General features: G+C 38.3%; 1 protein-coding gene and 5 long non-coding RNA genes across 6 annotated transcripts; 4 read left to right on the top strand and 2 right to left on the bottom strand.

The window, feature by feature from the left end:
- The first annotated feature begins 22,850 nt into the window (after positions 1-22,850).
- Positions 22,851-29,475, top strand: LOC136264102 (uncharacterized). The gene is made up of 4 exons (XR_010704959.1): positions 22,851-23,134; positions 27,562-27,608; positions 29,184-29,284; positions 29,335-29,475. It is a non-coding gene; the product is annotated as an uncharacterized lncRNA (long non-coding RNA).
- Positions 29,476-33,244: 3,769 nt separating this feature from the next.
- LOC136264160 (uncharacterized) lies at positions 33,245-39,202 on the bottom strand. The gene is made up of 5 exons (XR_010704988.1): positions 38,924-39,202; positions 36,110-36,156; positions 33,987-34,025; positions 33,436-33,536; positions 33,245-33,385 (listed from the first exon to the last, which is right to left on the bottom strand). It is a non-coding gene; the product is annotated as an uncharacterized lncRNA (long non-coding RNA).
- Positions 39,203-39,784: 582 nt separating this feature from the next.
- LOC136263194 (uncharacterized) lies at positions 39,785-44,131 on the top strand. Its single transcript, XR_010704492.1, has 3 exons — positions 39,785-39,941; positions 39,995-40,061; positions 44,119-44,131. It is a non-coding gene; the product is annotated as an uncharacterized lncRNA (long non-coding RNA).
- Positions 44,132-45,731: 1,600 nt separating this feature from the next.
- LOC136265233 (uncharacterized) lies at positions 45,732-46,307 on the top strand. Its single transcript, XR_010705450.1, has 3 exons — positions 45,732-45,864; positions 45,984-46,103; positions 46,166-46,307. It is a non-coding gene; the product is annotated as an uncharacterized lncRNA (long non-coding RNA).
- An 84-nt stretch (positions 46,308-46,391) lies between these two features.
- LOC136264896 (calphotin-like) lies at positions 46,392-54,322 on the top strand. The gene is made up of 28 exons (XM_066059662.1): positions 46,392-46,417; positions 46,459-46,732; positions 46,782-46,949; positions 47,003-47,294; positions 47,358-47,486; positions 47,632-47,673; positions 47,722-47,742; positions 47,931-47,993; positions 48,056-48,118; positions 48,183-48,233; positions 48,288-48,350; positions 48,413-48,475; positions 48,530-48,592; positions 48,655-48,717; positions 48,768-48,833; positions 48,896-48,958; positions 49,019-49,081; positions 49,144-49,203; positions 49,266-49,328; positions 49,390-49,443; positions 49,506-49,568; positions 49,621-49,674; positions 49,737-49,799; positions 49,852-49,914; positions 50,216-50,278; positions 50,331-50,384; positions 50,437-50,496; positions 54,066-54,322. The coding sequence occupies exons 1-28, from the start codon at positions 46,392-46,394 to the stop codon at positions 54,269-54,271; spliced, it is 2,376 nt and encodes a 791-aa protein (XP_065915734.1). The 3' UTR covers positions 54,272-54,322.
- Positions 54,323-60,386: 6,064 nt separating this feature from the next.
- On the bottom strand, positions 60,387-62,947 carry LOC136263807 (uncharacterized). Its single transcript, XR_010704794.1, has 2 exons — positions 60,712-62,947; positions 60,387-60,511 (listed from the first exon to the last, which is right to left on the bottom strand). It is a non-coding gene; the product is annotated as an uncharacterized lncRNA (long non-coding RNA).
- Between the last annotated feature and the right edge of the window lie 9,142 nt (positions 62,948-72,089).

Raw genomic sequence — 72,089 nt, 5'->3', positions numbered from 1 at the left:
ATGCCCTTGCCACTCTGTTTCCACTCATCTAAATGTTCAAATACATGCTTATCTGATAAAGCTTTTCTGACTTCAACCACTTCTGACTTAAATTTCTCAGCCTTGCCATCTGTCTTTCCTTCTGAATACAATGCAAAGGCATCCAACATTTGACTGAGTTGGTTCTCATACTCTGCCCTTTCTTTATGTGAAAAGACTGCTTCCACATAGAGGGTAAAGACTGCAACAAGTGTGACTGTGTGAGCTTCAATGCATCTGTATATGTGGCAACCATCCAACATCTGTCGTACTGTGGCCGATCCATAAAGACCTGATTCTTCCCATGCTAATTCCAAGCCACTCCCTTCTATGTACTTCCCCAAACACTTGAGCGCTGCCATAGTGATATGGAGAGCCCCTAGTCTGATGCACCAGTTACTTTTGTAATCCTTCAGCTTCACTGCACGGTCATATAAATCACCATCTAAAGTTATGACTGGTCTAATTCCTTCTCCAACTGTGAGACAATTGATTCTTTGAGCTTGCTTCAAAATTGTGAAGAGCACTGGCCATTCAGTGGGACTTCTTGTAAATAGGGGAGCGGCAATGCCAACATTCCACTTTGCAGTTTTTTAACTTAGCAAGGAATTGAATGTGGACCATGTTGGTGACTTTTGACTCCTCGTGTCTGGTGATGGCAAGGGTGTAATGTCACTTGCACCATGAGAACCAGTTGAATCTGAAGTACCAGCCCCAAGCAACGAATCATCTGGGGTACTTTTAGCTATGCTTGATTCTTCATGGAAGAAATTCGTTGAAGCCAGGTCGACATCCTCCTGATTCAAGTCTAACCCTTGTGAACCTGCACTAGTGTCACCTATATCAGTCACCCGTGATACTTGCAAGCTAGACAGAAGTAGCCAGATGACACCACCCTGTACAAAGGAAGATGATGTGCCTCTCAGTGTATCCAGTTTGTAGGTTGTGTGAGATACAACGGGATTCTCTGGTGTATTACAATCATAGTAAGTAATTCCTAGTGATTGTCTAAAAGCTTTGTCTTGAATATTCAAATTAAGTTTTAGATCCTTTCGAAGAATAGGAATTCCATCTTCATCCTTCTGTGCAATAAGTAAGTCAGCTCCGTGCAAAGAACCTGCATCACTTCCTAAGTCAATGTTATCAATGGCAAACAAAGGTCTAATCCCTTGCTTTACAAAAGGAGGAATGTGAATACCTTGTGAATTTTCTTTCATGTCTTCCATGATTGCAATTGCTGTTCTTGTTGTGGTCTTTAGTATATCTTCATATGTTACTGCAAGCTGCAAATCATTCAAGGTTTCCACGTCAGACCTGGACCTGTTAGTCTGATATGTTGTAAGTCCTAAGCCAAGAGTCAATGGTGTTTTCTTGCTCTTCTGAAATTTGCTAACTGTCTTTGTCTCATAAGCCACCTACCGCCTTGACCTAAATGAAGAAACAATGTGCTGAGCAAGGTTTCTGGAAGACTTTTCTATTAGCAACTCCCTATTTATGTTAAGAACAGTATGGGGACCGCTGATTATCCACCTCATCAACTGCTGCAGTTTCATAGGTGTTGTAAAATCATCAAAGGAACCTGTAAAATTCCAGTCCTCCAATCTTGATATCTCTTTACGAATGATTTGAGATGCCTTAAACAAAGATTCCATATCCTCATCAAGTTCAGAATCTTCATAAAACTTGGCCATTAATGTTTCTTTTGTTTTTGACAAGAACACTATTTCTGGTTTCGATCCCCGTTTTGCAAATTCTATGTCTGGTATGGACTCTAGTAAAATGCCTTTTATGTGTGGTTTAAAATTGGTGTCAGGGTCGAACGCCACATTATTTTCTGTAAGAAGAGACCTGTATGAATCTTGGATGGAATTCATGTCAGTTTTAGGGAACTCGGATTCACAGTTGGCTATGATTTCGGACTTTACTATGTGGACTATTTCAATGTCACAAATAGCCTTGCCAATATTTTCTTCTTCTGAGGGAGAATAATCTGCAGTTTCTGATGCTCGAGTTTCTTTTCTTAAGCAGCTTCTGTGATACTTCATACTTTGTGCAAATGCATCCTTTGGATTGTACAGAAAAGCAAACCTAGCACGCACATCGTCACTTTTAGTTGTTTTCTTTATATTTAGAAATTTCTGTCCCATGTCTGGAGAAGAAACACCGTGCGTAATCTCTATACTGGTTTGTTGGCAGAACACACACATTTCTTGATCAAATGTTTTCCTGAATTTTGAGGAAGATGGCTCATCACTTGATCTTCCACGTTTGCTTTTAGCTGTTGCTGAAACTATGTCTTTTTCATGTTTTTCTTGTGCCTTGCTTAAATGCGTTTTGTTACAAAGGCCTTTGTAACACTCTCTGTGGTACTTGCGTATTACCTCCTTGGTAAATTTCAAGTCCTTTACTCTTCTGAAATCATTCATGTGTTTGCCCAGGTTTGACCAGTCTTCCAAATATTTAAGGATTGTTGCAAATGATGTGGAACTTGCTTCTGAAAAAGACCCACCACCAGTCTTGTCACAAATTATACATCTTTCTTCCATGTTTAGCTCTCGTTATTACCGGAACTGGTTTTCAATCTGGAAGAAAACAAAAGTTGCAAAGTGAAATGCCATCATGTTTGTATGTCTGAAAATCCTAATTTGCATAATGCCAGAAGTAATATTTGTCCTTTTAAAATGAACAAACTGAAAATTTAACTGTCCAATCTGCGAAATCTTTAAGTTAAGCATCACCAAATGCAGTGTACTCATTGGCATAGCAAGCACCTCATGGTTGGGGGAGCTGAGCATGCAAAGTATGCCAAACTAGAGGTAGGGGTAGTTGGGTCTGGTGGATCTCCAATACATTTTTTTATGCAGCCGGATCTACAACTTTTGGGGATCGTTGATTAGTGGTGATGAATAGCAAAGGCTTATTAACGAAGTAACAATAGGAAATACGGCGCGCGTTTGCTTGGCAAGGCTGCATCCTTGGGTACGCGCGCCGTATTTCCTATTGTTGCTTCGTTAACAGGCCTTTGCTATTCATCACCACTAATCAACGATCCCCAAAAGTTGTAGATCCGGCTGCACAAAAAATGTATTGGAGATCCACCAGACCCTTTTTTTCGCCGCCCCCACACAAAATAGTCAGGGGTATTTGTTAATATTTGAAGGCTACTTTATATATTTTGCCAACTCTTGTTTCTCTTTAGATTTGTCAATTGTAGATGTATATCTACCAATTCCAAGTTGTCTCCAAAGTTTTATATGGCTTCTTCGGTCTTTATCCATGCTATCAATTTTCACATAAACGTACATTTAAAATTTCCGATTATATGTACCAAAATTAGACTGTGCTGTTCAATACATGTTACCTTTCATATTTCAGGTTACTATTGATACAAAATGCATTAAGTACCATAGAAGTGGAAAGTGAGTGGGGGTACCCCCAATTGGCTAGCCCTGTAATCAAACACTGATGTTCAGTTGATCTGATTGTACAACCACTTATGTTTTTTCAGAATCAGACAATCAATACAACAATTTATATGCATTTATCTGCTTACATACTGTACTTCTAAGTAGTAAATTAAAACCACGATCGTAATAAGCGCCTCTAGAATTATTTCTCGTAGTATTAAATGTGGATAACTTATAGAGAATGGACTGATGGAGTCAAACTACAGAAGTGAGTGTAGACTGCTGGATTTGATAGCATGCTTGCTTGCTGTCAACAATTCTGTTTTAGAGTGTTGGTTTATAAAAATTCTCCTGGGGGGGAATCCCCTTTTTTTTTCGCCGCCCCCACACAAAAAGAAAAAAAGCGGTCTGGGCACGAGACTAGATGTGACCGGGATTAATTAAAGCCGAGACGTGTTTCGGCTAGTCTCGGGTGAGCGAACGAGTCTACATTTTGAGCGTTCGATTCATGTTGAGTAAATATTGCAACTTCAGCCTAGCTGTAGGTTGAAGACCAAAAAAAAAAAAAAAAAAAGGTCTTCACCTGACAATAGCTACCCCTCACCATAGATACCCTCAGTTTCGTGCTACATACTGCACTTACTAACAAATAGGCGTGGCTGAGCATATGTTGGTAATGCGATAAGTGGGCGTGGCTCACGAAAGAGCTACGCGATAGCGTTTATAAGTTCCACGTCGTCAAACGAACAATTTCGTTTCTCACGTGATCCTTTCCGGGTCAGACCTGGATAAATTGTAAACCGGGTCAGACCCGGATGACCCGGAGAAAATGTGACCCGGATGACCCGACCCGGTTTCAACGCTGGTTCAGGCTCTTTTAGTTTACAAATAGCACCCAAGTACTTACGTATACTCATCCTGACTTCTTTTTTAAAAGCCAGTATCATAAACCAGGTGATGATGCTGAGCACTGAATAATTTTCTGACCAACTATCAGTTCCACTGTCCATTTTATTTAATAAGTCTTTCCAGTCTGGTGTTCTGCCATCGGAATGGAAAATTGCTTTTGTTACCCCTATTCATAAGAAAGGAAGTAAACATCTTGCATGTAATTATAGACCTGTCAGTCTTACATCTACAGTAGTTAAGGTTATGGAATCCATTATTAAAACTAATATCTAGAACATCTGAACTCTAATAACTTATTGACATCCCACCAGTTTGGCTTTTTAGAGGGCCATTCATGCACTACCCAATTACTTCATGTTATGGATATTTTAACAAATCACTTGATCGTGGAGTACCTGTTGATGTTATTTACAAGGATCTGCAGAAAGCTTTTGATAGTGTGCCACATAAACGTTTATTGTATAAGATTGAACACTATGGAATTACAGGCAACCTTCTTAGGTGGATTGATGGATTTCTATCCAATAGGAGACAGCGCGTTGTTTTAAACGGGGAAAAATCATGTTGGCAAGATGTGAAGAGTGGTGTTCCACAAGGATCAATTCTAGGACCTCTTCTCTTCCTTATTTACGTTAATGATATGCCGAAATCCATCTCAAGTCATGTGTTTTTATTTGCAGATGATACCAAGCTTATACGAACCATTTCTACTTTGGCAGACCATGTACAACTCCAAACTGATTTAGATAATCTAGCCAAATGGTGTGATGTGTGGCAACTGAAGTTCAATGTTACTAAATGTAAAGTGATTCACTTTGGTCGAGCCACACACAGCTTTGGAGGCTACTATCTTAATGGTGTCTCATTGGACTCAGTTAATTGTCATAAGGACTTGGGTATTATATTTGATGCGAATTTAAAGTTCCACCAACACGCTTCTGAAGTAGCTATGAAAGCGAACAGGGTATTGGCTTGTATGAAAAGAAGCTTTATCGATTTGAATGAATTTGTACTATCACGGTTGTATAAATCAATGGTTCGACCAATATTAGAATACGGAAATGTAATTTGGGGACCCCATTATGTATTAGATCAACGTAAACTTGAGGGTGTGCAACGGCGTGCTACAAAACTAGTACCATCTTTAAGAGACAAATCTTACATAGATCGACTGACATCAATGAATTTACCATCTCTTTTGTACAGGCACAGACGTGGTGACTTAATATTTCTTTTCAAGATGTTGAACGATTACTTCAATCTGGATCACTCCAACTTTTTACTTTCTCCCACAATACACAAACTAGAGGTCATGCATATAAATTACTTAAGCCCCCTGCCCACGTTTCATGTCGGGTCAACTATTTTGGTACTAGAGTAATTAATGATTGGAACAATCTTACGAGTGATATTGTAGGAAATTCTTTATTAAATAATTTTAAATCAGCTGTAGATAATTACTTTTATGACTATAGATTTATGTTAATGTAATAATTATATTCATAGTTAATTGTTGTTCATTGCATCTAATTTATGTATGTATATGTATGTAATTGAATGGGTGTACAGGCTTCTAAGCCTCAACCCAAATCACATCATAATCATAATAATCATAATGCCTTATATGGACTTGAGGTTAAAGCAATTAGTGAAATGTTGAAGCCACTTTTGTATCATGCTCCTTCAGCGCTTATAAGCTTCTGATGAATTACATAGATTTCATAGTTCCGCTTTCACAAATAGCACAAAATACTACTGACTTTTTCACTATATGTTGCCAATGCCGTTCTACCACATATACATAGCTAAGTGAAAGTAATATTGACTCCTTCAACTCCTTGGATTCTTAAAAAGAAATCTCCACAATGCACCATCAGAAATTAAAGAACACGTCTACAAACAATTGCTCTTACCATCATTAGAATACTACTCAACCATCTGGGACCCCTATCATCACACTAGTATTAGTAAACTAGAAATGATTCAACACCGCGCTGCTCGTTTCGTTTTGAACAAACCCTGGCACAGATCTAACCAAAACCATGATAGCATCACAGACATGTTAACCAGTCTTGAATGGCCTACACTTCAAAACAGAAGAACAATTGCTAGACTCACCTTCCTATTCAAGATTGTCAGGAACTTACTAGCAATACCTGATCATTGCTTACCGTCACCAACTCCAGTGTCCTCCACCCGTGTTCAACATCCTCTCAAGCTAACCCAATTGCAAACAAGAGTTGATGTGTACAAATACTCCTTCCTCCCTCGAACAATTATTCAATGGAACTCCCTTCAAATTCCTAACATCGGCACAATAGATCTTGAAACATTTAAGAACGCTGTAAGTAATATAATATAATGCGTGATTGTAATGCTCATTAGCGTGTTGCCCCTAGTGGGCTTTGCTCATTAACAATAATAACAATAACAAGTGTCAGCGGCGGAGGAAGTAGTTGATATTAGTATTAGTATTAGGAGACTATTTTGAGTCCTCAAAATGTACTTGTCACTTCTACCGACTGTACCCTTCCCAAGAAGTATTCTGTTATAGCTCCGAGGAACTATCTTAGTTGTAGTCTGAATACTGATTATGTTTATCAAAGCACGCAAATTTATACAAACACATGCAAGTATGCTATAGCTATTAGGGTACATTACTAATGGGACGAACCCATAGAAAGTACCTATACATCATGACATGTGACTATGGCCTAGACCTATATGGTATGGGTAAAACCTCAAACCCCAAACCACAGAGCGTAATTTAACGTCATACTCGGGACTAGTCTCTCATGATCCTATTCGGCTATCACGGAAACTGCTTCATCTTTCGGCCATTCTTTAAGACCCACCCTTGCAAGTGCCTGTTCTTTGTCGTGACCTTGTAGCATTATTTGTCTCATCTGATATGAGGGGGGGCTGGGCTGACCCAAACTTATGTCTATAGTTTGGTAAGGTGAGACCAAAAAAAAAGAAGTCACAACCAACTGACAAGAGCTTTCCACCTCACTAGCTACCATTTCTAGCTGATAAACTACATAAAAATCCTTACATAGCTCGCTACACACTGACTACTTTATTAGAGTGACTGCTCTATTAGAGTATCTCGATCTTTATCACGGTTTTCAGCCCCACTCCAAGAAAGATAATTTCGGTGTGATATCATTTTGAGGGGGGCTTCAGCCCCCTAGCCCCCCTCTTTCCGCCGCCTATGCTAAGTGTATACCAGCTAAATTTTTGTTCTATGGATCTTATATTAAAAATATAATACACACATCTTATCTACGTAATTGTAGCTATTTAGTAACATGAATACAATATTTCTTCATTTCCTGATAACAAATTTTACTGTTTTCAATTGCACCTATAACCTCATTTGGTAGCTCATGCAATGGCACAGGTGGTAGTTCTTCAGGTTTAACTTTGATAAACCCAGTGGACTGGTCAACTGTGGAATTCCATTGCGAAAAAATTTTATAATGTGACGGACAGGGACCTGGGTCCCATGAGGTCATCCTGGGATCAAATTCAATCCCTACAGCCTCACAGTATTTCTTCATTGTTTCATCAGGGTGTGTCTGTAAATCAGCTGCATCCACTACAATAGGGGCGAGACCTTTCTTCTCCTTTATGAAGTTAAACAGATTATACATTTCCTCAAATCCACCACTTGTTGGCTCTAAATAACCAGAACCAAATTGTTCATTCACAGTAGCTCTGTAGTTTGAAAGTATAGCTCTTTCTGGATCTCGAATCAGAAATGTGTGAGTGAATTCTGTGAATCCTTCACTGATCATATCTGGGTAAAACGATTCTGGTAAATTGTACACGAGCTCTTTGGTAAAAACCAAGTCCATGTTTGGGTAATCGCTGACAAGGATTTTCTTTATTCTATCATACGTCAATTCATTGACAGTCAGTCCTTCTAGATCAAGGCCTACGTCACTTATGCAGCCATTCCGCACGTACCTGTCCGACAGACGCTCGGAGCCAAAATAATACGGACCAGCAAACAATTCCTGAAAGCATTTTGCTCTCTTTAGCGTGGTCATGGAGCGAAAGAATACTGTAGATAAACACCTTGGTGAGGCCCAAAGTATAACCTTCGTCAGCTTCTTTGACATAGCTACCGCAGTCAAGGCCGGGGCCCGACACCAACTGGAATCCGAGACCAATCGTTTAAAATCCGGCTCAATTGGTATATTTTTCAAAGTTTTATTTATTTATTAATTTTTTTACAAATTAATGACGTAAGATAAAACAGTAAATAATAAACAAAAAAAACAAATGTGACCGGATTTCACATAACAAGGCTTCCACACACACAAAATCAAACTTACGTTTTTACCAGAAATGGATTGCTGGCCTAATACACTATCACATTCCACACTGTACTTCCTTCAGGACTGGCAAGTCTGGTTTCTGTGGCAGCTTTCTTCCGACCCTGTCAAAGCCACGAGTGGGAGATTGGCGCCATTGAATGGCCATGGCTTTGTTAGGGTCCGCAATCCGAAAAATCAACTTCTACAAATCAATCCCCCTACCATTGTGGGATGTTCATTGTAGTATCCCATTGCTTGATCCACCATGAAACCGGAGGCACGATTGTTGTCTTCACAGAAATATCATTTTCAGTATCTCACAAGATGCAAGATTTATTTTTAAAATTTCGTGCTCCACACAAAAGACCGGATGAAACTTGCTACTTAGCCACATTGTATCCAGAGTTGTTGTAGTTGAAAACTACGCACAGAAATAAGTAAATGATTTGCTGGGTGCCCGGCACAGGGTTGCTTTCTTTGAAAAAACAGACAAAGAAATACGAAGTTTCGAATTCAAACTGCCCTACCACCCAGGGCAAGAGAAGCCAACTATTCCTCATAGTATTTCGATACGGTTGGGTGTATAGTCCGTCTATGCTGTTAGTTTGGAAAAGATCTGAGACTTCTCACCATCTGGGTGACGAGCGTCAAAATTTTCTGCAGCATCAAAGAATTGTGTCGCGCTTTCTAGCCATTTCCAGCGCTTCTGCAGCCTCAACAATCATCAATTATAGACTAAAACTATGGCAAAAGATGTCCCTGAACGTCTGATAATAGCGGTTGTCTATTATTGCTTCATCCACAGCTTCCACGACTCGCTCTAAGCTATGCATCAAGGGAGGCAGCAAAATCATCCAAAATTGACTTCACCTCTCACGCTCCACAGCAGCTTCAAATCTTCACTAGATCACCCTACATCACCATTATGCTGCAAAACATCCCAAAACAAACCGAAAAATGCACAAAATCTTTCATTTTTGATTCGAGCTGGGTGGAGCTCCTGGTGAGTTGCTGGTATACTGCATCATATGAAATCACAGAAACACCAACTACTACTACTACCAAACGTTTTGAACCATCTTTTATCATCATTCTAATCAAAATTAAGTGATCAGTGTGGCATCAGAAGTACTGGAAAGCACTTTGGTACCATTGAGAGAATCCCTTGAAATGATGCACGAAAATTTTGACGTTCTTCACCCAGATGGTGAGAAGTCTCAGATCCTTTCCAGACTAACAGCATAGACAGACTATGCATCCAACCTTATCACATCACTATGAGGAAGAGTTGGCTTTTCTTATCTTGGCTGGTAGGGCAGTTTGAATTTGAAAATTCGTATTTTGTTTTCTGCTTTTTTAGAGAAAGCAACCCTGTGCCGGTAACCCAGTGAATCATTTGCGTATTACTGTGCGTACTTTTTAACTACATTAACTCTAGATAATACCTAGCTAAGCAGCAGGTTCTATCCTGTTGTTTGTGTGGAGCACGAAATTTTAAAAATAATTTTTGCATCTCACGAAATACTAAAATCGATAGTTCTGTGAAGACAACAATCGTGCCTCCGGTTTCATGGTGGATCTAGCAATGGGATACTACAATGAACATCCCACAATGGTAGGGGGATTGGTTTGTGGAAGTTGATTTTTCGGATTGCGGACCCTAGCTTTGTGATAATGGTGTGTAGTGAGCTGGGACTTCACAGAGAGCTCACCAATAGTGTTCTCGGTCAATTTGGAGTGATTTGAGGGCCATGGAGAGCCCAAACTTGGCCTCTGGATTCCAATCGTCTTCTTACTCCATTTTATACCCGTATATTAAGACCACCATCCACCCCCACCCTCCCACCCTATTACTATGACCTGTGATATTATTACTCACTCGAGAAAAGCTGCCCAAAACAGGGCTAATTTTGGGTATCAGAAATGTATACACCCACTCAGTGATAGCTAGTAAATAGATGCATACTTGGTGCAAATGTTGTTTGCACAGCTGTAGGCACTGGGAAGTTATTACACAATGATTACTTAAAATCGCCATATCTCCTAACGAAGTTTTGTGCGTCGAAGCCGGGTTTTGTCAAATTCAGTCACAAATTATCTTACATATGGGCCTCAGCGACCTGCACAGCAATCGGTGCCTCAGCAATGGGACAGCGCAAACTGGACCTGGCACAGCGAATGTACATAATTGCAGACCTCAACAAAGAGAAGCTCAATTTACATCTCAGCCATCCCATCACTATTCCATAGGAAAGACTGTGCTTTGCACTCAAAAGATTGGCCAATCTCTTATAAAACTGAGTAGCAGCATCACCCATTCCACCAGTAGTAGTAAAATTTAAGGGAGTAAATGAAGCATTCTCTACTTCATGAACCCGTTGTTGGTATTCACGTCTTTGCATATGGGTATTCACGTCTTTTCATGAACCCGTTTGTTGGTATTCACGTCTTTGCATTGGTATTCACGCCTTTGTATAACAGTACATATTTTTCAAAGTGGAATCACTATAGTCTCGATGATCCTATTTCCGGTAGACCATCGACTGATCTCGTGATCAGTACGAGGTGATTTAATAGTAGTGGAAGCGAGTGGAAGAGAACCATGATTGGCTCTAAGTCACAATGTAAAATACTAGACTTTGTAAGTGTTATCAGTTGTGCAACATGGCCCCTCACTGTCTTTGTCTACATATGTGGCTTGAAATGAGGTATGTAAGTTTGGAAATTAGACTGCTTGTTACTGGTTACAATAGTAACAACCATGTTAATATCCTTGTGTGCACCTATGAATACTACCAACTGCATAACATCAAACAACAGTGGGTAACACCAGGCAACAGTGGGTAACAGCAGGCAACAGTGGGTAACAGCAGGCAACAGAGGGTAACAGCAGGCAACAGTGGGTAACAGCAGGCAACAGCGGGTAACAGCTGGCAACAGTGGGTAACAGCAGGCAACAGTAGGCAACAGTGGGTAACAGCAGGCAACAGGGGGTAACAGCAGGCAACAGCGGGTAACAGCAGGCAACAGTGGGTAACAGCAGGCAACAGTGGGTAACAGCAGGCAACAGAGGGTAACAGCAGGCAACAGAGGGTAACACCAGGCAACAGTGGGTAACAGCAGGCAACAGTGGGTAACAGCAGGCAACAGTGGGTAACAGCAGGCAACAGTGGGTAACAGCAGGCAACAGAAGTTAACAGTGTGTAACAGTAGGCAACAGTGGGCAACAGCATGTAACAGAGGGTAACAGCAGGCAACAATGGTCTAAGTTCATACCTGGGAGCAATACAATATTTCCTGATTAGAAAATTAGTGGTTAAGCTCTCCTAGTTTCCAATCGATTTACCACTGTTATATATTAGTAAAATTTGTAGCCAATAACAAATAGCACATATATACTTGAATAATGCTTTATCAATTTTGAAGCAGCTAATAAGGTGTTGAAAAAAAATTAACATCAGGGGTTGATTTATGGTGGGGTATGCTTGGGATGCTGGACCATTCCTTCAAGATTACTACTATGACATAGCAGGGAAGATGGTACAAAGCATGGTGCAATTACGTGTTAAAAACATACAATGCAGAAGAACGGTTAATTTTTCTATACTTATGGAGGAGACATCCTTAAAATGATTCATTTTTTAGTAGTATATAGGGATCAAATTAAGTATAAAATCAAAAATTCTAACAAAACAGTCATGCATAATGAACATCTAATAGCAATTTCATCAACTATATAATTGCAGTGGAAACAATTTCTTGCTTCTATTATCTTTTTGTTCCCACCATCCTGTCACGTCAAATCTAAACTTTTCATAAAGACCTAGTCTATAAAAACCGGGCATGTGGGTACACATATATCAGATGCATGGCTTACCTTTGTGGCACAGCCACCAGACATTTTACCCTCTAATAAGAATGTAGATAGCTTTTTAAGTCAGTTTACAGAATGTATAATATGTTATTCTACATGATCTTATAATCCTATTATGTGGAGTTATAGTTGTAGTTACAGTACATGGAGTTCCAATCCACGTATAATCCTATTACATACGTGAGCTGAGTTACATGTGACTCTGCCAACATGGTCAACTATATTATGCATTTTATTACCTTTCAGACCAAGCAAGATTCCAAACCAAACTTATGTACATGTATGCTTGCAATAAGTGCACAATAGAAATGTCAGATGTACCAGTACCTTGCATTAGTTTTTATGTTGCATCATTATAACACGTCATACTCAGTATTAATTTATGTATTTGCTGTCTAACTATGGACTTTACCTGCAATTACATCACAAGTGTAAAATTGGCTGCCATAGTTGTGGATGTGCTTAACAATTTGTATGGGCAACTATGGGAATTGGACAATTATATATGTCTCAGAAGATATCAAGCTCTAACCGACAGGTATGGCTATATGTAGAGACACTGTAATCCAAACAATTTTCGAAAGATACTTAAATGTATTCCCAAGATCCCTAGTTCCTGCTACTATCGTTAATATTTTATGCTAAATCGATTTACACATCAAACATGTATGGATCAAACCTTTCTTCTGTACCAGTAGTTATATTAGTGATCTGAGTTACACATGACTACTGTAGTTTAATACCTTTCAGGCCAAACAAGATTCCAAAGCAATCGTTAATGCTTTAACTGTATTCAGTCCTCTAGGATATTATCAAGAGTTAACTTGTGATGCTATACTTTAAATCTTTGCTTCCAAATTGTTACTAAATTCAATGCTAGAAAGAGTATTTTTAAAAATTACTTGAAGGCATACCTCCAGACCCTGGATAGCCATGGAGCTTGCTCTACTAGCATGCTTAGTATGCTTTGCACATGCATCCACTGTATTAGTATCAACCAGTTAGATACCCCATTAAATTTTGCTCCAGTTAGCACTCCTCCTAGGGTCTGCCCTTGAATGTATACTTCATAAATTTGGGCTCTGATTACATGACTCCAACATGATGTATATACAATTTCTACACAACAGTTTCTGAAAAAAAAGTTAAGTGCACAGCTGATAATATGCATAAGCACAGTAAATCTGTATGGACACTCGATAAACAAGCTATATAATACTGAGTACTTATAGTTGATTTATTATGATCCTTGTTCACCAAGCTTTGCATGTATGTCTACCATATTGAACTCTAGTTCTCTACAACCATAATTTATGAATTGGTGTCATATTGCACATGTATACAATTTCATAAATAAATACACTGTCATACAAACACTACCAAATAATTACACTACTGATCACATCAACTGTCAGTTGTCTTTGGCTTTGGAGCCACAACTCTTAATCCATTAGCATAGCAATAAGAAATATATTTGTTGCGACGCTTTATCATTCGGTGTAAAAAGAAATGAAAATGTGTCTTTGGCATGGCACAAAGTATCTTCTTAAAGCGGCTCAACCATGCAAATGTTTGCTCACATGCCATCGTATTCAAATCTGGTTTAGCTTTACGTAGGTTTTCTGAGCTATACTTCTGTTTACAGGAAGCACCACGATGATTTTTCATATGGAAATCATCAATAACTTTGTTCACATCTAACCAAATATATTTCAAGTCATTTGGTAATGGTAGTGGTAAGCGAGAAACTCGCAAATTATTGAGGTGACACATATTATCATAAGATATGGTCAGTGTTTTCCAAGCATCTCGACCTTTAGTTCCAAACTGGCACACTAGCCACATCACCACTAACATGAAAACTTGAGCTGGACCCTCCGACCTACAAACAAAATAACAGTAACTATGTAATACGTGACCAGATTTGTAAAAAGAACACCTTTTCCACACATTGACATGTCATTAAACAACTGCTACTTCTCTGCACTGGCGGTATGAAAATAAAGTAGGTTTAATCATGGAAAATAGAAAACAAATTTCAGCATTGATACAAAAGTTACAAAGTTTTAAAGTTCACAAATGGGTCAAATTGTATGTGGGAAAGTAGTACCTTTTTGCAAATACAGTCACATTTTATACAATAACAGCATTTTGACAGCTACCATGTGTGTACAAAGTATCAAGGGATGATAACCCCCATGTTATGCCTCTGGTGCTGTAGTAATGTTTTAATAGGATTCCCCGCAAAAGTGATATGCACCACTAAAATGTTTTGTCTAAATACCCCTTGGAATTAAAATAAGCAAGAAAGGTCACCAACTTAGTATATCTAAATCATATGCAGCTCTACAACAAGAAAAGATGACAACCCGGATTTTCCTCTGCCTGTTTGATCAATGATCCTAAGTTAGAGGCTCATAGATGCAACAAACGGCCACCATTTCAGGCCACAATGAGTGGCATGTACCCATTCTAGTTACAAAGAGTGTCTGTCTTCTGTGTTTTACCTTTCTTCTTGCATAGATACCTGCCCTACCAGCAGGACCATCTAGCACATTCTAAAATAATGTCCTTCTACTAAATAATTATGTACAGTACAGGGGCGGATCCAGAGTTTGGAAAGAGGGGGGGGCACCTTTCTGAAAAACAGTTGAAGACCAAAAAAAACTGAAGACCAAAAAAAAAAAAAAAAAAAAAAAAGGTCTCGACAATAATAGCTAGTTATCCTTACCAACTATATCACGTCTGTTATGTAAAATAAAATCCTATTTATAGCTTCATAGGTAAGCTACACTGCCTCATGAACATTGTGACTGCTTTATTAGAGTAATTGACTGCTCTATTAGAGTATCTCGATCTTGTATGCAATTTCTTGAAGGGGGGGGGGGGGGGGGGGCATTTGCCCCAAATGCCCCATCCTGGATCCGCCACTGCAGTAGCACAGAATTATAGTGAATCACAACATTCCAGTTATTGAAGTTCTGTGATGTGCATGCTTACTGTATGTGTTTGAATTTTTTTAATCTTACTTGTACAATGGTTGCCATCTTTCTATATGGCCTCCAGCACCAACACAAAACCATGTTCCTCTTGTCCACTTCTGTAGTGTGCCAGGTTTTTCTCCTGTGTCCTTGTTACATGTAGTTTTTGTTGCTGTCACTTCTTCAGTCTGGTCCACTGCTTTGGCAAATTCAGCATAGCTTTTAATACCAGAATCAGTTCCTGGATATTAAATTAATTTTATAATACATTTGGCCATTTAAGGCTACACATGGTATATCATAGTGCATTCACAGGTGTATTCACACACTATACTCATTATCATGTATAGGGAATTGAGGCACACACTAACATTAATGATATCTTATAAATATTTATCCTAAAAGTGATTGGCAGAGCAGCAAGGTAAACCACAATTTCCTACATTGTATTTTGACCTTTATTTGAAAAATGTTTTAACAAGCAAGAAAGTGAAGTCTGTAAATTGGAATTTAGGGTTTATTTTTCCACTTCAATAATTGCTTCTTTTTTGTTGCCTTTCAGGGTCAGATGTGTAGCTACTTGTATGGGCATCTAAGGCAGCTGCCTCACGAAATTTTGGGTGGTTCAGTGAATTGACAAACTAAATAATCTGTCATTTTATATTTATTCAAAATTTTCATAAACTTTTAATGAGCTATGCTATCTAGTTTACCCAAGATAATGCTGAGGGAAGACCTCAGAAGTAATTCCAGATAGGCTCAGAGGTTTTAAGTTGTCATACAAGATCAATATACCCTAATAGAGCAGTCTGTCTCATCAATTTAAAAAATTCTGGCTACATCCTTATTTTAGTTTTTCATTCCTTTTTAATGATTGTTCTAATAGAATGACTGCTAAAGTCGTGTTATGGCAACTGCTTCACTAGGGTGTATCGTTCTTATGTAATAATCTGGATTAAACTCTCTATTGAAGTATGATTAGTATTTGACAACTTTCGTCATAAATTTTAAATTCACTGAAGCCAAGCAATTTATATAGCTAGAGTTGTACCTTCTGCATATGTATAATTTTAATCTAGGTATCTCAATAATTATCTACACTATTATCATGTGTACCTGGTTGATGGAAACTGGTTAATTTGTTGTATGGCTTAACCCATACAGGAAGACGGAGAAAGCCAGGAACAAAAATAGTATCAGACCTAAAATTTACTTTGCTTTCAACTAAGAGTAAATTACTGGGACTCGATGTAAATATGGAAATTATGTCACGTGTCATTTAGCTTCTAGTCTTTCAACTGCTATACTTACCTAGATTCCAAAATCAACTTATGTAGTTTTGTATAATTTTAATATTTCAAATTCAAGAATGCCTCAAGTGTTGATGGTTGTGATAAGTGATAGATGGTTGTATTCAGTTTTTTATTTGAAATGGTTTTGTTATTAAGGATTTGACTATATTTGTTTTGACTGCTATTAATGCTTTAAAAATCCTACCATCTTTTAATGTTGGTGCAAAAGCAACTATATGGGGTTGCAGATCCCATGCTGAAAAATTTTAAAAATCCATGGGAAAAGTTGTGGCATAGAGATTTTTAATAATTTTAGTATCAATTTGAATTCTAAAACTTCTACAGCTTCTAGGGGTGCAACATAGGTGCAACTCCCAGACTCGTTTGAAATTTATTTATTTACAGCTATATATATATATATATATATATATAACAATGTTCATGCTGTCCCACCTGTATGTCTGGTCTAGAATTGCCAGTGTTTGACATCATGAGTTGTATAAACAATGCTAATTTACACAGTACATTTAAGTCAACAGAACAGAATGATTATGTTATTGACATGCATAGGATAGACCTGTCCAGCCCACAACAAATATGCTTGCAGCACCTTTGCATATGGTGGGATGCCTGTTTCACACATTACAGCTCAGTCTAAAGCATTCCAGAACATCATTTACATGTAGTACTTTGTCAATAGCAAGTTATCTTGTTTATCGGCAAGTTACATTACTTAATGCTTTGTCACCTACCCACCAACCCTACTACTTCAGTCAAAAGAAAAAACCCAACCTTTCAGTGATTGACAACTGACATGGGATCCCAGTTTGGAGGGGCACAGTGTTTATTGCTTAAATTAACAGTAATTCTCAAGGAGATGACAATCTCTCAAGGGGAGCAATTTTAATAAAGATATTGCTGCAGCAACATCATCCCACCTCCTTTGCCTAAGAGATTTCACATGCCCCAGTGAAGTCCTGGGCTTGTCCAATTTATCACCAAGTTAGCTTAATTACATAAGCCATAACCATGCAATAGTTTTACTGGCCTGCCTAGGATGCATGTGAGATTGTGATGCTTGTGTGGATGATGTCATTTGGGTCAGGGGCTAAAATAGCTACTTTTTACAACTAGCCCAACTCAAAACCAGAGGGAGAGAGAGGCGCTATATTACACAGAGGCATAACCAGAAGGTGTGTGTGTTTTACAACTACAACAAAAAGTACTGGTAGCAGGGGTCTGGGGGCCCAGCTGTTGAAAGACTTTGAGCATTTTTATAGTACAAAAGTCAACTTGTTTCGACTTTTTATTTTATTGAGGATGTGTCAAACACATGCACCCTAGTGCATGATCATTATATGTGAGTCTATTGATTTCATTCTAATACTGCAGACTACAGTATGTAGTATGTGTAAACTCACCCCTATATGATAGGTGCAGGTCAGGTTTGCTACACGGTTTATATAAACTGTTAATACAATAAACTTGAATGATTTAGTTGAAAATAGTTATTTTGAGATTGGGTATTTTTAAAGTGAAATGTTATTTACAGTAAACTTTAATGATCTGTGCTAATTTTGCCTCACATGTACATTTTACAACTAGCCTATTCATCATTTACAACTAGCCAAAGGTCAGTTATAACTAGCTTTTTGGCCACAAATAGACCCCTTTTTTGCGGTACTCACATGTGGCTAGTATATGAAGGTGATGAACTATATGTAAATAAGGAAAGGAGTAGTAAGTCTAGTGAAAAGTAATAATGTTCAAGCATGTATGCAAGAAACTACCAATGTATCATGAAGAGTTTAATAACAAAAACTAAAGACAACATTACAATGACATACCCTGACATATTGCAGCTGATTGAACTGATACATCAACATTCTCTGAAAAACATTGAACATGTTTTTTGAAGTTGAGATATTCTTTTAACGTCACAGGAACACCTTTCTTCTTCATCACCTCAGAGTGCTCAGAGCAAAAGGCATTTCCAGGTAGAGGTCCATTGGAGCATGTTTTAACATAATTTAGATTGTTGGAAAATGCATCTTCGCTTTTATCAACATCAAACATGCATACAGGGTAGTGCAATTTCCAATTTCCATCAATGGCCCACAATTCTCCACATCCTACAGTTGAAAAATATGTGCTATATACATTAAACCAAATGCATACTGATATATTTCTGACCTCGTTTTTGCATTCATCAGAGCAATTTTCATGTTTATAAACTGAATTGGCCCTTTTTATGTCTACTTCTTCCATGTAATTTTCTTGGGCTTGGGGTCCACTGAAAATATAACTACGGTGATTCTCTTCAGACAATTCTTTTTCAATTTGATGTGTCCACCAAGCACTTGCTACACTCTTGCGGTGCAGAAGCTGACTAGTCTGTTGCTCTTGGGAGTCATCTGAACATATGTTAAAAGGTTACAAATTGAAGAATGACTGAAAGTAAGTGCAATATAACAATAAGATGGAAGTTATAGAGTCCTATGAAAATCGTAGGATATATTCATTAATGTAAGTACATATGTGATGTAGTGGTGACAAAACCTAGAGGGTCTATTGCCTAGTGTGTGGTTGGAACTATATAATCTATATACATATACTGTATGCCACGCATATTTCACTATATCTTCTTACATACGTATGCTAGAGTATCCACCATACATATCTAAATTTGATACGTTTACAACCATTTCACACAGTTTTTTTAATCGATGCTCACTGCATGTATCAGGAAAGCTCAATTTTATAGTGGCAAGAGTGGGTGGAAGGGTGGTATGACATTTTACAAAGCATAAAAATTAAAGCACCATTTTGGGAATCGGTATGGATAAGCCAAGTTATGAGCCAATTAGTACTCAAAACCAGCAACTCAATATTTAACACCGTGAAACTGTACAGCCACACAGCCATCTCTTAGTTGACATATAAGTCCCAGGCAAAGGGAGACCTCACACACTGAACTTATTACTTTATATATATTATTATTAAAATGTGACCGGGCCTGCAAAACACAGGGCGTGTGGCCACATAAACTTTGTCCACTTTTTATAACTTTGCTGACTCATAATTTCTTCTGTCATTTGGCTATGGCTAAGCAATGTTCATCACTTATTGTGAATTTAACTGGTCATGTAATGCAAGTTACAGAATGAAAATATTCTCTTCCAGCACTGAGATATGTTTTGTTCTGTGATGAGATTAGTGCATGCCGACATGCCCAATTTTCGCAGGTCCGGTCAGATATTTTATTTCATGTATTCATTTTGTAAAGCATGACGGTAAATTCTACACATACATTAAGCTCCAACTGTTTTGGAGATATATAGACCAGTATAATTGTCCTTACAATTTTATTTCACAGGGTTCCATTATAATATTTTATTAACAGAGGATGTCCAAAATTTCTAGGGAATGCTTTCAGACCTTTAGAATGCCTGTTCCTACCGGCTCATTGTCAATGTCGCAGAGCTCACACTACTGTCTCCAAGACTGAGCCAGTTGACCGAGCTGCTCACATCTGTCAACAACACAGCAGCACCAATCAACCGATTTTTGTCCACGTTGCTACCCCAACTGCTATACTATTCCGGACAACTGCTGCAGCTTAACTGACCATGCAACTGGCCCCAGCCAACCAGGCTGCAGTTGGCCACGGTTTACAGCCAACTCACATCACCAACTGGTTACTTGACTGACTCAACCTACTGTATGATTATAGTTTTCAACTGTAGTTGTGAAGTAAGAACCAATCTCCTAGGCTTAACTTTGTCATTGTCACAGCAGCTTCTTCGCATCTGCATCGTTCACTACTCACTCAGTGGTGGGGAGTACTGTGGCAACCAGCTACCAGGTATTAGCATTTGCTTACATCAAGAAGCCATTGAAGCCTATATCTTCACATTATAGACCCAAATTTCTAGTAATGGTTCTGGTTTTCACAATGAGTTCCAGTGAAAATCTATATACCCCAGGAACTTGAGAGTTTGAAGCGAGGACCTGTTAAGTACACCAGTCTGCATTGATTGGGTTTTGCTGAAACATACACTGTATTTGCTATGTGAGGTAGCTCAAATCAGGCAAAATGTTTCATGCTGATCAAAATGGTACAAAATGGACCACCACTGTAAGTCACCTTATACGTACTGTAGTTAAACAACACAGATGCATACTGGTGCTGTTAATTTTCACTGAACAACTGATTAAATGATTGGAGATCATTGAAACTCTAATAATCGATAATACTAATTGATAATTGGCTTCCAAAAGTTTTACTGAAATGCACACCTATATTTGAAATTTTGAGTAGCTGTAAGAGCATGCTGAACAAGCTTATCACGATAAACTTAGCAAATCAGGTCTCAGCTATTTCATGTTTTTATCAATAAAGAATAGTTTAGCATACTCTGGCACAGATTTACTGTTTAAGAATTGCACCTTGATAGTAAGTATTTAATTGTACCGATTAACTGATTACGAACAATTATTTATGACCAATTAATTGGAGATACATTCCGTAGCTGCACAGCGCCAATGTACAAACAAATCATGTTACTATACTGTGTTAACATACCTACTGCATTTGCTCTCAAGTTTACACTGTTGTATTTCTTCAGAAAATACTTTAAATTAATATAATTGTAGTTATTGGTTTCCCTCATCCACTCATTGTATACTTCTGTAGATCCTTCAAAGCTTGTCCAGCAATGATGCCTGCATAATAATACGGTGTGCATTAAATTGTGCTAGCAATAATGAACTGCAGAAGCTACAATACTTCACATACAATTCAAATTTTCCAATCACATTTTTATACTGTACATATACAAAAGATTAAACTTCGGTTGGTTTTAAAGTATAGTCATGAAATAGCTACGTACTGTGAAATAATGTGACACATATTAAAGTTCATTTTGTGGAATACTAGTAAATTCATTGGTAAGTTTAAGGCTCTGTTTGCTTAAATATACCGCACATAATCATACTTGTTTAAAATATACAAACGCACATTTGCACATTTGAGCTAGAGAACACAGCACACAAGCTAAGACAATTCACATATGATTTTTGAATAACACTGTATTGCCATGGTCAGCAAATTTACATGCAGGATTAACATAGCATGTGGACCCATAAACTAGCTACATAACCAGTGAAAGGTAGAATTTGTAATGTACAGCTTGATAACTTACCCAGCTGAAGCCCATTTTTCACACAGAGCTCTTTCGATATAGCAAACATTAGATGCTTTTACCAGGTCATTTTCATTGTCATAAAATCTGTATGAAACATGCACAATCAAGTATCTAGCATCATGATAGCTCACACTCTAACCTGTATCCACCAAAAGTATCTCCACCAAATGAGTCGTACCTGTAGTTGATACCACATGACTTACATCTTAAAATAATCTTCTGGGCTGGGACAGGGCCACTAATCATATAACAGATGACAGTAATTGGATTGTGGTTGATATGCAGTGTTGATGAGCATTGCAGACATTCAGTACACTTAGGGCCAAGAAACTTGTTAACTGGTTTACCAAGTTTCATTGTTGCCTATAAAAGATTCATATCTGACATTTATTTAAAAGCACAAACTGATACTTACCTCCCACAGGATTCTTTCTGATGGCTTTCCACAAAGTTCTTTGGTGACAGATGGCAATGCATCAGCTTCTGCTAACAACTGGTTGATAGTAGAGACTTCATAACTAGTTGAAAAAATTGAATTCATTATGGTGCAAATGAGAGCAGCTCTGTGATGCTTGTAGGTTGTTGGCACATGTTGTGAAAGCTGAATGAGCAAAGTTACTTGATCAAATTGTCCATTTTCCATTGAACCCAGTAGAAGCTTTTCTGAGAAATGGAAATAAAAATGTAATGATGTCTCCTGGCCTTACTGGTATTTATATAACTTATAATTAATCATATCTGTGATGTCAGATCCGTGTATTTTGGGGCCAATTATAAGTCTAAATTACAAACAGTAAAGTAAATAGGCGCTTCGCGCGCTGCGCGCGCGAAGCGCCTATTTACTTTACCGTTTGGTCACTAGGACATTAGGCAAATGGAATTCGCAAATTCCAATTGCATAAGTTTCAATGCTCAAAGTTTAAGAATTTATAAACACTGCTGACCTGGTTTGTTAACACGTCGAGGCGTTAATTTCCTCTGTTCCTGACATGGCAAATAATTAAAAATTTAGCGTTCATTCAGTACGCACGTGATGTAGTGGTACCAGGCTCTGTCCAGAACTCAAGTCTACCCCCAAGGAGTGGTCAGCACACAGAGAAAACTGCTCAAACGGACTAAAGGTAAGTAGGATAAGTAGATACACACGTTGAGATTATATTGTTTTGAAAGGCTAGTGTGGTACCAGACTACTTTCTCTAAATAAAATGCACCAGTTGGCGTGGCTATGGTAGTCTTGCGTAGACCAGACAGAATTTTTTCTTAGTGTGTGAGTGCGGAATAAGTGGCCAATCAGCACCCACCATAGAGCTGGTGAAACGTTACACAGAAATTCTATGGGAAGTGTACTAGATCACTTATTCCCCACCCACACACAAAAGAAGAAAGTCGGTCTGATCTTAGCTATATTGTAGTGAGTGGTGTTGAAATGGGCTCCTTCACCCCATTGGTATTCCCTACTTTTCGGGGGAATGGGAGGTGCGGCTAGTATTGCTTACAAGAGGTTAGCATTTCTGCCTGCTGCTTAGAAAGACCAGTAGTGTAGTGTCCTGGATTAGATGCTCCACCAGTTTTTCTTTACTGTAACCCTGCCAGTCCAGTTACTATCGCAGCACTTGACCTTGCAATGTGTGAGGGTCAGGTGCATGCTTCCATCACATGTACTTCAATTGCTGTTTCTTGTTTATTTACTTGTTATATTTCAAAAAAAAAAATCGCACAAAAAAACAAATCCAGTAGTATTGGCTACCAGCTTTTTTTAAAATGTGGGTTGTGGAGTAGAAAGAGCAATAAATGCATTGTATACAAACTGGTTAAACCTCTACCTTATCCCATCACCATTGTATGGCATGCATATGGGTTTAAGTCTCCACAAAGGACTCGACTGTATCGTTATTAGAAGTAGACAGCATGCCTATACTACCTACTGTCAAGGAGGTGTCACTCTAATGTATCCTGTATTGTACGATCTTCATCCTTTAAGGTTACGGAATAGTTTTAAATGCGTGGGCGGAACAAATTACAAAACCTGCTTTAAACCAAACAGGGATAAATAATTTCAACAACTGTGTTGTGTTAGCAATACAACTAATTGTGCTTGTTTGTTTTTACTACAGAACAACGACTGTTCTTGGGTGTGTGGTCTACAATAGAGCGATGTTTTATAAAAACGCACTGCCAAAAACCAGACTAACAGATTACTGAATCCTTATAATTTCAACACAAGTGGCTAAACAACTAAAATATCTAGGTCCTGTGGAAGCGATTTTTAAAGTTACTGGTAGTATAGACGTTTTATTGAACTTTTAGTAGTTTTTTCGGGTGAAACAAGCTCTTTGAAGGCTTGTATCCGAGTCACTGGAGAGAAACATGCCAAAAACACTTCCACAGGACCTAACAAATTTAATATACAGCATCACTATGCCCCAGAAAAGCCAATAGAGCCTACAGCTTTTGCTGTATTTGGCGGCAGAAAAACATGGTAGTGACAGCTGGAGCTGAGCGATGTAAGGGCTGGCTTACTTGTGTTACTACAACAAATTGTAGTGTTCCACCTGCCTCAAACTACACTGTAGCTACATAAAAACATTAAATATGAAGGGCTTCACCTTCATTTAAAACTTTTCACACTGCTAGACTGGTTTCATAAGCTTCTCAAAAAATATCGTTAGGCATTCAAAATTTTGAATGATTGCCCATGACTATACCGTAACCTTAAACAAGGGATTTTTGGCATAGGACAGTACAAGCATCATTTTAAGTAGCACTTTTACATTCAATAATTGTAATGTGATCTTGGAAACCTACCTTTTTGGTTTATTTTCTGTTTAATAGCTTAAATGAGGTATTGGGTGCTTATCTATCTTGTGTTAAAATTTTAGTTTAATATCCTGAGACGTGGCTGGTTTACTGTCCGGTACATTACAAACTAGTGCAATAAGGTTTGTGAGTGATTAAGGGTGACAAGTGGTGTTTACCAATAATTCCATACATGGTCTGATATAATCACCGAAGTTCCTAGGAAAAAGAAGCTTTGGGTGGGAAACTTTACAGCACGAAAGTTTAATAGTTGCTTTTATCCAAACAAATTGTTGAAATTTTCATTTAAGTTTTTGCTGTATGTAGAAGTCAAGGGTCAAGGTACACTCTTGGTAAGAAATCCAACTTTTGTGGATCGTCAACCACCCTGAGATCATAAGGCAGGCAATGTACTAGAGCAGACGCCTTATTCCTTATACAGACACCTTATAAATTTGTATTTCATGGCCAACATCAAAGGTGGGGGTATTGCTACTAGGTATAGCCTAAATATTTCTTTTCAAAGTTAACCCTTAAATCTCCTTTTCGAAAATGCATGTTTACACAATATGGACTCGCATGGTGACACTAGGTGAGATAACTTAATTCTTACAGCCTACAAACACACATAGATTTAAAAAGTGTGTCCACTGCAGGGGCGGATCCAGGGGGTGGGGGCTTTGGGGGCTGAAGCCCCCCCCCTCCCTTCATATTTAGGCTTTACTTGATCAATATGCTGAGTATTATAATGAAATTTTGTCTTAGCATAATTATATGATCACCAATAAACAAATACTCATAAAACCACCTTATAAACATCTTTCCAAGGTATTATCAGTGGATTTATGCTAAAGTTTATGCAACAAGGACCCGGATCAGCATTGGAGGTGTACAAGATCGAGATACTCTAATAGAGCAGTCAGCTGACTACTCTAATAGAACATTCACTGGAAACATGTAGTTGGTTCTGTTATGGAATTTTTCCAAATCTGCCTGCACCTATACATACAATGAAGTGCATTGGTTTGTTTAAAGGGCTTCATTCATCTACTTGTGTAGTTAATATGTATGGCAATACTTAATTCAGGTACACAATTTCCATTGAAAATGCTCTCAGATTCAATCTTGTATTGTTCAAATTTCGAAATTTTCCACTTTCAACATTATTATTTTAACATGCACCTATTCAGTGTTGTGCAATTGTGAGAGGGGTGCATCATGTACTTGGTTGTCTGTACCTACCCAAGCTTTTCCATGAGCAAAATGCTTCAGAGAGCCATACCTATAATCTACAGGCAGTATATAAAATATCTACAGGCAGAAAATATTATGAATTTTATGTGAAAACGTCTCCAAATTGCAGTATTTTAGCAACTATTTTTCAAAAATTTTCCTGGGGGGCATGTGCCCCCCAGACCCCCCTAGTTCCAACATGCTTCGCATGCTGGGAAGTGTGCTTTGCACACCTCTACCCAAAGAGATTAGACCTTGAGGTAGCCCTCCCCTTTTATAAATCCTAGATCCGCCCCTGCACTGGGCTACTTGGAGGAGCACTGTGACTACAGTGGCTTACTTATTATGAAGTGACAAGTCAAGTCTCCGTGTTTCATAATTCTTGCCACATGCTTACTTTTGATTGTGGGATTACTCACGTAAATCATATATTGCCTGATACAAAAATTCACGACAAGTCCAATGGAAGTCACTGCAAGGTGATAGGAGCAACTACCATCGAGTCATCGACCATTTTATAGAGGTATGTAATAAAAAGTTTGCATGTTCCCTACCAAAAAGTTATTTTCATGGCCTCACCATGTAACATTAGGGTAAAACTCTAGGTATCATTTTAATCCTTGTTCCATCACAAGTAGAATAATGTAAATCGCATAGCCATAGAATGGATGCTTCGAAAGTTACAGCGCTCTATGCAAGGCATGCGTATTTATTAAGTTTAAATCCAGTTTTCTTGATTATGCAGGTTTAAGGGTTAAGTGTTGCTAAAGGTAAAAGTTTCACAAATACAGTGGAACCTGTCTATAATGGTCACCTTGGGACCAGATATACCTGGCCTTTATATACAGGTGGCTGTTATAGAGAAAACCTGCATAAGGTGGTCAGCAGCTTTTAGTGGCTATGACCGTTATAAATGAGTAATTATTATAAAGAGGCTCGCGCCAACCGCAATGTAGTAATATTTTAGTACAGAAACGGCAAGGTGAGTCTGTTATGGATGTTGGTTATAGCTATTGAATACGATTAAGCAATGAAGACTGATAGATTATATAGTATTCATTGAAAGGCAGGAAGTGTGATAATTGCGCATTAATTGAAATGATGCCGTGGTGCCAGGCAATTTGCTTAACAAGCCACCATAAAAGGTAGCGACCGCTATACGAAGAAGAAAGTTATGTATACAGTGATTCATGGGCAAATTCTTGGTTGGCCGTTATACGCGTTAGACAGGTGACCGCTTAATGCAGACCACAATGCATACATTTGTATTGGAAAATATTTGGGACCTCATGACCATGGCCGTTATACAAAGGTGACCGCTTAATCCAGGTGACCATAACACAGGTTCCACTGTACTACCCAAATGTATTACTCTCTATGGGAGGTCTAAATATTTCAAGGATAAAATTTTGCTAATAACCCCCCCAACACTGCACAATCACCAAAAAAAAGTTTCCCCTCGAAATATTTAGGCTATACGGTATATGCAGTGTAATGCACTTGATTTATTTTTTTGTAGCCAGATGATAGAGCGCTGGTATCACATACCCAAGAAAAATTCTAAGTGTAAGTTTAACTGTTAAATGAAAGTATGAATATACTCATTTGATAGTTGTTCTCCACACTACATAATGCCCTTGACTTCTCTACTACTCTAGATCTTTTGTGTCACAAATTCTATTTGTATATTGTATCATTGTCAAGTTTCATGGTAGTGAATTATTCTTCCCTAAGATTGGCCATGCATTGTGACATGTTTAGTGCATGCTTGTAAGTTTAAAGTTCACTCTCAGTGTGCTCCAGTACAAGTCCGTCCCGTCCAGTTATTTAATGAGCTTTATCCACAATTACATCATAGCACAAAAATGGCAATAAGAGTGGGGATTGTTTGTACAGATAGCCATTAGAAGGGATAACTTTTGAGATTTTCCTCGTTAAGAAAGTGAGAGAAATCTCTGGTAAGACTTGTTTGTTAACTATCTTTCTATGTAGAAGCATGCACAGTTGCTCTTCTCGAACACTCCAGATCTGGTTTTGAAAATAAAACCAGAGCTAGGTAAGTATCTAAAAGTGTGAAAATGCATTCCCCAACAGAGTTTTCTCCTGCTGTCTTCATGGGAAACATCTCAAAAGCTTATCCCTTCCAATGGCTCTGTACAAAGTACCCCCACTTATAATTGTGAATGAAACTCTTTTGGGACCTTTGAAATGTAGCCCACCTAACTGTGCTAGTGATGACGTGGTATAACAGGAAGAGTAAAATTAATGCTAGATGGCATGTTATGCACAGAAGTATCTTCTAAACTGTTTTATAGTTTAACTATCATGTTTTTTCTCGCCAATCCTCTCAACAAAGCCTCAAAGCTGCTCTTCATTTTCATTCACGTTCGTAAGGGACATACCCACTTTCAACTCAAAGGGATAAGCTATTCCTGGAAGTCTACAAGGCCTGCACCAATGTTTTTCAGTTATTAAATGCCTGTAAAACTTGAAGAGAAAGTAAATCAAAAAGTCTAAGGAGAGTCGTGTCACCCATGTTTCAGCCTGCCAGAAAGAAATCACCTCAAAGCAAAGTTTACTCGTAACTGTTTATTACAAACTTCATTTCGCTTTTCTTACGTACAAGCTGCTTTTATCATTTAACGATTTTGCTCACGTAGGTGTGTATGGACCAACATAGATAAGTAGATAGGCATGCACACACACACACAGTGACCCACACACACTGCACACACACACACACTGCACTACTCACACACACACATGCACACTACACACACCACCACCCACACATATACACATGCTACACACTACACAGAGACACGCACACACACACACACACACACTAATACACACATACTGCACTACACACAGAAACACACACACACTGCATACACAAATACACACATACACACGTACTACACAAATACACACTACACCACACATACTCTACACACTACACACACATGCTACGCACTACAAAGAGACACACAGACACACACTGCACTACATACAGGTGCACACACTACACACACACACACACACTGCACTCACCACACACATACTACACACACACGTACACATGCATGTGCTTTCTCCATTTTCCGTTTTGTTATATCATGTTCAACTCTAACTTTGTAGGTGTGCTGTAAGAATCTGGAGATGTATGTGTTATAGAGAAGACACCAAGGAACAAGATGGTCGATTCGAACCATGCTAGACACAGTGTAGTGTTTCTCAATGTAAGCTACATTCTGTTCTGTGTTGCTGCTTATTATCATGTGTACTGCAGGTCATCAATACTCTTGAGAACTGTTTCCTAATACTGCTAAAGTATATTGTGACAAACTTGACTTTTCACGTGTAATGTGTGCTATGAAATAGTGTTGTATAGTTCATTCAGAGCTTTGTTAAGAATTCCAATTTATACTTACGGTTTGTTACTGGGGTTTTGCATAATACGGAGCTACACCGTTCAAACTCTTGATAATGTACCCGATGATGACACTACTACCTAAGATGACACTACTAGCTACTGTACACCATGTAGGGTGATATAAGGGTGTTGGAGTAGGTGGGGCACCACTTTTGGCTGAATTATGCAAAAAAAATTGCAAACTCAATCTTGATGAAACAAAAGGTAGAAACATGCGACACTTGGTGTTTATTTATAATGGCAATTCAGGTTAACTTTTTCCGTATTGAGTGCCTCTAAATAATCATTGTTGTGTTTAGCTTTGTTTATGTGTCTCTGTAGCTACCTTGGAAACAGTCTTAAACTGTATTATGAAGGTGCTTATTGATCAGTGTATTAGGTCCCTATTACCTCTGAGATAGGATAACCTCCTTGTAACAGTAAAATATCAACAAACTTGCAATTGGTTGGTCCCAAAGTGTCTGTTAAATTAATATAATATTAATTATATAGAGGTTATACTGTAATGTCACTATTGCTGCCAAACATGACACCACTAGTTACACACTGTAGAATGATAATGTCACTATATATATAGTTAGCCAACATGACACTATTATAGTTGCACACTGTAGTGTGATGATGTCACTATAACAATAGTTACCTAACATGACACTACTAGCTATGCACTGTTTGGTAATAATGTCACTACATGACACTACTACTTACACACTGTAGGGTGATAATGTCACTACATGACACTACTAGTTACACACTGTAGGGTGATAATGTCACTACAAGACACTACTAGTTACACACTGTAGCATAACACTACTAGTTACACACTGCAGGGTGATGATGTCACTACAAGACACTACTAGTTACACACTGTAGGGTGATAATGTCACTACATGACACTACTACCTACACACTGAAGGGTGATGATGTCACTACAAGACACTACTAGCTACACACTGTAGCATGACACTACTAGTTACACACTGTAGGGTGATAATGTCACTACAAGACACTACTAGCTACACACTGTAGCATATATGACACTACTAGTTACACACTGTAGCATGACACTACTAGTTACACATTGTAGGATGATAATGTCACTACAAGACACTACTAGCTACACACTGTAGCATAACACTACTAGTTACACACTGTAGGGTGATGATGTCACTACATGACACTACTAGTTACAAACTGTAGGGTGATGATGTCACTACAAGACACTACTAGCTACACACTGTAGCATAACACTACTAGTTACACACTGTAGGGTGATGATGTCACTACATGACACTACTAGTTACAAACTGTAGGGTGATGATGTCACTACATGACACTAATAATTACACACTGTAGGGTGATCATTTCACTATACTATAGTTACCCAACATGACACTACTAGCTACACGCTGTAGAGTGATGATGTCAATACATGGCACTACTAGCTACACGCTGTAGAGTGATGATGTCAATACATGGCACTACTAGCTACACACTGTAGGGTGATGATGTCACTATAACAATAGTTACCCAACATGACACTACTAGTTATTGTACACACTGTAGGGTGATGATGTTACTACATGAAGCTACTAGTTACACACTGTAGGGTGATGATGTCACTATAACAATAGTTACCCAACATGACACTACTAGTTATTGTACACACTGTAGGGTGATGATGTTACTACATGAAGCTACTAGTTACACACTGTAGGGTGATGATGTCACCATTTGACACTACTAGCTACACACTGTAGGGTGATAATGTCACTACATGATGCTACTCAGTAGTTACACACTGTATTGCGATGCATATGATGTCACTACATGACACTACTAGTTACACACTGTAGAGTGACGATGTCACTATACTATAGTTACCCAACATGACACTACTAGCTACACAATGTATGGTGATAATCTCACAGCATGGCAATACAGCTAATACTAGTTACACACTGTATGGTGATGTAATGTCCCAACATGCCACAATAACTAGTGTCATATATGTTGGGTACGTAACTATATAGTGACATCATCACCCTACAGTGTGTGGCAAGTAGTGTGTTGTAGTGACATCATCACCCTACAGTGTGTAACTATTAGTGTCATGTAGTGACATCGTCACCCTACAGTGTGTAACTAGTAGTGTCATGCTACAGTGTGTAGCTAGTAGTGTCTTGTAGTGACATCATCACCCTACAATATAGTGTGTAAGTAGTAGTGTCATGTAGTGACACTATCACCCTACAGTGTGTAACTAGTAGTGTCATGTAGTGGCATCATCACCCTACAATGTGTAACTAGTAATGTCATGTAGTGGCATCATCACCCTACAGTGTGTAACTAGTAGTGTCATGCTACAGTGTGTAACTAGGAGTGTCTTGTAGTGACATCATCAACCTACAGTGTGTAACTAGTAGTGTCATGTAGTGACATCATCACCCTACAGTGTGTAACTAGTAGTGTTATGCTACAGTGTGTAGCTAGTAGTGTCTTGTAGTGACATCATCACCCTACAGTGTGTAACTAGTAGTGTCATGTAGTGACATCATCACCCTATACAGTGTGTAACTAGTAGTGTTATGCTACAGTGTGTAGCTAGTAGTGTCTTGTAGTGACATCAATCACCTTACAGTTTGTAACTAGTAGTGTCATGTAGTGACATCATCATCCTACAGTGTGTAACTAGTAGTGTCATGCTACAGTGTGTAGCTAGTAGTGTCTTGTAGTGACATTATCACCATACAGTGTGTAACTAGTAGTGTCATATATGCTACAGTGTGTAGCTAGTAGTGTCTTGTAGTGACATTATCACCCTTACAGTGTGTAACTAATAGTGTCATGCTACAGTGTGTAGCTAGTAGTGTCTTGTAGTGACATCATCACCCTTCAGTGTGTAGGTAGTAGTGTCATGTAGTGAAATTATCACCCTACAGTGTGTAACTAGTAGTGTTATGCTACAGTGTGTAACTAATAGTGTCTCGTAGTGACATTATCTCCCTACAGTGTGTAAGTAGTAGTGTCATGTAGTGACATTATCACCCTACAGTGTGTAAGTAGTAGTGTCATGTAGTGACATTATTACCAAGCAGTGCATAGCTAGTAGTGTCATGTTAGGTAACTATTGTTATAGTGACATTATCACACTACAGTGTGCAACTATAATAGTGTCATGTTGGCTAACTATATAGTGACATTATCATTCTACAGTGTGTAACTAGTGGTGTCATGTTTGGCAGCAATAGTGACATTACAGTATAACCTCTATATAATTAATATTATATTAATTTAACAGACACTTTGGGACCAACCAATTGCAAGTTTGTTGATATTTTACTGTTACAAGGAGGTTATCCTATCTCAGAGGTAATAGGGACCTAATACACTGATCAATAAGCACCTTCATAATACAGTTTAAGACTGTTTCCAAGGTAGCTACAGAGACACATAAACAAAGCTAAATACAACAATGACTATTTAGAGGCACTCAATACGGAAAAAGTTAACCTGAATTGCCATTATAAATAAACATCAAGTGTCGCATGTTTCTACCTTTTGTTTCATCAAGATTAAGTTTGCAATTTTTTTTTGCATAATTCAGCCAAAAGTGGTGCCCCACCTACTCCAACACCCTTATATCACCCTACATGGTGTACAGTAGCTAGTAGTGTCATCTTAGGTAGTAGTGTCATCATTGGGTACATTATCAAGGGTTTGAACGGTGTAGCTCCGTATTATGCAAAACCCCAGTAACAAACCATAAGTATAAATTGGAATTCTTAACAAAGCTCTGAATGAACCATACAACACTATTTCATAGCACACATTACACGTGAAAAGTCAAGTTTGTCACAATATACTTTAGCAGTATTAGGAAACAGTTCTCAAGAGTATTGATGACCTGCAGTACACATGATAATAAGCAGCAACACAGAACAGAATGTAGCTTACATTGAGAAACACTACACTGTGTCTAGCATGGTTCGAATCGACCATCTTGTTCCTTGCTGTCTTCTCTATAACACATACATCTCCAGATTCTTATAGTACACCTACAAAGTTAGAGTTGAACATGATATAACAAAACGGAAAATGGAGAAAGCACATGCACACACATACTTTTGGACTACATTATCCAACACGCACACACGCACATGCACACACTAACAAAGCAAAAAAAAAGCAGAGCCATGTGAAGCACAGCTACAATGCTTGCCATCCAGTAAACCAGAGCTGGGATGCCTGTGCACTACTCAGGAGCTTGAGCTTCAATAAACCACAGGAGAACTGTCCGAGTCTCATGGAGAGAGGTTGCAGAACTATACAGTATTATCATACTGTAGGATATACATTTTAAAATGCAATTCGTTACAGTGACTGTATATTGTTTCACTTCCACAGAGTTTCGAATGAGACCAAAAAGCTGCTAAAGACCAAATGGCCTTGCTTCATGTCGGATTTGTCAAACCCAATAAATGTGTATAGCATATAAGTACACTCACCAGCAGTAACATGTAATTCTTGGGTGTCCAGTAGCATGTCTGTAAAAAAGAGATGTAATGAAAATTAGACTCTGGGATGGGTGTGAAACTGCAGTATGCAAACTATAGACACTACTATAGTACATGACACTACACAGAGAAACATGTAGTGAGAGACATGTGTATCCATGTATCACAAACACAGAGACACATGTAGCAGCATTACATTATGACTACATGTGTCTCTGTGTACATGTGTCTACTGTTGCTAAACTACATGACACTACTATAGCGTGTGTGGTGTGTGCGTGTGTAGTGTGTGTGTGTAGCATGTATGTGTAGGGTATGTGTGTAGTGTGTGTGTGTAGTGTGTGGTATGTGTGTAGTGTTCGTGTGCATGCCTTAGTGTAGTGTGCGCGTGTGTGTCTCTGTGTAGTATGTAGAAAGTCTGTGTGTAAGGTATGTGTGTAGAGTGTGTGTGTGTGTGTGCAGTGTACGTGTGTGTGTAGTATGTGTGTGGTGAGTGCAGTGTGTGTGTGTGTGTGTGTATGTGTGTGTGTGTGTGTGTGTGTGTGGTGTGTGCACCTGTATGTAGTGCAGTGTGTGTCTGTGTGTCTCTTTGTAGAGCGTAGCATGTGTGTGTAGTGTGTAGAGCGTGTGTGGTGTAGTGTGTATTTGTGTAGTACGTGTGTATGTGTGTATTTGTGTATGCAGTGTGTGTGTGTGTTTCTTTGTGTAGTGCAGTATGTGTGTATTAGTGTGTGTGTGTTCGCGTGTGTGTCTCTGTGTAGTGTGTAGCATGTGTATGTGTGTGTGGTGGTGTGTGTGTAGTGTGCATGTGTATGTGTAGTGTGTGTGTATGTGTGTGTGTGTGTGTGTGTGTGTGTGTGTGTGTGTGTGTGTGTGTGTGTGTGTGTAGTGCAGTGTGTGTGTGTGTGTGTGTGCGTGTGTGTGTAGTGCAGTGTGTGTGTGTGTGCAGTGTGTGTGGGTCACTGTGTGTGCGTGTGTGTGTGCATGCCTATCTACTTATTTATGTTGGTCCATACACACCTACGTGAGCAAAATCGTTAAATGATAAAAGCAGCTTGTACGTAAGAAAAGCGAAATGAAGTTTGTAATAAACAGTTACGAGTAAACTTTGCTTTGAGGTGATTTCTTTCTGGCAGGCTGAAACATGGGTGACACGACTCTCCTTAGACTTTTTGATTTACTTTCTCTTCAAGTTTTACAGGCATTTAATAACTGAAAAACATTGGTGCAGGCCTTGTAGACTTCCAGGAATAGCTTATCCCTTTGAGATGAAAGTGGGTATGTCCTTTACTAACGTGAATGAAAATGAAGAGCAGCTTTGAGGCTTTGTTGAGAGGATTGGCGAGAAAAAACATGATAGTTAAACTATAAAACAGTTTAGAAGATACTTCTGTGCATAACGTACCATCTAGCATTAAATTTACTCTTCCTGTTATATCACGTCATCACTAGCACAGTTAGGTGGGCTACATTTCAAAGGTCCCAAAAGAGTTTCATTCACAATTACAAGTGGGGGTACTTTGTACAGAGCCATTGGAAGGGATAGGCTTTTGAGATGTTTCCCATGAAGACAGCAGGAGAAAACTCTGTTGGGGAATGCATTTTCACACTTTTAGATACTTACCTAGCTCTGGTTTTATTTTCAAAACCAGATCTGGAGTGTTCGAGAAGAGCAACTGTGCATGCTTCTACATAGAAAGATAGTTAACAAACAAGTCTTACCAGAGATTTCTCTCACTTTCTTAACGAGGAAAATCTCAAAAGTTATCCCTTCTAATGGCTATCTGTACAAACAATCCCCACTCTTATTGCCATTTTTGTGCTATGATGTAATTGTGGATAAAGCTCATTAAATAACTGGACGGGACGGACTTGTACTGGAGCACACTGAGAGTGAACTTTAAACTTACAAGCATGCACTAAACATGTCACAATGCATGGCCAATCTTAGGGAAGAATAATTCACTACCATGAAACTTGACAATGATACAATATACAAATAGAATTTGTGACACAAAAGATCTAGAGTAGTAGAGAAGTCAAGGGCATTATGTAGTGTGGAGAACAACTATCAAATGAGTATATTCATACTTTCATTTAACAGTTAAACTTACACTTAGAATTTTTCTCGGGTATGTGATACCAGCGCTCTATCATCTGGCTACAAAAAATAAATCAAGTGCATTACACTGCATATACCGTATAGCCTAAATATTTTGAGGGGAAACTTTTTTTTGGTGATTGTGCAGTGTTGGGGGGGGGAGGGTTATCATCAAAATTTTATCCTTGAAATATTTAGACCTCCCATAGAGAGTAATACATTTGGGTAGTACAGTGGAACCTGTGTTACGGTCACCTGGATTAAGCGGTCACCTGGATTAAGCGGTCACCTTTGTATAACGGCCATGGTCACGAGGTCCCAAATATTTTCCAATACAAATGTATGCATTGTGGTCTGCATTAAGCGGTCACCTGTCTAACGCGTATAACGGCCAACCAAGAATTTGCCCATGAATCACTGTATACATAACTTTCTTCTTCGTATAGCAGTCGCTACCTTTTATGGTGGCTTGTTAAGCAAATTGCCTGGCACCACGGCATCATTTCAATTAATGCGCAATTATCACACTTCCTGCCTTTCAATGAATACTATATAATCTATCAGTCTTCATTGCTTAATCGTATTCAATAGCTATAACCAACATCCATAACAGGCTCACCTTGCCGTTTCTGTACCAAAATATTACTACATTGCGGTTGGCGCGAGCCTCTTTATAATAATTACTCATTTATAACGGTCATAGCCACTAAAAACTGCTGACCACCTTATGCAGGTTTTCTCTATAACAGCCACCTGTATATAAAGGCCAGGTATATCTGGTCCCAAGGTGACCATTATAGACAGGTTCCACTGTATTTGTGAAATTTTTACCTTTAGCAACACTTAACCCTTAAACCTGCATAATCAAGAAAACTGGATTTAAACTTAATAAATACGCATGCCTTGCATAGAGCGCTGTAACTTTCAAAGCATCCATTCTATGGCTATGCGATTTACATTATTCTACTTGTGATGGAACAAGGATTAAAATGATACCTAGAGTTTTACCCTAATGTTACAACGTGAGGCCATGAAAATAACTTTTTGGTAGGGAACATGCAAACTTTTTATTACATACCTCTATTAAATGGTCGATGACTCGATGATAGTTGCTCCTATCACCTTACAGTGACTTCCATTGGACTTGTCGTGAACTTTTGTATCAGGCAATATATGATTTACGTGAGTAATCCCACAATCAAAAGTAAGCATGTGGCAAGAATTATGAAACACGGAGACTTGACTTGTCGATGTTCATCACTTCATAATAAGTAAGCCACTGTAGTTACAGTGCTACTCCAAGTAGCCCAGTGGACACACTTTTTAAATCTATGTGTGTTTGTAGGCTGTAAGATTTAAGTTATCTCACCTAGTGTCACCATGCGAGTCCATATTGTGTAAACATGCATTTTCGAAAATCAGATTTAAGGGTTAACCTTGAAAAGAAATATTTAGGCTATTTAGTACATTGCCTGCCTTATGATCTCAGGGTGGTTGACGATCCACAAAAGTTGGATTTCCTACCAAGAGTGTACCTTGACCCTTGACTTCTACATACAGCAAAAACAAAAACTTAAATGAAAATTTCAACAATTTGTTTGGATAAAAGGAACTATTAAACTTTCGTGCTGTAAAGTTTCCCACCCAAAGCTTCTTTTTCCTAGGAGCTTCGGTGATTATATCAGACCATGTATGGAATTATTAGTAAACACCACTTGTCACCCTTAATCACTCACAAACCTTAATGCACTAGTTTGTAATGTACCAGACAGTAAACCAGCCACGTCTCAGGATATCAAACTAAAATTTTAACACAAGATAGATAAGCACCCAATACCTCATTTAAGCTATTAAACAGAAAATAAACCAAAGAGGTAGGTTTCCAAGATCACGTTACAATTATTGAATGTAAAATTGCTACTTGAAATGATGCTTGTACTGTCCTATGCCAAAAATCCCTTGTTTAAAGGATGAAGATCGTACAATACAGGATACATTAGAGTGACACCTCCTTGACAGTAGGTAGTATAGGCATGCTGTCTACTTCTAATAACGATACAGTCGAGTCCTTTGTGGAGACTTAAACCCATATGCATGCCATACAATGGTGATGGGGTAAGGTAGAGGTTTAATCAGTTTGTATACAATGCATTTATTGCTCTTTCTACTCCACAATCCACATTTTTAAAAAAGCTGGTAGCCAATACTACTGGATTTATTTTTTAGCGTGATTTTTTTTTTTTTTTTGAAATATAACAAGTAAATAAACAAGAAACAGCAATTGAAGTACATGTGATGGAAGCATGCACCTGACCCTCACACATTGCAAGGTCAAGTGCTGCGATAGTAACTGGACTGGCAGGGTTACAGTAAAGAAAAACTGGTGGAGCATCTAATCCAGGACACTACACTACTGGTCTTTCTAAGCAGCAGGCAGAAATGCTAACCTCTTGTAAGCAATACTAGCCGCACCTCCCATTCCCCCGAAAAGTAGGGAATACCAATGGGGTGAAGGAGCCCATTTCCACATCACTCACTATAATATAGCTAAGATCAGACCGACTTTCTTCTTTTGTGTGTGGATGGGGAATAAGTGATCTAGTACACTTCCCATAGAATTTCTGTGTAACGTTTCACCAGCTCTATGGTGGGTGCTGATTGGCCACTTATTCCGCACTCACACACTAAGAAAAAATTCTGTCTGGTCTACGCAAGACTACCATAGCCACGCCAACTGGTGCATTTTATTTAGAGAAAGTAGTCTGGTACCACACTAGCCTTTCAAAACAATATAATCTCAACGTGTGTATCTACTTATCCTACTTACCTTTAGTCCGTTTGAGCAGTTTTCTCTGTGTGCTGACCACTCCTTGGGGGTAGACTTGAGTTCTGGACAGAGCCTGGTACCACTACATCACGTGCGTACTGAATGAACGCTAAATTTTTAATTATTTGCCATGTCAGGAACAGAGGAAATTAACGCCTCGACGTGTTAACAAACCAGGTCAGCAGTGTTTATAAATTCTTAAATTTTGAGCATTGAAACTTATGCAATTGGAATTTGCGAATTCCATTTGCCTAATGTCCTAGTGACCAAACGGTAAAGTAAATAGGCGCTTCGCGCGCGCAGCGCGCGAAGCGCCTATTTACTTTACCGTTTGTAATATTAGACTTATAATTGGCCCCAAAATACACGGATCATGTCAACGGGCCAGGCAGAGGAGACTAGACACACATCATAGCCCTTACATAATGACAAAGTGATCATGAGTAGCAATTTCCTATGAGCAAACCACGGACAGTAGTGATGGTTTACACAGTTCTTATTGTTTTTCTTTTAGCTTATAGCTTTACACTGAACTTTTTCAATAAAAGATAAAATTAGCAACAAACAATTTAATTATATTTAAGCCTAAATGATGAAAATTAAAGGCTTTATGATTATTGCTAGTAAGCAGTTGGCTTTTGCAGTAATATCTGAGCTAAACCATCAGCATGCATTAGCATGCAGGTATTCCATGAGCTAAAACTGTATAATTACCTTGCTAGTTACAGACCCATGCTATAATGTACATAGATTAACACTACTCTATCATGTAGGCTGCATATCTTCACTGTTTAATTGCAGTGCATAGTAATGAGTTAAACACAAAACCTAATGGTGTATGTTGTGATTTATATACCAGTGTATGCACAAGAACATAAGCTAATCTATCCCAGAACAGCACATGGGACAAACACAAAGTAGATCAATATGTCTTTTAGTCCAACTCAGCATTGCCTGTGCTGATAAATTGTGGATACAAATGCTGGTTGATATGGGTGGGATTGATATATCGTTTGAGGTTAACACACTGGTACGTAAACACACTAAAGTTATTGTGGTTTGTTTTTTCAGGAATGTAGCTCACCAATATGTTTTGAGGGCTCCATGCCAGGGCTGAAAACTGTAGGCCAAAACGTTGGTAGGTAAAACTGTAGTATAAAGGTGCTATCAAGAGAATGAGGAACTTCTTGATATGGGCATGGGTCATATAAGTAAAAGGTATTCTCTCTACAGTTAAGTGGTGAACATTATGAAATATTCATGGGTGAACATTATGAAATATTCATGAGTGTCCAGATCAAGCACCAAACTATTGACAAGAACTTAGCTCTATTTTTCCATAAATCTTTTCCTAAACCATGTTCTATGCACTTACCAGGGCTTATTGAATTATAGCTTATAGCCTACGTCTGCTAAAGTAAACTAGCTAGCTAGCTACTGTTTAATCCATTCAATAGAATAGGCAAAGTTGTAACTCAGTGCTAGAATGGACAAAAACGGTGTAACAAAACATATTGAAAAGAAAAGATGCAACTAAAAGGCTAGCCAAAACAACAAAAAAAAACATTTATTACCTGGGATTTGACCGACATATAATTTTACTTGTCAGATCTGTGTACTACCATCATGCTAATATGTGAAATGTGGTTAACTTCACTGTAAAAATTGTTTATGAATTCGAACGCATGAGTAGGTTGAACGAAATATAATTGTGGCTTATCGGATAAATTTATGCTGCACACCGTTGGGTGTGAATGATGAACAACAGCAGTTAGAAGCTTCATTTAAACATCAAGTTGTTCCTGTGCTAGGCTGTTGCACTTGAGGAGTCAAGCTATTTACAAACTGCATGGTTGAATGCAGAGAAAATCCTGAATCCCAGGCTATGTGGCTCCGGCAAGTAGCGGGATGTCAAGCATGATCACCACCTGGAAGTCTGCATGTGCTCATCACAGTTTTCAGTACATGTTTCTGACTCCCTGCTTTACAGGCTGAGTGAAGCCTCAGCAGGCAGCTTGATTACTGTGACTTGTTTCTTGTCCCGACCACGTCACCCTTTATCTGGATTACATCACCTCAAATTTCATTTTTTGCTGTTATCCGTCACATACACAAGTAATTTGCTGTTAAGAAGGCTGCATGGTTACTTAACAGTATTGGAAATCTCCCTATATGCAGTTCACTGAGCCATAAAGGAGCAAAATGTGAGTGTATTCCTCGGAAGGCTTTAGCTAAGCTTTATAGTGATAGGTAGCCTGCTATACTGCTGGTTTGGAGTATTTTCTTTTATTGTGAATAATGAAAACGACCTCCCTCCCACATACAAATCCCAAATTGTGGATGAGCCAAGTTTTCCAGGCCTACTAGCTATAAACCTCATGAACTGTACTAACTGGCATGTACAGAATGCTTGAACTCATATTAAATATTGTATGCAAACAGACAGATGGCTTTTCTCTGTCTCTCTTATATATATAAAGTTAGCCTAGCTATATATTTATGAGAGAGAAAAGTCGTCTGTATAATTATATAGCTATATAATTAATTCATATTATATATACCTTTAGATTTTGTCTGTGGTTCACATTCCTGATGTTTTCTGGGATTTCTTTGGGACTGGGAACCAGGTGAGGCAACATCGGCATGATTACTAAATTCAATTGAGTTATCTACTTTCGTGCTAAGATATCTCCCATCCGAAACAACCATAGCTCCAACTTTGGCGTTACTCGAGTCCAATGCTGATTCGTCTGTATCATCGATTTGCGTGCCGAAGGATTTGTCGAGATCATACGGGTTATCAATCTGTCCACTATCTTGTAAAACGATTTCATCCAATTCCTTCACCAACTTTCGTTTCCGTCCTTTCCTGGAAGACATAGCTGAGAGCTCACCGCTAGTGTAGATATGCGCTAGTGACGCAATACGGCCAATCAACTTTCCGGAAGTAATTTTTTTAGGCGGCAACCATGCAGCTTTCCATATAAGTCGGCTAGGGCATTCAGCAAAGTTATTTGTAGTTCCTGTGCTTTCTGTTCGTCGGACTTAATGGCTTCGGGAGGAAGTGCAGCTGGATCGAGTTCAAGTAAAGAACCACGAAAACTAATAGTCAGGGATGGAGAAATCGGTAAGTAGCATTTTTACTGAAAATGCATGCTTACATGTTTCATGCTGTGTGAGCATAGGCGGCGGAAAGGGGGGGGCTAGGGGGCTAAAGCCCCCCTTCGGTCTGCTGAGGGGGGGCTTAGCCCCCCCTCAGAATGATGTCACACCGAAATTATCTTTCTTGAAGACCGTGATAAAGATCGAGATACTCTAATAGAGCAGTCACTCTAATAAAGTAGTCAGTGTGTAGCGAGCTATGTAAGGATTTTTATGTAGTTTATCAGCTAGAAATGGTAGCTGGTGAGGTGGAAAACTCTTGTCAGTTGGTTGTGACCTTTTTTTTTTTTTTTTTTTTTTTTTTGGTCTCAACTTACCAAACTATAGAAATAAGTCTGGGTCAGCCCAGCGGAGCCCCCCCTCATATCAACTACTTCCTCCGCCGCTGTGTGTGAGCATACATGTCAGCAACTTCGAGGAGCTTTTCTGCACCTATATTTATCTAGTTATAAACTATACCCAAGCCCATAGCCATAGCTAGTTGGCTATACATTCTTTATCCCTGTATAGGTCTAATGCGTGGTAGTGGGCAGTTCGTTCGGTACACCAACTTTGATGTTGAAGTTCTGTTTGCTGCCATAACACCCAAGGACATCTCCCCGACACTTTCCGGATTTGTTTTTTGATTCGCTCAAATGATGGAACAGAAAGGTGACAGTAAAAGTCAATTAGCTATAGTTAGCTAGCTAAGGTGTATTTGCAATGATGATTACTCTGCATGTACAGCTAGCTATATATATAGCTGTGCCACGGCATGCATGCAGTAAAGCTGTTTGTGTATACAATATTCACTTCTTGCATACAAACAGGTGCATGCACTTTAAAGGCATACATTTTCTATTAAAATAAAATAAATATATGTTCAATGTTAACACATACAATTGAAAATTGACTTCAAGGCTATTTATTTATTTATTTATTTATTTAAATGATATTTAATCAGGGAAAATAGCGTCAGCCAAAGAAGGCTGTTTTTCAGCTATGCCCTGAGACTATATGCTGTGTTTGAAGATAAATATATGATTTCCACAAAAGTTTTTCTTTTACACATTATAGCTACGTATAGCAGCTATAGAGACTATATATCAAGTGGAAATTTCACTGTGATTTAGCAAGTGGTACAGAACTAATTTTGCATCATCATGGTATGCAAATGTATATGCAGTAGTTTTCTAAAATGTTCTACCTCCAAAATAATTGACTGTATGAATGAGTATATAGTTGTGTAGCATAATAGCTAAGCTGTATATCCTTGAAATTTGAAATATAGTAGCTAGCTACATACGTATATAAGGATGAATAAAATACATAAAGTTCAACAATGCATGGGAAAGGGTGACTTGCTAACATTTCACAGACATACAAATTAACGTGTACAAGTTTTCTTGGTGTGCATGTCTATAATTATGCATTGAACGAATTGAAGAGGACAATAATATCCCATGCTTTTGTATCAAGAGTTAATAATACAAAATAATGAGGAAGAGTTACGTATAACTGCCAATGTAGTCTGTACAAAATCACTATGTACAGTTCCATCAGAGTTTATCTTTGATAACCTTTTAAGATTATAAAGAACTGTTGATAGGTGTTGAATAAGGTGAAGGTGGTGTTGATACACTCCACAGTGATTTTGAGTACCAAATAAAAATGACTCAAGCTCTAGCATGGCTGGATTGGCTGGGAGTGCCTCAGACACTGTCTTTGGGCAGCATTGTCAAACTTCAAAAGGTATCCAAAATCTAATTGCTTTAGATAACAGTTTAAGGGTGCTCTGTACAGTCCACTTATATGGCTTCCCATGAAATTTAATTTGTTCTATAACTTTCCGTACTTTTTTACTGGATATAAGCTAACACTAGTACACAGTTTAGTCCAAACCCAACTGCTAAATTTGCTTTAGAACATGAGTTACAGTTTTTCCCTTTATACTAGAACTAGTCCTACAGTTTATGCACAAGAGCCTTGATACTTTTATGATACACTATGCTAAACAGCACAAACCATTGTGCATTTTTATTTTTGTCTTTTAGCTTCTCATTCATCACATATTTATCTTTTGGGTTGACACTCCCAGAAATCCTTTTCTTTACTTCCATGTTATTCATAATCTGGACTTGCTATTTAAAAATGGCAAACGCTCTTCTTTGGCAACATTACTAAAGTAGCTTGTGTGAAAAGTTCATGTCCATTGGATTAGAAATGATGGAGTACGTAGTTCTAATTTAAGTGAGAGGGTGTAGAATAGCAAGATGCGTGCTCTTGTTGCTATGGGATACCTAATTTATGGGTACTAAAATGTGTCAACATGTCACAGACTAATTAAGTGACCATAATATTTCTTTTAGTGCAAAACAGACTATGTCTTGGGAAGCCTTGTACAAACTGTACAGAGCACCCTTAACATGATTATTCTCTTGAATCTTCCTATACACTCTGTTACACAATTTTCTATAATGAAATGGCCATAAAGTTCACCAAAGCTCAACTCTGTGATGACACTATAATAAATTTCAGAGTACTATGTATGTAGAGAATTGCATTGCATGGTTTTATGAAAACGTGTGTAATATTTGGGTTTTGCCATTCTATTATAAAGATCTCCCCGTAGAGGTGATTAGATCCCCTTTCCCATAAGGTGATAAGTCCCATACTCCGAGTTTATTAAACCTATTGTACGTATATACAACAGATTCTACAGCAAACAGTAAAAAATTATTTTGTATCATTTTATATTTTAATTACAGCCACAGTTTTGTCAGCAATCACCACATTCAGAGTCTTAGAACTTTCATTGGTAGTGCTGAGAGGAATCACCATGGTCTCTGTTACGCAAAGATAAATGATGACCTTTGGAGTCTGTATATCTTCGAGCTTGTACAGGCTGGAAGGCAAACATCTAGTTGGTCTATTAAGACCCTAGTTACTTGTCTTGGTAGGCAACCAGCTTCCTCTACATGGGTATTGGGACCAGATATCCAAGTCAATAGCTCAGGAGACTTGATTCCATTGGAAGACCAGAAATACTATTGGTTTGTATTTAGTTACCAATGCTGTATGACTAGCTCTGTATGAATAGTCAAAAAATATAATTTTAGAAGAGGTTTTCAAATAGCCATTCACATATAGAACTCATGAAATCATAATAAAATATGACTGTGAATGTGACTGTATATCAATCACATGGCTGTGTTTTGACACCAGAAATATTACTTATAAAACAGCTTGTTTTTAATGCATATCTGCCTGTAAATGATTGTGAACAATTTTCATTGTTTTAAATGTTTGAAGTATCTTTTAAAATTGCACTATATGCTTTCCTCAGTACTTCACTAAACACAAAAATTCCTATTAATTCAAGCACACCAATATAAGGGATTTTCAAAAATTTGGTAACAAATGTCAACACTGCATTTTAACTATCATGTTATAGGTTAAAGCTTATTTGTATACTGATCATGATGATATAACATGAATAAATGTTTTATTTAGAATACAGCTTATACATGTTCTGACAGTAAAAACCAAGTGCTCTTTTTGCAGGTATTCTGGGTACTGTCATCATGGGACACAACTTCAAGAACTAAAAATTGAATTACCCCTTGGTACCAACTCTCTCGTTCAACTAATAACTGCTGAAAAAGAAGGCCTATCCAACAATTTTATCAGCTCATTCATTGCACATGCAGGAAGTCTAGTAGTTTTTCATTCAGAAGCTCTGAAAGAGGTACAAGATGATTGTCCGATTATTCTTTGCTACAGCAAACATTCTGGAACAGGTATATAAAATAATTTCACTACAATGAATTGTATGCAGATAGCTATGCATATAAGCAAGCATGTTTATCGTGCTTAAAATATATCAAAATTACTAACCTATATTTTTGTATGTTTTAAGGGAAATCTACAACAGCTAAGAATATTTTGGGTACCTTTGGAGCTGCTCAACATGCATTCTCGGCAAGGTCGAGTACTGCCAGCATAGTTAACCATGCATCAATTTCAACGATACCAGTGGGTAAGTTTAGTTAACTTTGTGTACGGTAACATTCGGTATTCTGAGTACGTATATATAAATAGTGGCAGACGACATCAACAGTACAAAGAAGTTTGAAGAATTGACGGTAGAACTATTCAATGATTTTTCAACAACTACTATGCAAGGGGGGGAGACAAAGCACAAAGCAGGGATTATAGTCACTGCGAATACTGCATTTGCTGAAACACAAAGGTTAGCTCTAGTTTCACAATGTGTATAAAAACATGTATATATGCACGACCAGTAAAGAGATACCACCATGTATGTATGCATGTCCATGATCTACCACCAGAGTATATTATATGTATGGCATACCCATATTTTTTTTTTGTAGAAAAGCTCAAAGAATTGTCCATGTTCCTTTTTTCGAACCTTTGTCAATCCATGACGAAGCGAGGCAAATTGAAATTGAAGACAGCTACAATGACTACCGGAAAGCAGCTTCCAGTGCAATAGGCTATATTATAAGTATAAGAGATCGCCTATTGTCATCAAGGAACAGGAGATACATCGGTGAATTGTTGCTCCCTTTTATTTCAGTGCATTTAAGCAATGTCCACCATCGGACAAAGAAAGGCTATGCCCTTGTCCTTTTAGCAACGAAACTGGTAAGCGTGTTCTAACAGGTATTACAAACATTCAGCTTTGCAATTCTAGCTTTGCGATGAAATAGAAGGTGTTATAACATTTGAAGAAATTCTAGACTTTTTTGTGAAGAAATGGGCCCCCATTGTCAATGAACTACACAGTGCAATATCAGCAAATGATGTTGAAGAAGTGCTATGGGAGGTGCTTGAAGTTATTAGGGAACTTCCAACAAATGAAGTGAGAAAGCTGCAGATATGTATTATATTATCATTACGTGTATATATTTATAGGTAATACAGATGGTTCTTTCAAATACCTTCAAGAGGAAGACTAAAACATTATGTGTATCAATATATTGTCCAGTACTTAGAGAGCACCTAAATACCGAAGCAAAGAAACGACTTGAGGAAATCAAAGATGCTGTCAAACAAATGGGTGGGGAAAGCAACGGTGGATGCCGGTTTCTGAAATCTGGATGCAAGGACACCCGTTGTACCAGCAACAACACTTCCACTTGCAAAGGCGTGTTGCAAATACCCCGAACAAACATATCTGAACGATTACTAAGGCTGTTAGACTCAGGTACGTGATAAATTTTTCATGAATTGGTAATACATGTAGTATGTGTAATGTAACAATATACAGTATGCTACCCACACAAAGAACATCCTGGGGTTGAAGAAGAAACTGATACACCACAAATCACTGGTAGTATGTCGACCCGGCAAGTCACCATAGCTGAGTTGCTAGGTGATCCTAGGTCTGACACAGAAGGTAAGGTTGATGCACACTCACGTCATACTATACAATGTATGAATAGTAGTAATGAACCCTGTAACTCTATAACAGTAACATGACACACCTGTACTTATGTAGAACTAACAATTTAACACATAGTTTTAATTCTGATTGTTGCTAGATCCAGAACAATTTTTGGATAATATGGATTGGGATGATCTAGGTAATGTTAGTGCAAGTATTATAAGTCTTGCATATAATTCTTTTGTAGAGAATGATGGTGACTCACTTGGTAAGCTCAATTAACCATATGCTTTATGGCTAGATAATATATACTTGGACAACCTGGAGTGACAATAAGTTGTGCATAACAATCTAAGAATCTGTATGGAAGTGTTAAACTCTTTGGTTGTCTATCAGTAGGGAATATAACTATTTCAATTTAAACAGCTGTCTAATTGCTGCTCATGTTTTATTCAGTGTCAACAACTCTGCTAGCTGCCCCAGTAACTTTGGTGCCACCAATAGTTCCATCCACTAATGGTAAGATGACTTTATATTTGCATACACAGCTTTCTAACTGTTACCGCTCGTGTTTTACTCAGGGTCGACAACTCTGTCAGCTGCTCCAGTAACTTTGGTGCCATCGTTAGTTCCATCTGCTAGTGGTAATATGACTCTGTATTTGCAAATGCACAACTTTCTAACTGCTAATGCTTGTGTTTTATTCAGTGTCAACAATTCTGCCAGCTGTCCCAGTAACTTTGGTGCCACCTACTAGTGGTAAGATGACTTCATATTTGTATACTTTCTATTTGCTGCTCGTGTTTTGCTCAGGGTCAACAACTCTATCAGCTGCCCCAGTAACTTTGGTGCCACCATTAGTTCCATCTACTAGTGGTAAGATGACTTTGTATTTGCATACACAGCTTTCTAACTGCTACTGCTCGTGTTTTATTCAGTGTCAACAATTCTGCCAGCTGCCCCAGTAACTTTGGTGCCACCAATATTTCCATCCACTAGTGGTAAGATGACTTCATATTTGTATACTTTCTATCTGCTGGTCATGTTTTACTCAGTGTCAACAATTCTGCCAGCTGCCCCAGTAACTTTGGTGCCACCAGTAGTTCCATCTACTAGTGGTAAGATGACTTTTTATTTGCATACACAGCTTTCTAACTGCTACTGATCATGTTTTATTCAGTGTCAACAACTCTGCCAGCTGTCCCAGTAACTTTAGTGCCACCAACAGTTCTATCTAGCAGTGGTAAGATAATTTAATATTTGTCTATACAGCTTCCTAACTTCTGCTGCTAGTGTTATACTCAGTGTCGACAACTATGTCAACTGTCCTGGTGCCACCAATAGTTCCATCTACTAGTGGTAAGATGACTTTGTATTTGCATACACAGCTTTCTAACTGCTACTGCTCATATTTTATGCAGTGTCAACAATTCTGCCAGCTGTCCCAGTAACTTTGGTGCCACCAATAGTTCCATCCACTAGTGGTAAGATGATTTCATACATGTATTTGTATACTTTCTATCTGCTGCTCGTGTTTTACTCAGGGTCAACAACTCTGTCAGCTGCCCCAGTAACTTCGGCGCCACCATTAGTTTCATCTACTAGTGGTAAGATGACTTTGTATTTGCATACACAGTTTTCTAACTGCTGTTGTCCATGTTTTATCCAGTGACAACTCTGTCAGATGTCCCAGTAACTTTGATGCCACCAATATCTCCATCTACAAGTGGTACTATGATTTAATATTTGTATGTAAAGTTTTCTAACTGCTATTGCTCGTGTTTTATTTAGTGTCAACAACTCTGCCAGCTGTCTCAGTAACTTTGGTGCCATCAACAGTTCTATCTAGCAGTGGTAAGATGATTTAGTATTTGTCTACACAGCTTCCTAACTTCTGCTGCTGTATTTTACTCAGTGTCAACAACTATGCCTACTGTCTTGGTTCCGCCAATAGTTCCATCTACTAGTGGTAAGATGATTTTATATTTGCATACACAGCTTTCTAACTGCTACTGCTTGTGCTTTATTCAGGGTCGACAATTCTGCCATATGTCCCAGTAACTCTGACACCACCAATATCTCCATCTACTAGTGGTAATATTTATATGAACAGCTCTCTAACTGTTACTGCTTGTGTTTTATTCAGGGTCGACAATTCTACCAGTAACTTTGGTGCAACCTACAGTTCTATCTACTAGTGGTAAGATGATTTAATATTTGTCTACACAGCTTTCTATCTGTAACTGCTTTTATTTTATTCAGGGTCGACAACTCTGCCAGCTGTCCCAGTAACTTTAGTGCCACCAACAGTTCTATCTACTAGTGGTAAGACAATTGGATACAGCTTTCTAACTGCTACTGCTTGTGCTTTATTTAGGGTCGACAATTCTGCCAGCTGTCCCAGTAACTTTGATGCCACCAATACTTCCATCTACTAGTGGTAAGATGATTTAATATTTGTGACCCAGTCTGCAAAAAGGGCTCCTACAGCCTTTCCAAATATCCAAGTTTAACAAATCATTACTTGTGCTCGACTTAACCTTTCACCTTGGAATTACATTCACAACTAGTGCTATGTTAGGAGTGAACACTGACCAAATTGTAGACTCGTATCTTATTCGCCAGCCAAGTTATGGGTTATGGTGTTTACATAGTTGAAAAGGCTATAAGAGTCCTTTTCACAGCCTGGGTCATGTTTGTATACACAGCTTTCTAACTGCTGCTGCTCATATTTTACTCAGTGTCGACAACTCTGCCCAATGTCCAAGTAACTTTGATGCCACCAACAGTTCCATCTACTAGTGGTAAGATGATTTAATATTGCTTTCTAGCTGTTACTGCTTGTGTTTTACTCAGTGTCGACAACTCTGCCAAATGTCCCAGTAACATTGATGCCTCCATCTACAAGTGGTAAGATGATCTTATGCTTTTGTAGACAGTCTCCTGTTTATATTTTATACAGTGTCAACAACTGTACTGGCTGCATCAGTTTCAGTAGCACCCACAATTCAATCAGCCAGTGGTAAGCTTATAGTTTATAAGTATATAGCATGGTATCGTGGTGCACAGCTGTATCATTAATATAAGCTGTATCATTAATATAATCAACACAAAAATACTGACCTGTCTTATCTTACAGTTTGGTAGTTCTCTATATTAGGGACTAGAAATATACAGGGTATGTATGTGGTCTATTAAAAATATTAACAACAAAAAATAAACCAATCTTGATTTTCTTTGCCGTACTACTGGGTAGGTGTCATAGCCGAAATAAAGGCTATCAAAATGCTTCTCAATCTTTCCAATATGTTTTGAATATTAAAGATTACATTGTATCTCACTACCTTTCTGATGCATTGATAAATTGGCTAAAATTATATCTCTTAAAATATTTACAGAAACTTTCCAAACTTTGTTAAAGATAGATCTGTGCATTTTAGGATTGTCTTTCCTTTTGTCCTTCAATGCCCATCAGTCAGGCACATAATTGTCACAGTACATACCTTCTGATTTTCAGCAATTATACTTTCATCGATTTTGTGGTATTGATGTGGGTGGTCTGTGTAAATAGACCTGCCTATAGCATTGATACAATCATATGCTAAATTCCAAAAAAGCAATGTGCAGCAAATAACATTGACCATGTAATAATAATGTTATTGTATAGTCTATGCAAAACTCAAGTATTATTTATCCGTCCAACAAATCAAATTGAAAATGTTACATTAGTGAATACCAGGGAATAATGCGTACTGTTTAGTAAAAAAAGGACATATTAATTATTTCCTTTGTACATTAGCAAATATTATGGGTGGATTAAGGGGGGGGGGGGAGGGCTAAGCCCTTTCCTAATTTCTGTCACCCTAATAGAACAGTCAGGCACAAATGCTTCTGAAATACCCAATCTCCTGACACTATATTTTCAACTGGGGGTTTACTACCGACATAAATTTTGGACAACCCAACTTTGACAACATCGATATCCTCCTTTGAGCACCACACAGTGCAATGAAACATGACACTCAAGATATATTTGTGCTATATCTTTTGTTGAATGCAATGTATCTTAATATAGAGTGTGTTAACCACCTGGGCAGACCAGGGCAGTCACTGTTATGTCAGCTGTGGTCTTGGGTTTACATTACAGGTAGCCATAAATAGCATGTGTTGAAGTTACGCAGTAGATCAAGCTTAGAAAGTGTGGTTTCAATAAAGTTCTATTGTTCTCCACTACATCAGAGAGAGCTTGCTCATAATGATTTTCTAAGCTGTTCAGACTCCCTCCTAACTCATCACAGCTTCCTTTAAAACAAATATGATATATGATTAACAGATTAAGGTGATGATGCAATAAACCACTGAATAGCAATGAATATTAATAACTTCCCTATATGGTTTAGAGGTTAAAAGTGTTTGTGGATGGCTTAAATCACTAGTGTCACACCCTTCAGTGCTTATAAACTCTTGATATTATGTCCCGTATACATACAAAATTTTGAGATTGCTTGAATTTTTATTCCTAGAAAATAACAAAAAAAAAACAGGATTTAGACTATGCTGTACAATAGAAAAATCACCCATAGTATCAGCAAGAACACATTCGGGGCGATTATGTGCTCCTGGTATCACCAATTCTCAAAAATAAAATCATGAAAATGCTGAATTACCAATCTGTGAAAATGACACACTCTATATATACATACGGTATACCTGTACTATTAGTTACACAGCAACATTCAGGTTGCATCCCCTAGCCTGTATGTAGGGTCTATGATCAACGCTTCTATCAGGTCACTGTTCAGCTCACCCCCCCTCCCATTATATTTCACAAAATACCTGTTTACCTACCTATCCAACATCTGGAAGAGTAAACATGTGGCAAGACATGTGTGGCTTTAGTTTGTATTGTTTACCATTGTCAAGCCACAATATACTTCAAACTTTGTGCCTAAGGCCCCTAATAGCTGCCAGGTATAGGATAAAAGCCAGTTAAATCCCAGCAGCGGATCTAAATGGGTTTCGGTAGTTTCGACCGAAACCCCCTTTCAAAAGCCTACTTAGGTGGCACCACCCATTGCATTAAGTACAGATCGATATACTTTAATAGTGCAGTCAGCTAACTACTATAATAGAGCAATCAGAACAGCAACTTAGCCACAAATTCAGTTACCTAGCTAGCTTGTTTACTCACAATTTAAGTAACTCAAAACTGTTCTAAATTTCAATCTCAGAAATCTCAGAAACTCTAAAATTTTCTTGAGCCATGTCCTTCGATACTTCATTATTTTTAAACAATTATTTTACGTTCAGAAATCCCCTTTAAAAAATCCTAGATCTGCCACTGAATCCCACCAGCACTCATAGGATATTTTCTTAGTTATAACACCTCAGCCTCATTGCACTCGGCTTTGGTTAATAATGATATTCTACTTGTGGTTATAGGTTTAACTATAACTGAAGAATCTGTTAAAGAATCTACACATATCTTCTAGATTAACATGTGACTATTAAAAATCCTTTGGTCATTCATATTAAAAGCTTGAATTATGCCTTTTTTCACTCTTGTTTTTAGAGTCATGTTTCAATTCTTGAACACTGCTACAATACTGCAGTTTCTATTCTCTTTACTGAAAAAAAAATGGTAATGATAGCTCATGCATAAATTAAAATTCATTTTTGTTATACTACAATAAAATCACTGCCTTGGACGAATCACAGAAACTTCACACACATTCAAAGCATGACTATCTCTCATTAGACAATGGTATGCAGTGTTTCCTTTGATGTGTGTTAGTGTATTATTCACAAAGACATTTGGTAGCAGGTCTCTTATTGGTAAGAGACGTGGCCTTGTTTACAACCACAGTGAGACCCATAATAATACAATTAGCTGTTGTGGACACTTTATATTTTGCACATTTGCACACACCAAGCGATTGTGAACACAATTGTAAAGAAGAGATCACACTAAGGTACACTTGCTTTCTGTTGGCTGAATCAATCATCGTGGTAGCAGGCTAATAACTAAGCCATATAATTCAGTGTTTATAGCATACACAGCCATATGGTAGCCATTCATCAATCTGTAATACTAGCTAGCTTGTCTGGCATTCCCATTCACTACCATTCTCCCCACATCCCAGACATTTCAAGCCTAAATCAGTACAAACTTTATCAAGTAAAACTTTCCAATAGCACTTTATGGTTTTGCCTTACAATGTTGCGAATACCCTAGCACTAGAACCGTGACTAAAACACTTTGGTAATCACAATATGAACACTCTGTACTAGGTCACTGTCTGCTTGCCATTGTCCACTTATACACTCATAGTGGTCTCTTCACGAATTAAAAAAAATCCACTGGTGACATAAATAATTATCTCAGCTATGCCTTGGTAATTATTGACATCATCTCAGGTTTTTAAATTGTCTAAAACACTATTACTTGGACGCTGTGTCTAATCTCCACTTTGAATATAATTATGATTAATCTATGTTTATGGTTTAACTGTACTCTATGTTATGTGCTACATGAAATTCACTGATTTTGTGTGCTAATGTGAAACTGGATCGTCTAATATTCTAATGTAGGCTCTTCAAAAAGGAAAAAGAAGAGAGACAAAGTTGAGCCATCAAAGGATATTTGTCCTTCGGATTATTGCAAACGTAAAGGAAAGAAGCTTGCAATGATGTGCTGCAATGGTTGCGACCAGTGGTTTCACTGTGTCTGCCTGTCTACAACAATACGAGAAGCACAAAAGCTTCCATCATGGTACTGCCCTATGTGCAAACAATAATAGTTATAACAGTTAATAGTTATTTGTTTGTATTTTGCTAATCAAGTATGGTCTGCATTAAACATAGAATAACTGTACCGGATAGTTTGTTCTTACCTGGCCTGGGGAGAATAGCACTTAGCGGTCAACAAGATTCATACTGTTTTAAACTCACTTTCCAGATCTCAAAGGGTTTCAAATACTTAACAAAATAAGGGTATGTAAATGGAAAGCCTTACAAATTATTAAACAGTATTGATAAAACATCTGTATATCAGGATTTGTATTTATAAAACAGTTGATATCTATCTGCATAGTGCATGATAAGCCAATTGAAATGTAGGTTTTAACCATGTTGATATCATTTACCAGACATTCTTAAAATAGTTTAGGTATCCCCATGCAATACTTGCAAGTAGCATAGTCCATGTTGTATTGTAAATATACAATGGATTAATCATATGCTCAGTGTGCTTTATTTGGAGGAAATGAGAATTTATGCTGGTACTATGAACCAGTGTTTAATCTAGGGTTGTTAGGAGGGGAAGTTTCCCCCTCTAAAATTGGAGTGACAACTACCCAGGGGCACTGTTTATATACAAAATGATGTCAGAAGTGCTCCCAGGTTGATTTTTAGATACCGAGTTTAAATAACTAAATTATCCTTGGCACGCATTGGACAAATGTAAAAATGTTGTTAGTTTTGGTCTATTTTTCAGACATGTTAGTTTGTGGTGGCCATTGAACTCCAAAAATGATGGGCAGTGTGTGATAGCTATCACACAGACATTAACTTGGACACCCCCAAAGTTCCTAACCCCCCCCCCAACAGAGAACTGTCCTAGATTAAACAGTGCTATGAACAATACATGAAAGTGCATTGCATGGGTGATTTTTTTTTCTCAGAACCAAATCCATTCAGCTACTAAGAATGTTATAATCGTACAATCAATTATGCATGCAGTTAAAAATCACACCAACATCAAAACATCTTAACTACTTATACTCTCAAATTATAAAGGTCTCCATCCTTTACCAAGCTATAACAGCTTGTACAGTATGAGAAACAAATGTTACTTGTTCACAAGCCATTCTTTTCTGCCAGTAGAATAAGCACTGTACTATCCTGTCCTCCCTCCCCCCCCCCTAATTAAGCTCCCTAACAATGCTTCTAGATTCACCCCTGCATACTTGTTAAGCATTGATATAGCTTCTTCAAACGTAACACATGCTTTGATATGATTATCATGAAGAGCAGAATTAAATTCTTCTAAAATCTTGTAACAACCACAGCTTGGCTGATATCATTCTCTTCTTTTGTCTTGCATTGAATAATATGATGCTTTAATTCAATCCAGAAGTACAACGTATTTCAAACTGAAGCAACAACATTTGTGCTCTTAAGTAAATCTGTTAAGATACCTTTATCAGTTCATAAACATACAGAAAGACTGCGATGCCTGGTTATGGCCAGTTTACCGTTGTTGTTATTTCCTAACTTGCTCTAGTATTGCCATCAATTAAAAATAAGAATTATATAGTCAGTTGTATCATGAGTACCTGGTGGCCTGGGGTCAAATGGGAAAACAGTCTATCTAGCTGTATAATGAAAGAATCCTTGTTGCTAGTAAGGGAAGCAAATATTTATTCTTGTCTCTCTTAGTGGTGTTCAGACTGTTGTGAAACTTTTGAGCTCTACAGTCCCTTCCCATTACTCCTGCACAATCCTTCTGCAGGTTGTTATCTCAGGATTTTCCTGCATCAACACAGAGTACATGAGTGGTGCTCAGACATCCCAGTGGGCAGCAATAAGCATGTTTAGCATGGCTTTGCTGTACAACAACAGTTTCTTAAAATTTCATAAAGCTTGAATAGTTTCTTTCCTTAAGCACATGATGTTACTTGCCATAAAATAATTAAATGGCCATTGTCTTCTTCCTCGATCACTTTAATTTGGTTTACTCGCCACCAATCTGAGAACTTGTGTAAGCCTGTTTAGTGCCTGCCTGATACCATTGCAAATTTTTGTTATGGATTTCTAAAGTGACATGCATAAAACCTTTTTACCAGGCAGTACTGAAAATATCAAGTGTACAATAGTGATTGGGGTGGAACACTGTGGTCAATGCACTATATTCTCTAGCAAAACCCCACACAGTGTAACCAAAACCTATATACTGGAATATATTATAAACTACATATGGAATATAAATCACAAGGGTTACTAGTCTGGTCTGTTACATCAAAATTTGACAAAAATCGTGATACGCTGGTCCAAAGCACCAAACTTGGTACAATTACTCCTAACCATACATGAAGTGATGCCAGAAGGGTGCCACCCCAGATTTTACCTTTGGTGACCTTTACAGCCATTTTTTGCCTAAAATTGGTTGTTTTTGTGTTTATCTCCCTTAGGAAATCACTGCATGGAATTAAACTTACAGATCTTACTTAAAGAAACAGTTTGGTCTTTGTTTGGAGTCAATAGCATGGTTAAGCACTATATCAGTCCTGCTAATTGGTTCGCCCACGCATTTAATTAAATAATAGAAAAGAGTTCATTTTCATGTTTTACTAGTAATGGTTCAAGTGTAATGTTAGATAGGCATGTATTCCCCACTACCCAAACTTTAGTGGTTTCCTGCTGCTATGGGAACCTATTAATATGACCTATTAGCTTTATCCACAAATACATCACGAGCATTAAAATAGCATCTGTATTGGGGGACTTCAATATTTTCGATTACAGACGCCTATGGGAACAAACACTTTGATCGATCATATCTTAACCGGGAAAGAAGATATCGAGCTCTAACAAACAGGTATGGTTATAGATTAGTGGTTAATTACATTTGACACCTAGTTCTCATCAGATACCATGATACAGCTGTTTAATTAATATAATTAGCTTTTGTGATTGTGCAATAATCTAGTCTACTTTAAAATTAATAAGCAATAAGGTGTTGATGCCTCACGCCCCTCATAAAAGATGCATTAAAATGCTCAAGATTTGTCACCACCTGAGGGTTGTGTATTGTAAGTTATTTTTGATAGACAGAGCTCCTTCTGAAAAACCCTGGCTACAAACATAATTGAAAAAGGATTGCCAGTCAGGAAACAAAGACATATCCAAAGTTACATTAAACACCTAGCTACAATCAGATACAATGGCACAGCTGTTTAATTATCTTTGTGATTGTGCTCTAATGTAGTCTACTTTAAAATTAATAAGCAATAAGGTGCAGATGCCCAGGTGTGAATATTATAAAAGCATTTCATGTTGCCTGCTGTTACCCTCTGTTGCCTGCTGTTACCCTCTGTTGCCTGCTGTTACCCACTGTTGCCTGCTGTTACCCTCTGTTGCCTGCTGTTACCCTCTGTTGCCTGCTGTTACCCACTGTTGCCTGCTGTTACCCACTGTTGCCTGCTGTTACCCACTGTTGCCTGCTGTTACCCACTGTTGCCTGCTGTTACCCTCTGTTGCCTGCTGTTACCCACTGTTGCCTGCTGTTACCCACTGTTGCCCTCTGTTGCCTGCTGTTACCCTCTGTTGCCTGCTGTTACCCTCTGTTGCCTGGTGTTACCCACTGTTGCCTGCTGTTACCCTCTGTTGCCTGCTGTTACCCACTGTTGCCTGGTGTTACCCTCTGTTGCCTGGTGTTACCCTCTGTTGCCTGCTGTTACCCTCTGTTGCCTGCTGTTACCCACTGTTGCCTGCTGTTACCCACTGTTGCCTGCTGTTACCCACTGTTGCCTGCTGTTACCCTCTGTTGCCTGCTGTTACCCACTGTTGCCTGGTGTTACCCTCTGTTGCCTGCTGTTACCCACTGTTGCCTGCTGTTACCCACTGTTGCCTGCTGTTACCCACTGTTGCCTGGTGTTACCCACTGTTGCCTGCTGTTACCCACTGTTGCCTGCTGTTACCCACTGTTGCCTGCTGTTACCCACTGTTGCCTGCTGTTACCAACTGTTGCCTGCTGTTACCCACTGTTGCCTGTTGGAAGCACTTTGTTGATCTCTGCCCTTATATTCCTGCATGCGATTAATCCTCTGTTGCCTTGTTATCTCCATAACTGGTATCACTTGCTCCATTTTCCACATTGCTATACCTCATTTTGAGCCAGGTCTATCTCTTTGCATCTTTATCTATTATATACACTCTTCTTCTTTTGAGGATCCAATTTATGTTTGCGTACTTTTCTTGTTTGTACATACTGTAAGTAGTACCACCACTCACATTCATCACACTGGACCTACAACACAAATTAACGTGGATGTTGTTAACTTTAAAGAGTATAGCTATACATTCAGATAAGAGTAGCTAAACACATTGTCCCATCCACAGTAAGTAGTGAGTGGTTATGTTCTATACCATATGTAGGGTCCGCAATCCGAAAAATCAACTTCTACAAATCAATCCCCCTACCATTGTGGGATGTTCATTGTAGTATCCCATTGCTTGATCCACCATGAAACCGGAGGCACGATTGTTGTCTTTACAGAAATATTGTTTTCAGTATCTCACAAGATGCAAAATTTATTTTTAAAATTTCGTGCTCCACACAAAGGATCGGATGAAACTTGCTACTTAGCCAAATCGTATCCAGAGATGATGTAGTTGAAAAGTACGCACAGAAATAAGTAAATGATTTGCTGGGTGCCCAGCACAGGGTTGCTTTCTTTGAAAAACAGACAAAGAGATACGAAGTTTCGAATTCAAACTGCCCTACCACCCAGGGCGAGAGAAGCCAACTCTTCCTCATAGTGTTTTGATACGGTTGGGTGCATAGTCTGTCTATGCTGTTAGTTTGGAAAAGATCTGAGACTTCTCACCATCTGGGTGACGAGCGTCAAAATTTTCTGCAGCATCAAAGAATTATGCCGCGCTTTCTAGCCATTTCCAGCGCTTCTGCAGCCACAGCAACCATCAATTATAAACTAAAACTATGGTAAAAGATGTCCCTGAACGTTTGGTAGCAGCAGTTGTCAATTATTATTTTATCCACGGCTTCCACGCTTCGCTCTAAGGTATGCATCAAGGAGGCAGCAAAATCGTCCAAATTTGACTTCACCTCTCACACTCCACAGCAGCTTCAAATCTTTACTAGATCATTCTACATCACCATTATGCTGCAAAACATCCAAAACCAAACCGAAAAAAGCACAAAATCTTTCATTTTTGATTCGAGCTGGGTGGAGCTCCTGTTGAGCTGCTGGTATACTGCATCATATGAAATTACAGAAACACCAACTACTACTACTACCAAACGTTTTGATCCATCATTTATCATCATTCTAAACAAAATTAAGTGACCAGTGTGGCATCAGAAGTACTGGAAAGCACTTTGGTACCATTGAGAGAATCCCTTGAAATGACGCACAAATATTTTGACGTTCTTCACCCAGATGGTGAGAAGTCTCAGATCCTTTCCAGACTAACAGCATAGACAGACTATGCATCCAACCTTATCACATCACTATGAGGAAGAGTTGGCTTTTCTTGTCTTGGCTGGTAGGGCAGTTTGAATTCGAAAATTTGTGTTTCGTTTTCTGCTTTTTGAGAGAAAGCAACCCTGTGCCTAGAACCCAGTGAATTATTTGCTTATTACTGTGCGTACTTTTTAACTACATCAACTCTAGATAATATCTAGCTAAGCAGCAAGTTCTATCCTGTTCTTTGTGTGGAGCACGAAATTATAAAAATAGTTTTTGCTTCTCACAAAATATTAAAATCGATATTTCTGTGAAGACAACAATCGTGCCTCCGGTTTCATGGTGTATCTAGCAATGGGATACCACAATGAACATCCCACAATGGTAGGGGGATAGATTTGTAAAACTTGAATTTTCGGATTGCGGACCCTACCATATGCGTATTTTGTACCGCGTACGCGTATGGTACATACCATACGCGTACGGTACGATTTTCCGTACCATACGCGTACGGTATAGGCATACGCGTATGGTACGTACCATATGCGTATTATGCCTTTTCTCAGTGTCTTCTAGCCTTGCCATCACCTAGCTACAATGGGCTATCTTTACAAGCATTTCTAGCTTTGCACTGCTTGTGCAAAGCTAACAACTTGACAAATGAACTTTGTAAGTGTTATCAGTTGTGCAACATGGCCCCTCACTGTCTTTGCATCTTTATCTATTATATACACTCTTCTTCTTTTGAGGATCCAATTTATGTTTGCGTACTTTTCTTGTTTGTACATACTGTAAGTAGTACCACCACTCACATTCATCACACTGGACCTACAGCACAAATTAACGTGGATGTTGTTAACTTTAAAGAGTATAGCTATACATTCAGATAAGAGTAGCTAAACACATTGTCCCATCCACAGTAAGTAGTGAGTGGTTACAACACACTTAACAATTAAACAATGCCAGATAATATATATATATATACATACATTCGTTACTGAAATATTCATTAGAACTCATAAACTCACCATAAAATCTCTGCCATGTTATGTTTTCCTCAGTAGGCAATGTGCATGCCTCATTCAATAGCAAAGATTCAGTTTAAAAAGAATTTGTTGCACATGCAATTAATTATGCTAATAATGCTACGCTACAGCTAGATTTACATTAATTTGCAAACTGGAATATTGCTTTCTCTACAGTAAAATCTCTTTGCTACCTCCCTCGATGTTATTGTATCAGAATTCTCCAGATCTTCCTCTGTTTGAGCAATCATTACATTGTACTTCTCGAGCTCATCTGATTAAAATTGTCTACTCAACACTCCTTTAGTGCATGCCATCAGGCATAAATACCCATTTTTAAGTGGAAGCTATAGTGTACTAACAAATTAAAGCTAAACAATAGATTATGTAACAACAATAGAATAAAATATTTAATGAAATAATATACATATATGTGACTGTAAAAAATTGGCTATAATTTCCAATGGATGCAAATTAATTAATATGGCTGCTATCACATATTGTGGGTATTGTTCTATAATTGTAGGGAAGTGTAGGCTCTTGGGCAAATCTTTTATAAGCAGAACAGACCACTGTATATAATATTATTCATCAATAATTGAAAGCACACAATAACAACTATAACTCTTACAACTACAGCACACAATATTAATATTACAAGTATATGCATAATGAATTATTACATCATGTCACATCATTACATTACATCATAAACTCTATTACAGGTATGAAGGAGGAGTAGCATTATGTAATAATGGCCTGATTTTTGAATTTTCATTATATCAATTAAACAATGGATCATGAATCCAATAGGAAGTAATATATGTGTAGCAATTGCAGCCACAATGTACTGCGTGGAAGAAGAAATAAAAATTAAAATTTACAATGCGTTTTCAGTGTATATGGTTGCTATGCAACAGCTAGATAATTAACTTGACTATTCTAAAGAACATACATTACTATAGTATACCAGCTTGTGTACTTTCAAAGTAATATATAGCATTTCCACTGTGGAGAAAAAAAGCACTTGTGCATTCAGGAGTGGAAGGGTAGAATGTGACAGCTTTATTATCAAAGTCAACCACTCATCATAGTATTATTAATTGTGAAATATTACATCATCTGCAGTTTCACAATTGGTGTAACATTCCTGGAATGTCAACAATCTACAAACAGTACACAACACTATTAGTCAGTCAGCAACTTACTGCTTTCCAATCCGAAACATTGCTTCAAAATGTATAATAAACCTATATCACCAAGCCTGGAGTTTGATTGTGGGTTTAATTTCACTCAGCTGAAGCTACCTTAAGATATGTATGGGCCCCCACTGATTATCTTTTTCATCTCTCTACTGTTCACTGGATTAATCTAATGGAAATTCTATGAGTTAATGTTAATCAAGAGTTTTACTCTTGGTTGATGCAAATTGGTTACTTTATTGATACAAACATACTGGCTTTGTTCATCGACTTGAACTGTCACTACAATAAATGTGTTTTTGTGCAAATCACGCACACACACACACATCACATACTTCAGCGAAGTATGTGATGTGTAGGAGATGATGGTTCACATTCGCTAACTAATGGACAAATGGGTTCATATTTGCTAACTAATGGACAAATGTGGACAATCATCTCCTACATATCACATACACCACAAGAGTACATGCTATGTACAGCACATTTAGGGCATACCACATAATTATACACGAATACACATTTTATTGTAGTGTGTCTGTTTAATGGCTTAGCACAAAATAAGTTTATTTATAGCACATAAAAATTGCTTTTCTATACATCCTACTACCTCTAAATGATAAAGGATGCCATGTACACCAATATACAGTCACACTGCTTGTCTTGTGTGCTTCACACACTATATCCTGAAAGTGTGCCTGCACCCAAAAGGTGTGCTGCTGGTTAAGTGTGCTATGACCACCTCAGTTTTAACAGTGTAGGTTTGCATCATGCAGTAAAGCAAATTATATCTTAATTACAAAATACATCTCAGCTCTAGAGAATAGAATAGCTAATCAGACCAAAATATGATTGCTCTATAGAGGTATATACCTAGCTAGCTCGATCTTGACTGAATTACAGAAACTGCTAAGAGACTAGCCGGGCCCCTTCCCACTCCCTCTTCCCCAAAAAGAAATGAAAGCAGAGTGCCATCCGGCATAGTCAATAGGTACGACAGTATAAAAACCTTCTGCTTGATATTATATACAAAGCAGGTTAGCTATAGTCTATACTCAGATGGTACGATTTTCCGTACCATACGCGTACACGCATATATGGTATGTACCATACGCGTATGGTACAAAATACGCATATGGTATAGAACACATCCACTACAATAGGAGCGAGACCTTTCTTCTCCTTTATGAAGTTAAACAGATTATACGCTTCCTCAAATCCACCACTTGTTGGCACTAAATAACCGGAATCAAATTGTTCATTCACAGTAACTTTATAGTTTGAAGGTATAGCTCTCTCTGGATCTCGAATCAGAAATGTGTGAGTGAATTCTGTGAATCCTTCACTGATTATATCTGGGTAAAACGACTCCGGTAAACAGTACACAAGTTCTTTGGTAAAAACCAAGTCCACATTGCACCGTCCACATTCGGGTAATGGCTGACGAGGGTTTTCTTTATTCTATCATATGTCAATTCACTGACAGTCAGTCCCTCTAGATCAAGGCCTATACGTCATTTATGCAGCCATTATGCACGCATACGTAAGGTAAGTGCAGGTAATTCCGGACAGCAGCCAATTCCGGACACTTAGATCGTTATCAACAATGGTAGAATCCCTGGACCTATAATTTGGTGTGCTAATGCAGTGTCCTATGGCCTATCTACAAACTAAAATTGAAGCGAATCCGTTATTCCACCTTGAAGTTTGACACATATTTGTAGCGCAATCACGGGTAGTTTTGTTCAAAAACTTTGAAAATGTTTATCTATAATCAGGCAGCCCAAGCTCATATTTTCTATTTTCAAAGATTTATATGAAGGCCATACTCACGGCTAATTGCATAGACTACTACAACTCACAAGAATCCATGCAGCACAGGAGGAGTGGCAGTCGATTTTTCTGAGCAGCTGCTCGGTTGAAATACAAAGAAAATATTCGCGAATTACATAAACTTTTAAAAATGCGCACTGCTGCTTTCTCCCAAAGGGTAAGAACTTTCTACTTGATTTATAAGCTGCAGATGAGTGGTACTTTAGTCTCCATACTTCAAAGAGGATTGGTATAACCTGTGGAAGGCGCTACTTGCTTGTTATTCGAAGTGTCCGGAATTAGCCGCATGTTATTATTATTATTATTACTAGGACCGTGTCACATACAACCAAGTACATACACTAACGTTGCAACCTACCCATTGGGAAAGTATAAACAGTGCCATAGAAAACACTCAGAGCAGTGTGCGTGTACCTGTGGAAATGATACATATGCATACGTACACAGGCAAGGGAGTTTAACTGGCATCAGAAAACCACAATACTAAAACACAACCTACACAAAAAAACCAAGCTATATTGAAAGTAACCATATATTGTAGGTGTGACGTGTCTCTGAAGATGACTCAGCAGTGAAGTGAGGCTATGCAGAATAAGGGATATGGTGAAGGCACAATTAGCAATTGATCCCAATCAAGCCAATATGGCACAACAGACTCTGTTGTAACTAGAGGCCACTGGTGATGTACCTGTATATCAGCGGTGTGGTATTGGCACAGTGATCAAAGTCTATAATATTATGCATACAGCCATGCACAACATCAGGAGATAGTTACACATTGTTGTATATGCAGCACTGCATCGGCTTCTTGTTTAGCTATTACAGACTCACAGTAGACTAGTAGTTAAGCCGAGTGGAAAATAATTCCAGCCGCCAGCAAGCCAGATGAAGGTGCCGGTATAATGAAAATAATTCCAGCCGCTAGCAAGCCAGATGAAGGATGAAGATGTAGACTATAATACAACTACCGGTACAAGTATTACATTACTCATTACCTTGCTGTTCCAGCTGGTTGTTTATGAGCGCATCAGCTGGTATCCCAACTGGTCATCAGCTGGTCGTTCACTGCATGACGCCTGGAGCGCATATCCTACACACAAAATACGCAGTTACAAATATTTAAACATACTTGTAATGTTGTTGCTTACCAGTGAAGTGGCGCCTGGCCTCTCCGCGGACGTTTACTAATCTTCTGAATTTTTTTTAATCTGATGAAAACTATGATGATCATAACACACGTACATACTGAAAACTACAACATACTACTACTTATTACCTAACTATATACTTATTACTACCTATACGTACTTAACTTAACCAATGTCAAAGTCAGGAAATTCGTCCTCAGCAGTAAGCGAATACTGGCGGAGTATCATTTTTGCATTGTACCCGCTCCACAAAGTCACAGACAGTTGCTGGAGAAGTTGGCGCCTAGCAAACTTTCGAGGTAAACCGTTTCTAACAGTTGTTCTGTCAGCTATGGATCCTAAAATTGATAGGGCATATGGTGACCAAACACCAAAGGTCTCACATACAAGAGGGATAAAATCTCCTTTATTATATATTATATTATTATTATATTTTATAATTGTAAGACTCATATGCATGAGCGTAGTACAATGATTAGTTACAAATTAAATTAGAATGTAAGTAAATAAGTAAGTAAATTAATTAAGTATAAGTAATTAAGTAAGTAAATTAATTAAGGATAAGTAATTAAGTAATTGAAGAGATCACTAGTGTACAAGTGTAGAGAATTGTTGTAGAGTTGGTGCATTGACAGTGACACTTGGTAAAGCATTCCACTGAGGGACTACTCGTGGAAAAAAACTGTACTTATAGCTATTAACTGTTGAAGATATTGTAACAAATCTTTTGTTGTGACCTCTAGTGATAAGAGAGTTTTTAATCATACATTCTGGGAGTGAAACATCTATTAAACCATTTAAGATTTTATAAAGGACACATAGAGACTGAATATCTCGTCTTTTCTTCAAGCTGTCCCACTGTAAAGTTGATAACATTTCACCAACACTGCTGTATCTGTTAAAATCAGACATCACATATCTAGCAGCTCTCCTTTGAACAGATTCTAATTTGTTAATGTTAATGTTGGTATAGGGGGACCAAACAAAAGCTGCGTACTCCAAAATTGGTCTGACATATGTACAATAAGCATCAACTCTAATATTCCTCTGACAGAAATGAGTGTTTCTTCTTATAAATGCTAGGGCAGAGTTAGCTCTTTTACAGATACACTCAATATGCTTGTTGAAAGTAAGTTTACTGTCTACTCTATTATCATTCACAATGTCCTGGTATTGGTTGTCCTTAGCTATCTCACCAACAGCAGCGGCCACCCCAGCCTGAGAAGAAGCAGAAGATATGACAGCAGACTGAGTGGTACTCCTGACGGAGAGATCAAAATAGGCAGGATGACCAAGATGAAAGTCAGGGTGGTATATGTCGCCAGGACGAGATCGGTCAGATGGAATGCCTTGCTCCCTAAGAACACCAGGGTGATTTTGGAGCAAGGCATGGTGTACAACAGACACTAAAGCATTATGACGCTGGATCCTCAAGGGACCATGAGAGCACCCCAGCAGATGATCACCAAACTGGTCAATGACAGATAGACAAGTACAGAGTGGTAAAGAAGGGAACAAAGGAATGCCAAGCCACAAACGTAAAGCTATAGTAAAATTGTGAGGAGGAATAGCTAGACCCAAAGCAGGCTGTGGAAGTGCTTTAAGCCAATCACTGCTGGTGCCAGAAGAATGTGATAAAGCACGCAGACGTGCTTGATCACGAATGGTGGAACTGCTTACAAGCTGTTTAAAAAGTGAATCATCTAAAATGGCTTGAAGGTCAGTTTGAGAGGAGTTTTGCAACACAGAAACAGACATACCTTCGAAGAAAGCGAGGGAACAATCCTCCCCGGGAAATGGCATAAAAACATCAAAAGTTTTCACTAAACGTGACACTCAGGTAGCTGTTGAACCAGAGCTCCAGCCGGTTTCACAGCAGGACTACCCTGCTTCTGCCAATATCCAAGATGGTGCCCGTATTGACATCGCCATGAATGGTTTTTGGGGTGGAAGAAGTGAAAGATGTTTTGTGGATGTGCGGGTGTTCAACCCTCTGGCTGCTTCTAATGCGTCCTCATCACTGGCCTCCTGTTATCGGAGGCACGAGAACATTAAGAAACGTGCGTATGCTCAGAGAATTCGTGAGGAGGAGCATGCCTCTTTTACCCCCCTGGTAATGTCTGCCTCTGGTGGTCTGGCTCATGAGGCTTCTGTTTTTTATCAACGCTTGGCTCATCAACTTTCAAACAAGTGGGGCGATGACTACTCTGTTGTCATGGGGTGGTTAAGGTGCTGTCTATCTTTTTCTCTCTTGCGGTCCTCCATACAATGCATCCGCGGAGCCCGCTCATCCATCGGTCACTATGTTAAGACTCCCCCAATCGTGGAGCTGATTCGGGCAGAGTCTCAGTTTGCCGTGGACTAAGAAAGTCCCGGTTTGTCCAGCACAGGCCATTTATGTGCTGGGGGTGGTAGGCAAGGGCAGTCCATCAAGCCCGGGTAAAAAAATAAAATAAAATAAAATAAACGTGACACTAAAATACGCGAAAATACGGGAAGAATTACAGGACCCCACCATTACTATTACTATTAAGTTTAATATGCAAAACCTCCATTAAGGAGTATGACGCATATATCTTATATCTTACAAAATTATTCAAGAGTTTCTGATCAAGTTCATTGCAGTACTTGCTTGAGACACTGCATCGCTAAAATCTGTTCTGTTGCTACAGATGTATTTTGATCTTGATATTATATGGCTTGATATGATGGAGTTGGTCTAAATTAGGAAGCTTCTCTTAGAACTATTTTACCATTCTTAATCCGATACAATTTATCCTGCTTGTTGAGCTCACTTAGCTCAACAAATGCAGGCGCAGCAGAACGCTCAGATTCACGTAGGCCCAAGCCTCCTAACCTAAATGGCAAGGTGGTTTGTGTCCAACTACTATCAGAAATTCTCGTTCGAGCAATCTGTAATTAACAAGGGCGTGTTGCGGGGCGTTATATAAAATTACAAGTACGGTAAAGTCATCAGCTCGAACAGGCGTACTTATTATACGGTTGTGCCTTCATTCACAGGTGAATCTATCCCCGCTTAGTTCATGTCTCTAGGCCTCGTAGTTTTCTCAAACATTATTTATTATTTATTTATTATTATTTATTCATTCATTATTAATGACGTAATTTTACCGCATTTCGTATTATTCTTAGTACTTGGTTGTAATTGTAATTGTAATTGTAATTTTTAAGCAGGGAGTCCACTCAGTAAAACTGATTTTCAGTGGAGCCCTGAACAAACATGCAATAGACACATACAATAACTAATAATATACAAAAAAAAACAAACAAACATACATACACAACTAAGGATACATAGACAAAATTACACAGGAATTAAGAATTAAGATAATAATTACGAAATGACGACAAAGTGGCAGCCCCAGTAACAGTGGACTTAAGGTTGTTCCATAAAACAGTTCCTCGGTAGAAAAAAGTTCGCTTGCCATAGTTGATAAACACTCTAGGAACAAATAAACGATTAACATTACGACTAAGATGACCAGTAACATCCTTCGAAAACTGAAATATATCATGTAAATAAGGAGGAGAAATTCGATGTAAAGATTTAAAAATCTGAATAGCTGTATGAAAACGGCGACGTTCAGTCAATGTAAATTGAAACTTGGAACTGAAAGATGACGGAAGCTTATGCATAAATTTGGAATGAATCCTTTCAATCATACAAGTCTGTTTTGCCGTAGATGGAGTCCAGATAACATCACAGTAATCAAAAAGTGGCATCACAAATGCTGAATATAATACACACAACACTGCAGGTGGCAGAGACCCAAACCGAATAATTGAAGCAAGCCTTGATCTAACTCTAGACAACATATTACAAATATGCAAGTTCCAAGACAATGCAGAGTCAATTAATACTCCAAGATACTGAACAGAATGCACCCGAGACAACACACTACCACCAATTGAGACAGAAAGGGTCTGACCTGCCACCCTCTGACGGCTACCAATGAGCATACAACTAGACTTATCAACATTTAAACACAAACGTGAGCTCCCTAACCATGTAGCCACAGAATTCAGACCTGATTGTAAACCATTTTCCACTACCCTTAAATCCGAGCCACAAAAATGTAATTCAGCATCATCAGCATAAAGATCCAGTAAGCAGTTTCTTACAACCGAGGGCAAATAATTTATGTATAAAGCAAAAAGCAAGGGACCCAAGATGGATCCTTGAGGGACACCAATAGAAACAGCAGCCCATTTAGACATCTTAGATTGAAATAAAGTTCTTTGCTGCCGTTGAGCTAAGTAATTAATTAACAAGTCATATGATGACCCTCGAAAGCCATAGTACATTAATTTAGTACACAAAATTGAGTGATCCACAGTGTCAAAGACTTTGGCCAAATCTAAGAATACCGCACCAGTATATTTACCTTCGTCAATAGCTCTCAGCCATTTATCTGTGATATGCAGTAGCAAATCCTGAGTCGAATAACCAGTACGAAAACCAGATTGATGGGAAGAAAGTAAATGATATTTCATAAGGTGTGATTGAATCTGATTGTGCAACACACGCTCCAAAACCTTAGACAAAACAGGCAGTACAGAAATTGGACGAAAATGAGTTAGACTTGTGCATTGCTTTCGTTTGGGAACCGGTGTGACAATAGCCTGCTTCCATTGAAAAGGAACTGAGGATGACTCAACACACTTGTTAATCAAAACGGTGATAAGTCTTAACATAAAAGGAGATGCCTTAATAAACTTAGTTGAAAGACCATCAGCTCCAGTAGCTTTCCGAACATGTAAAGAAGATACAATAAATGACACTGATTCAACATCAACAGGTACAAACTCCAGAGAGGGTATATCTATATCAAAGAGCTAATTAACGGACAAAAATTGCTTGGCAGTACAAGACTGTCAAGCTAGGCCGCAGGCCTTTGAGAGTGCCCATATCTTGTTGTTCTCCATAAATCATCAAGATTCTTCTTAAACAATGCCACGGTTGGTGCAGAAATAACATCTGCTGGAAGAGAATTCCACAAATTAACTACTCTGTTGGTGAAAAAATTATGCCTCACTAGCAGCCGAGATCGAAATTTAAAGAGTTTATGGTGGTGACCTCTAGTGGTATCCGTATTACTCAAAGTGAAAAATGAGATAGGGTTGATGTCATAGTAACCATTCAATATCTTGTAGGTCTCAATTAGATCTCCCCTTTGATGTCTACAATACAGTGAATATAAACCAAGTCTCTCTAGACGAGTTTCGTATGGTAAATCAAATCTAATCCAAAACAGCCAAGCTGTAAAAAAAGTGTGCGGCCCTCAAAAAGGCTATGGTGAAAAAGATGTGAAATCCAAGGTGGTGGCCAAGAAATGGCTGTGATGGTAGGTTAATGGTAAAAATTTTAACAACAACAATTCAGGTGAATTTTGGTTCCGCTTGGTCAATTGGCACAAAATTCACCTGAATTATCGTTATTAAAATTTTTACCATTAACCTACCATCACAGCCATTTCTTGGCCGCCACCTTGGATTTCACATCTTTTTTCACCATAGCCTTTTTGAGGGCCGCACACTTTTTTTACAGCTTGGCTGTGTTGGATTAGATTTCATTTCTTTTTGTATTTGTATACCCCAAAGCCGGCCTATGGCCAGCTTTGGGACTTTTTTAACCTATCTTTTTTTCTTTACCACAGGAAGAAGAAAAGATGAAGTAGATGTACTTTAAATATTTTATCAGTAAATGTACAAATTATATATATATATATATATATATATATATATATATATATATACATATATTGATTACAGAAATCTCCATGGTGGTTTCTTTGTAACTGAACACTCTACAAGGTGACTTCTTCTAGATGCTCTCTCTACAGGGTGAATTGTATGTAGCTGAACGATCTACAAGGTAACTTCTTCTAGCTGATCTCTCTACAGGGTGATTTGTTTGTAGCTGAATTCTCTACAGGTGATTTGTTTGCAACTGAGCTCTTTACAGAATGGTTTCTTTGTAGCTGAACTCTCTACAAGGTAACTTCTTCTAGCTGATCTCTCTACAGGATGATTTGTTCATAGCTGAATTCTGTATCTGTACAGGAGATTTGTTTGCAGCTGAGCTCTTTACAAAATGGTTTCTTTGTAGCTGAACTCTCTACAAGGTAACTTCTTCTAACTGATCTTTCTACAGGGTGATTTGTTTGTAGCTGAACAATCTACAAGGTAACTTCTTCTAGTGGATCTCTCTACAGGGTGGTTTGTTTGTAGCTGAATTCTGTACTGGTGATTTGTTTGCAGCTGAGCTCTTTACAGAATGGTTTCTTTGTAGCTGAACTCTCTACAAGGTAACTTTTCTAGCTGATGTCTCTACAAGGTCACTAGTCTGTAGCTGAACTCTCTACATGGTGGTTTCTTTGTAACTGAACTTTCTACAAGGTAACTTCTTCTAGCTGATCTCTCTACAGGGAGATTTGTTTGTAGCTGAACTCTCTACAGGTGATTTGTTTGAAGCTGAACTCTCTAAATGATGGTTTCTTTGTAGCTGAACTCTCTACAAGTTAACTTCTTCTAGCTGATCTCTCTACAGGGTGATTTGTTTGTAGCTGAATTCTGTATAGGTGAATTGTTTGCAGCTGAGCTCTTTACAGAATGGTTTCTTTGTAGCTGAACTCTCTACAAGGTAACTTCTTCTACCTGATGTCTCTACAGGGTCACTAGTTTGTAGCTGAATTCTCTACATGGTGGTTTCTTTGTAACTGAACTCTCTACAAGGTAACTTCTTCTAGCTGATCTTTCTACAGGGTGATTTGTTTGTAGCTGAATTCTGGATTTGTTTGCAGCTGAGCTCTTTAAAGAATGGTTTCTTTGTAGCTGAACTCTCTACAAGGTAAATTCTTCTAGCTGATGTCTCTACAAGGTCACTAGTTTGTAGCTGAGCTCTCTACATGGTGGTTTCTTTGTAACTGAACTCTCTACAAGGTGACTTCTTCTGGCTGATCTTTCTACAGGGTAATTTATTTGAAGCTGAACTCTCTACAAGGTAACTTCTTCTAGCTAATCTCTCTACAGGGAGATTTGTTTGCAGCTGAACTCTCTACATGATGGTTTCTTTGTAGCTGAACTCTCTGCAAGGTAACTTCTTCTATTGATCTCTCTACATGGCGATTTTTTTGTAGCTGAACTCTCTACATGGTGGTTTCTTTGTAGCTGAACT

This window comes from Dysidea avara, chromosome 8 (assembly GCF_963678975.1).
Source record: "Dysidea avara chromosome 8, odDysAvar1.4, whole genome shotgun sequence".
Classification (NCBI taxonomy): domain Eukaryota; kingdom Metazoa; phylum Porifera; class Demospongiae; order Dictyoceratida; family Dysideidae; genus Dysidea; species Dysidea avara.
Note: the sequence above shows the minus strand (reverse complement) of the source record. Positions and strands in the feature narration are given on the sequence as shown.

What these genes read in the sequence shown, in the direction of transcription:
- LOC136264896 (XM_066059662.1), top strand. Translation starts at nt 46,392, where the DNA reads ATGCATGTCCATGATCTACCACCAGA. An exon ending in GTCCATGATCTACCACCAGA is followed by an intron (nt 46,418 to 46,458) that starts GTATATTATATG and finishes TTTTTTTTGTAG; the next exon opens with AAAAGCTCAAAGAATTGTCC. An exon ending in AATATCTCCATCTACAAGTG is followed by an intron (nt 49,204 to 49,265) that starts GTACTATGATTT and finishes TGTTTTATTTAG; the next exon opens with TGTCAACAACTCTGCCAGCT.